General features: G+C 32.4%; 3 protein-coding genes across 6 annotated transcripts; 1 reads left to right on the top strand and 2 right to left on the bottom strand.

Moving 5' to 3' along the window:
• Positions 1-8,049: 8,049 nt before the first annotated feature.
• Positions 8,050-19,335, bottom strand: LOC143064985 (ras-related protein Rab-18-like). The gene is made up of 7 exons (XM_076238239.1): positions 19,159-19,335; positions 15,410-15,465; positions 12,572-12,633; positions 11,731-11,803; positions 11,375-11,493; positions 9,908-10,033; positions 8,050-8,215 (listed from the first exon to the last, which is right to left on the bottom strand). Exons 1-7 carry the CDS (start codon positions 19,224-19,226, stop codon positions 8,108-8,110), a joined length of 612 nt encoding a protein of 203 aa, XP_076094354.1. The 5' UTR covers positions 19,227-19,335; the 3' UTR covers positions 8,050-8,107.
• Positions 19,336-21,250: 1,915 nt separating this feature from the next.
• LOC143064984 (kinetochore protein Spc25-like) lies at positions 21,251-29,140 on the top strand. Of its 4 annotated transcripts, none has more exons than XM_076238236.1 (7): positions 21,251-21,329; positions 23,223-23,380; positions 23,883-23,948; positions 24,679-24,825; positions 25,697-25,801; positions 28,040-28,141; positions 28,546-29,140. In XM_076238236.1, exons 2-7 carry the CDS (start codon positions 23,233-23,235, stop codon positions 28,671-28,673), a joined length of 696 nt encoding a protein of 231 aa, XP_076094351.1. In that variant the 5' UTR covers positions 21,251-21,329; positions 23,223-23,232; the 3' UTR covers positions 28,674-29,140. The 4 variants fall into 4 exon arrangements, with proteins under 4 accessions (XP_076094351.1, XP_076094350.1, XP_076094352.1 ...); XM_076238235.1 differs by having other exon boundaries at positions 21,289-21,372; XM_076238237.1 differs by lacking the exon at positions 21,251-21,329 and adding an exon at positions 22,463-22,513.
• Positions 29,141-34,434: 5,294 nt separating this feature from the next.
• On the bottom strand, positions 34,435-52,195 carry LOC143064983 (citrate synthase, mitochondrial-like). Its single transcript, XM_076238234.1, has 9 exons — positions 52,064-52,195; positions 45,364-45,414; positions 42,820-42,927; positions 41,953-42,174; positions 41,305-41,475; positions 40,065-40,264; positions 39,363-39,492; positions 36,009-36,320; positions 34,435-35,320 (listed from the first exon to the last, which is right to left on the bottom strand). The coding sequence occupies exons 1-9, from the start codon at positions 52,109-52,111 to the stop codon at positions 35,153-35,155; spliced, it is 1,410 nt and encodes a 469-aa protein (XP_076094349.1). The 5' UTR covers positions 52,112-52,195; the 3' UTR covers positions 34,435-35,152.
• Positions 52,196-59,563: the final 7,368 nt, after the last annotated feature.

Below are 59,563 nucleotides of genomic sequence, written 5' to 3'. Positions count from 1 at the left end.
TTGGGTATAAGTGCCAATGAGACACCTCTACGTCCATGTCATAATCTATAAAAGGTGCAATTATAGGTCAAAGTACAGCCTTCAACACAGAGCCTTGGCTCACATCAAACAGCAAGCTATAAATGGCCCTAAATGACTAGTGTAAAGACAGTTCAAACAGGAAAAAAATAGTCTAATCTATATAAAAAAAGGAGAAATACTTAGGAACCAAACCTAACAAACAACAAAAAATGAACAACAGGCTTCTGATTTAGACAGGTACATCTGTAGTCCATAGACATATTTTCTGTTTATTACAACCAACTTCTCTTTTTGTTTGAACAGTTATACCGTGATTTTATTTTGCAACTTTAGAAATACAGATTAATAATGAACCATACAAATGATGTCATGGTTAAGCCCTGTCATACCTTCATGTTTACCTTATAATCATTACATACATAAAATATAGATGACCTGTTGCTTATAGTGTCTAAGAAACACTTACTACAAACAATGCTAAACTTAACCAATGCAACATGAAAATGTGATCAAGGTCAAAAGAAACATGCTAGACAGAATTGTACACATTATAATCATTGCATACACCACACATAGTTGGCCTATTGAATATAAAGTGTCTTAGAAACAACCTATACTACAAAATAAACTTAAACAATGAACGATGGAAATGAAGTCAGGGGACAGAATAATCGTGCAAGTGTACACCATGTAAACATTTCATACATCAAATACAGCTGACCCAACCTTGAAAACTTGACATTGAGCAATGCATTATGTAAATGATGTCAAGGTCAGATGAACCCTGTCAACAGTAGGTGTAGACAAATGTCAGAAAGGTCTTCTAGAATCAAATATCTATGTTCTTGACCATACAAACTTCTACCTTCATTGCCTATCCATGAAATGAGGTCAAGGTCAGGTGAAACCTGTCTGACGGACATGTAGGCTTTGCATGGATCCCATGTCATGTACCAAATATAGTTCCTATTACTCATTAGCCTAGGAGAAATTCTGGTGAAAAAAACTAGTTGTCGAGCCTGCAACTTTTGTTGCAGAAAGCTCGACATAGGGATAGTGATCCGGCGGCGGCGGCTACGGCGGCGGCGGTGTTAGCTAACTTCTTAAAAACTTTATATTTTAGAAGGTGGAAGACCTGGATGCTTCAAACTTTGTATATAGATGCCTCATGTTACGAAGTTTCCGTCAGTCACATGTCCAATGTCCTTGACCTCATTTTCATGGTTCAGTGACCACTTGAAAAAAAAGTTCAAATTTTTTGTAATGTTGAATTCTCTCTTATTATAAGTAATAGGATAACTATATTTCATATGTGCGTACCTTGCAAGGTCCTCATGTCTGTCAGACAGTTTTCACTTGACCTCGACCTCATTTCATGAATCAGTGAACAAGGTTAAGTTTTGGTGGTCAAGTCCATATCTCAGATACTATAAGCAATAGGGCTAGTATATTCGGTGTATGGAAGGACTGTAAGGTGTACATGTCCAACTGGCAGGTGTCATCTGACCTTGACCTCATTTTCATGGTTCAGTGGTTATAGTTAAATTTTGTGTTTTGGTCTGTTTTTCTCATACTATATGCAATAGGTCTACTATATTTGTTGTATGGAATGATTGTAAGGTGTACATGTCTAGCGGGCAGATGTCATGTGACCTTGACCTCATTTTCATGGTTCAGTGGTCAATGTTAAGTTTTTGAGTTTTGGTCTTTTTATCTAATACTATAAGCTATAGGTGAACTATATTTGGTGTATGGAAATATTTTATGATCTTTATCCTGTGTTAAGTTTTTGTGTTTTGGTCTATTTTTCTTAAAACTATAAGTAATAGGTCAACTATATATGTTGTATAGAAGCATTGTTAGCTGTACATGTCTGCCTGGCATGGTTCATCTGACCTTGACCTCATTTTCAAGTTCATTGGTCTTTGTTTAGTTATCTTGGTTAATGTTAAGTTTATGTGACAGTTGTTATAAAGCTTAACTTTATACTTAGGACTATCAACATAATATCAATGATTAGTATAGAAGGCGAGACATTTCAGCGTGTGCACTCTTGTTTTTATAAAGCGCTGTTCAATCATGAAAACAGGGTATCTGACAATGGACACACAGAAACTTGGTTACATAAAGCACTTCTATACAAGGTAATAAGCATTCAGGTCTTTTACCTTTTTGAAACATAAGACGCATGGTTATATGTTTTATGGGTTATTTTTAAAGAAATAATCATGCTCTTCAACAGATCTCAAAATCAGAAAAATACTATAATAAAGTGAGGTCACTTAAATTCTTGTATATTATATGATTGTATGATACTAAATCCCTAGTGGGTTGGAATTGTGCTTGATTTCATATGATGAAGACATAATCTTTCGTTCAGTTTAATTGAGGGCTGGAGCTGGCAGGTTAGTAACTGCTAGTAGTCCTTTATTTATGTCAATCATTGTCATTTTGCTTAATTTCTTCTTTTCCTGTTCTTACATCTTCAGACTTCTTTTAACTAAATTGTACTGTGTGTATTGATTTATGTCTGTTTTTATACGACTGCGAACAAATTTTTGGGATTGTTTGATGTCGTCCTCTTCCGAAGACACATTTGGTTTCCAGACAATAACTTTAGTTTAAATGAATGGATTTCTATGAAACTTTTTAAGAAGGTTCAATACCACAAAAGGAAGGTTGGGATTGATTTTGTGGATGATGGTCCCAACTGTTGATTGCTCTGAAATTGTACCACAATGTTTAATACCACAGGTAGAAGGTTGGAATTCATTTTGAGGGTTATGGTGCCAACAGTTTAGGGCCAAAAACAAGAATTTTTGTAGTTTCCGGGCAATAACTTGTGTGTGTGTGTATGGATCTCTCTGACATGGTACCACAAGGTTCCATATCACAAAAGGAAGTCTGGGATTGAGTTTGAGGGCAATTGCCCCAAAAATGCAGGAATAAGGGTCCCAAAAAGGGTCAAAAAGGCATTTTTCTAGTTTCCAGACAATAATTAGTGTTTAAGTGAATGGATGTCTTTGAAATTGTGCAAGTCTCCATACTACAAAGGCTTGGATTGAGTTTTGGGCTAATTGCTCCCAGGATAAAACCAGATGCTCCACAGGGACCCCGATTTGGACCAACTTGAAAACTGGCCCCATAATCAAAAATCTAAGTACATGTTTAGATTCAGCATATCAAAGAACCCCAAGAATTCAATTTTTGTTAAAATTAAACTAAGTTTAATTTTGGACCCTTTGGACCTTAATGTAGACCAATTTGAAAACGGGACCAAAAATTAAGAATCTACATACACAGTTAGATTCGGCATATCAAAGAACCCCAATTATTCAATTTTTGATGAAATCAAACAAAGTTTAATTTGGGACCCTTTGGGCCCCTTATTCCTAAACTGTTGGGACCAAAACTCCCAAAATCAAACCCAACCTTCCATTTATGGTCATAAACCTTGTGTTCAAATTTCATAGATTTCTATTTACTTATACTAAAGTTATGGTGCAAAAACCAAGAATAATGCTTATTTGGGCCCCTTTTTGGCCCCTAATTCCTAAACTGTTGGGACCTCAACTCCCAAAATCAATCCCAACCTTCCTTTTATGGTCATAAACCTTGTGTTTAAATTTCATAGATTTCTATTTTCTTATACTAAAGTTATGGTGCGAAAACTAAGAAAAATGCTAAACTCCTAATTCCTAAACTGTTGGGATCTCAACTCCCAAAATCAATCCCAACCTTCCTTTTGTGTTCATAAACCTTGTGATTAAATTTCATTGATTTCTATTTACTTATACTAAAGTTATTGTGCGAAAACCAAGAATAATGCTTATTTGGGCCCTTTTTTGGCCCCTAATTCCTAAACAGTTGGAACCAAAACCAAAAATCAATCCCAACCTTTCTTTTGTGGTCATAAACCTTGTGTCAAAATTTCATAGATTTCTATTCACTTAAACTAAAGTTATAGTGCGAAAACTAAGAAAATGCTTATTTGGGCCCTTTGTGGCCCCTAATTCCTAAACTGTTGGGACCAAAACTTCCAAAATCAATCCCAACCTTCCTTTTGTGGTTATAAACCTTGTGTTTAAATTTCATAGATTTCTATTCACTTAAACTAAAGTTATAGTGCGAAAACCAAAAGTATTCCAACGACGACGACGATGACGACGATGACGCTGACGCCAACGTGATACCAATATACGACAAAAAATTTTTCAATTTTTGCGGTCGTATAAAAACCAAGAAAGATGTTTATTTGGGACCTTTTTTGGCCCCTAATTCCTAAACTGTAGGGACCAAAACTCCCAAAATCAATCCCAACCTTCCTTTTGTGGTCATAAACCTTATGTTAAAATTTCATAAATTTCTGTTTACAAATACTAAAGTTATTGTGCGAAAACCAAGAAAAATGCTTATTTTGGCCCTTTTTGGCCCCTTATTCCGAACTTGTTAGGACCAAAACTCCCAAAATAAATCCCAACCTTCCTTTTATGGTCATAATGGTGTTTAAATTTCATAGATTTCTATTAACTTATACTAAAGTTATAGTGCGAAAACCAAATGTCTTCGGACGTCGACGATGACAACGTAATACCAATATACACCCAAAAATTTTTTAAATTTTTGTTGTCGTATAAATAGTTGGGGCGGGGGTTCCAATTTTTTTAAGGAGTTCATATTTTTTTTCCAAAATTTTTCAAATTTCAAATATTTGAAAAGTTTCAAGAAGAAAGAAAAAACCTTCAATTGCAAAGTATTGCACAATAGATTTATAATATCTTTGACCACATTTTTTTGTGTGTCAGTAACCTATATTATATCATTAATTTGATCACAATCCAAATTCAGACAGTATCAATCTTGAATATTGTGTCAAAATTTTCCCCAACTGTTCAGGGTTCGACCTCTGCAGTCTTATCAGGCTACACTCAGCGAAGCAATTAATTTCTACATTGGCTAGAGGTATAGGGGAGGGTTGAGATCTCATAGTCACAGAACATGTTTAACCTCCCCAAATTTATTCACCTGTCCCAAGTCAGGAATCTCTGGTCTTGATTTTTTTTTTAAAGTTTTGGTTGATTCATTTGTTTTGGAGTTTAGGTTGACATCCATTTTCTCTGATACAGTATACACATTTGTTGAGGGGCCAGTTAAAACCCACTCCTGGGTTCCGAATTTTCTTGCTGTGTTGAAGACCCATTGGTGGCTATGAGCTATTTCTGCTACTTTTGTCATTAGTTGTATCTTTGTCACATTTTCCCTTTCTATTCTCAGTTTGTTTTTTTTACTTTCATTGTTCCAGAATTCAATTTATTGCTTATTATGTATATTTTAATACAAAATCCTTAAGTTGTGATAAAAATTGTCCAATCAGTTTGTTTCTTCCCTTGTTATAAAATTAACTATGATGATAAAAAATATTATCCTCTACTGAGAAAAAATGAAAGACAACACACAAACAGCAGTTTCCACATTTTAATTATACCTTCTTATGATTCTGCATACATACATTATAGATAAAGCAATTTTTCACCACTCATGAGATTTTTAAATAAATTTACAAAAAAAAATGCATTATCATACAAATAAAAAAGTTCATAATATAGCATATCTTCAGTACAAAGTGTACTGCAAATTCAGAAATTATTGTGTGCATTAACAATTGCGATTTCATACAGAATGCAGAGTTGCAATTCTCACCCAGTAATTTTTTTCATGAAAATAAAAACCTCAAATAAGTTCTGAAAATACCTATTTTTCTGTTGCTTTACATAACATAAACACTGAACCCTAATCTTATACAATGTGAAAGAATGTTCAGGCTTTGAAGTCCAACCTTTCATTAATTCTTTCCTTTTCTTATCAACTAAAGGATCCTAGGAGTTTTACTTGGCAAATCCCCTCCTTGCTCAAAAGATATTTTTTGATAAAGGAGCATTGAAATTGGTTTAAAAGCTGTAATTGATGCCCCTAAGTTTCAAATCATTTCACCGTAAGTATACTATAAGAGACTTTTTTAAATTGGCTATCAAGACTTGGCTCTTGCTGTCATTATTTTTGTCACTAATTTTACCACTGCTTTGTTACCAAATAACACCATTAGTTGCTTATAACTATTCCAGTAATTTGTTGGAAAATTTAAGTGCCTATAACAATGTCTATAGCAATCAATCTTAATATCATCAAAATTTTGACAATGTGTCTATGTAACTTTTGAATGCTATTCCTAGTAGTACTACAGTACAATGTAATGTGAGGAGAAAATATCTCCAAATATACTCCAAGAAACAAATCTACAAGAGTAGAGTGCATTAAAAAGCCAGTGTTTTTTCTCTCGTTGCTTTCATGATATGATCAATAAAATGACAAAATGTATTACTGAGCCAATTGGCTTTGAAATTATCAAACAGGTTTATTACCTATCAACATAACAAATGATGTATTAGTGTGCATGTTAAAGTGCTGCAAAGATTTTTTAAGTGAGAAGTTATTATTAGATCACCTATTTGGATGTTCTGTCTTCTTGTGGTCAATAAAAACAAATGTATTGCATTTTCATGAATTTCAATACATGTATTTATTTCTGAAACTCAGTTAATGGTTAAGGGTTCACTCTATGGGGTTCTAAAATATGCAGTCTAACATAAGGTTCAAATACACCAATCAAACTTTACAATGACATTATTGGTTCATATATATGTATGCCCATAACATTTAAAATAAAATATATACATGTACAATAATATACACAATCAACAAATTAAAAACAATGATAATTGTTAATATAAATTCAGAAAATATTGCGTGCATTTTTATTGTGATTTTCGAAGAAGAGACTAATAACTGTGATTTTTCATGAAAATCTGCATACAAATATAAGTATCCAATATCAGAATGCCAGTTCTTACTACTGCAATACCAATACAGTCACAACATTATTCACATAGATAAAAACCTGGCAATGATTTCTGAACTTATAGTATTTTAAATGCATTATAAAACCCATCACTAACAAGAGGACTAAAAATCAAAGAACTACAAAACTATCAGTATATATAATGTGCATAAATATTATGCTATGCTTGTATATAAAATATTATATTAAAAAATCAACAAATAAATTATAATTCAGCATAACAAAAATTAATTAAAACCCATTTTTCAATATAGAAAGTGTAATCCAGTTAAAATCATATAGAAAAGGGGATGGGGGTTTTAATATCTGAAATACATATCACTTTGGTCTTAAATTCATTTATATTTCTTCCTGAAGGTGGAACCTGACTGTTATTACTTCACCCCCTAATAAATTTAAATACACAGCTATGATTAATTGATACTCAGTGGCAAATATTTCATGCATATACCATGGATATGTATTACCTTATTTCTATACACAAGTATACTGAATTAAAACAATTTGTTTTTAGTCATTACTAATGAAAATTATTAAATTATTGTAGGTCATTTAGTATCTTATAATGGATTTTGAAATACATCAAATATGAAACGAATTTCAAAATGACTGTCTTTTGTAATGTGCATCTTTATACAAAATTAAATGACTGTAGATCATTCACTTTTAAAAGTAATTTAAGTATATGAAGAACTATATTATTTTATTCAAATGATTTGTCATGACTTTTTCTCTCTTCACCTTTAGTTTTGAAACACCACTGATCATTGTGTTATACAAAATGTATAATAATTCATAAAAGATTTATTGTTTAGAATATTTTAAGACACCTACACGTATATTTTTTACTAGTCATATACTAGTACCAGTTTTTATTAACTACACTTGTAGAACAAATTTCAAAATTGATATCTAAAATTTTCACTCCAAGTAACTAAAACTGTGATTTGTTATGCATCCCATTTTTAACACTCAAAATTAACAGATGCTTATAATTTACTTCAGGTTTAATACATGATCTTCTATAGATCTAGATACAACAACAAAAACATTGTAACACTTCAACGTCAACCAAACTTAATCGATCTTTTATAAATAAGAAAGCACCTTGAGATATTTTATAAAATATTAATCATAACAACCAAAGGTTTCAATGTATAATGTTTAAGTTCATATGACGGAGCAGTAACCTCCACATGCTGCTGGTTGTGTGTTTCCATCTCGTTCTAATGTCAAACCTCTTCTGTCTGATTCCCAAAGTCCTGGCGTCTGTATAATCTGAAAGGAAAAGGCATATTTGTTACATGATAGACTGAAAGCTGCTTAATGTCAAACAGCAAATACTATATGCATTTTTTATAATGTACTACTGTCACATGAACGTACTCTGCTGTGTACTAGACGGACAAGCTGATATCAACAAAAATGCATGTGTTGAAGTGTTAAACATACACCAACTCTTATAAAAATATTGACAAACAGGTTGTAGTTGTCTGAAAATTCTGAAAAAGATCTCATGTTTCAACTCATTACTGCCAAGCTGCTGACAAAATGTGAAGTCATTCTGTTATTGTACTTGAGAATGGTTTTCAAAAATGTTAAGAACATTTAAAACATATATTGAAATTTCAAAGTATCTGTAAAAGGAAATAGGTATCTGAAAGATCCTTTACGTGCACAAAATTTATAGCTCACCACTGTAATGCTACTGACTAAATATGATGTCATTCTGTAGTACAGAACTTGTTATGCTACTGACTAAATATGATGTCATTCTGTTCAGTAGTACGGTATTGTCATGCTACTGACTAAATATGATGTCATTCTGTAGTACGGAACTTGTCATGCTACTGACTAAATATGATGTCATTCTGTAGTACGGAACTTGTTGTGCTACTGACTAAATATGATGTCATTCTGTTCAGTAGTACGGTATTGTCATGCTACTGACTAAATATGATGTCATTCTGTAGTACGGAACTTGTCATGCTACTGACTAAATATGATGTCATTCTGTAGTACGGAACTTGTCATGCTACTGACTAAATATGATGTCATTCTGTAGTACAGAACTTGTCATGCTACTGACTAAATATGATGGCATTCTGTAGTACGGAACTTGTCATGCTACTGACTAAATATGATGTCATTCTGTAGTACGGTATTGTCATGCTACTGACTAAATATGATGTCATTCTGTAGTACGGAACTTGTCATGCTACTGACTAAATATGATGTCATTCTGTAGTACGGAACTTGTCATGCTACTGACTAAATATGATGTCATTCTGTAGTACAGAACTTGTCATGCTACTGACTAAATATGATGGCATTCTGTAGTACGGAACTTGTCATGCTACTGACTAAATATGATGTCATTCTGTTCAGTAGTACGTCACCACTGTCATGCTACTGACTAAATATGATGTCATTCTGTTCAGTAGTACGGAACTTGTCATGCTACTGACTAAATATGACGTCATTCTGTTCAGTAGTACGGAACTTGTCATGCTACTGACTAAATATGATGTCATTCTGTTCAGTAGTACGTCACCACTGTCATGCTACTGACTAAATATGATGTCATTCTGTTCAGTAGTACGGAACTTGTCATGCTACTGACTAAATATGATGTCATTCTGTTCAGTAGTACGGAACTTGTCATGCTACTGACTAAATATGATGTCATTCTGTTCAGTAGTACAGAACTTGTCATGCTACTGACTAAATATGATGTCATTCTGTTCAGTTGTACGGAACTTGAGAACAAAGACAACATTTTTAAAGTTCATTCAACATACCAGTATTGAAAAATTCAAAGTATCAAAGGCACCTTTTTAAACCAAAAACACCATCTATAGACTATTTTTTTATATAACATTTTAGAAACATCGGTTTTCCCCTTAAAATTCACAATTTTATAAATATGTAGTACTTATCATCACAAAGACAAAACAAACTTATTCTCACCTTCTCTACCAATTCTTCGAATGCACATTGTACACCTTCTTTAGTTTTGGCACTGGCCTCGATGAACAACATATGGTGTTTTCTGGCAAACTTTAATCCATCCTCTTTACTTACTTCTCTTTTATCCTGAAATTTAATAACTGATATCCATAAATAATCAAATATGGTAGATTAATATCTTATTAACTATCATTAACAAAAAGTTTATCTTACAATTCTCTGTTTCAGAAACTAAAGACCTATGGGTAAAATGATTATTCTTGACATTTTGGTGTACGTACAAGGGATTTTGGACCGATGACCTTACATTATATTGTTCCTTAACGAATTAAAATATTTTGGTGTACTTTTCATCCACAATGCATTAAAAGATTCTGAAATGGCGTACTGTAATGTAGTTTTATTTTACAATTATTGTATTGTACCTAGTACTAAATATCTTAGCTTTTATTTTATTTATCTTAAACAACTAACTCACCTAATATTGTAAAATAACAAGAAAGCAAACAAGTTACATTGCCATGTTTAGCATACCATTACTCCTAAGTCAAGGTATTAGTGAACAGTAATTATATGTCTGACAGATCCAAAATGGGCATACCCTTTATAACTCATTATAAATCACTATTGAGAAGCTTACCAAAAATAAAACCATTCTATGTTAAGTAGTATTGAAGAAATGTGTGATGATATGTGATGATATGAAGAATATTATTCAGTATGAGTTTCTATATTAATATTAAGAACATAGACTCATAAAGGCTGTTCCATCAAAACATACATGGGACCCAGGGAAGGCATTTTAATCAAAGTACTTGAAAGCACTGAACGGTAAAGATTGCATCAATTTATCAGTGGGAAGTAAAATTAAATATTGCGTTGGTTGTTGTTGATTTAACAGATATTCTAGACAAAGGAAGATAACTCCAGTTTTTATTACCACTGCAAACAAATTTTGGGGTTCGTATAATGCTATGGTGTCCTCGTCTGCGTCGTCATCCAAAGACACATTTGGTTTCCAGACAATAACTTAAGTTTACACAAAAGGAAGGTTAGGATTAATTTTGGGGATGATGGTTCCAACAGTTTAAGGAATTATGGGCCCAAAACAAGCATTTTTCTAGTTTCAGGATAATGACTGGTGTTTTTAAGTATTTCAATTGCTCTGAAATTGTACCACAACGTTTAATACTACAAGTAGACGTTTAGGATTTATTTTGAGGGTAACAGGGCCAACAGTTTAGGAATTAAGGGCCAAAGAGGGGTCAAAAACAAGCATTTTGGTAGTTTCCAGACACTAACTTGTGTGAAAGTGTATGAAGATCTCTAAAATTGTACAACAAGGTTCCATATCACAAAGGGAAGGCTATGATTGAGTTTCGGGGTAATTGCCCCAAACATGCAGGAATTAGAGGCAAAAAAAGGGGCAAAAACAGGCTAAAACATTCCAGAGGTCAAATGACTTACCATATCAATCTTATTTCCAACCAGCATTTTTATGATGTCATGTTTAGTAGAAAATGTTTCCAATTCACTTAACCAGGTTTCAAGTTTACTAAAGGACTGTCGACTGCTTACATCATAAACTAAAACAGAAATAGAAATAGATGTATTGGATAAACAATAATGGACTCTGGATGATGCCTTATTGTTGAAAGAATAGCTCCCATGTTAACAAAAAAGTATAGATGAGTAAAATTCTCATAAAAAAAATTATATCCAAAAAATAATTCTGTAAAAGTATAGGTTTTCCAAAATGCCATGTGAACTTCATCTATGTATCTATGGAAACTCATCAGTATATTGCATCTTAGCATACTTACCAAGAATTACCCCTTGGGCTCCTCTGTAATAACTTGGTGTGAGAGTCCTGAATCTTTCTTGTCCTGCTGTATCCTAAATTAGGAATTAATGAAGAGTTTTAATAATGATAATTATAACTATTGAAATAAAAGTCGCATGCAAACAATAGTTACAATACCTTTGATTAGAACTTCCTCTATTCATTTAGTGGAGGTCTGTTTACTAAACTAGATACTGTAAATTCAGAAATTATTGTGTGCATTCATTATTGCAATTTTGTCATTTTAGACTAAAGTGTGATTTATATTTTTGCGATATTAAGAAAAATCCTGTTTAAATCATATAAAAAAAATCAAAATGCGAGTTAAGATTATTGCGATCATACCCCTGTTGCATTTTTCGCTATGATAAAAATATCGCAATAATTTCTGAATTTAAAGTAGTAAATATGTGTCTATTAATCATCTTGCTCATCATGACACAACTAATAGAACCAATTGGAATTAGCAGGATAAAACCTTTTTCTTTCCTACATCATACAACAGCGAAACAGATTTATTTTTGTTAAACTGTATAATATTGATTTACAGCCTATTTGTGCAATTGTGTTGAATCCAGTTATACATAACAAAAAGTATAATAGAATCAACTAAATATAATTTGCATTCATTTTAAACAATATTCAGAATTGTATATAAAACAATAACATTTGTACTGTACACAATGTCCTATTTATACATATAAAACTGAGTATAACTTCTTCTTTGTAATTTGATAATAAATAATGTACCTACAACTTTACCGACAATCATCAAAGGCAGAGGAAAGGCAAATAAAACAGAAATATAAGTTTTTATTTACCCAGATGGCAAGTTTAGCTCTGTTTCCTTCAACCTGCAGTGTCTTCACTTTAAAATCAACACCTATGATAAAAGATAAGATTTCAGATGTATTTTTTCTTCTTGTTCTTAAAACTGCTTAAGCTGTCAGATGTTCCAGCACAAGCAGTGGTAATCTTTAGTGTCTTAAGTTTGTCAATATTCTCATTAAACACAAACTATCAATGAAATAATCATAATGTTAGCATGAGTATTCTTCATGAGTTTGTACAACTTCAATTAACCTTGAGCAACACAGTTGATACCACATGATTTCCTTACCCTCCTCAATCAGGTCCTTTTTTTTCTTTTTTTTTTTTTATCTACGAACACTTAATTCCTATGAGATATTGTTATTACAAACCTTGCATATTTATTTATTCATCAGAATTCATCAATAAATGTAAGGTTTACATTTCAGCATGTTGCTACATGTGCTATGGCATAACAGTGATAACATCTGTATAATAAAAGCCCAGCTAGTTTAAATACTTGATTTAAAAAAAATTTAAATCTATGGCTGTATTTACTTTACAAGGGTTAATCAGAGAGTACTTACTAGATCATATATACTGCATGATGTACATGTAAGGCAATTTTCAAATATATGTAATGTAATTCATTATCCAAGGCTCATAACTTTCATAACATTTTGATTGGTACTTTGATTACAAATTTATGTTTATACACAACAAATGTTAAGTTTAGAAAAAGAATAAAACATAAATGAACCAGATGCTCCGCAGGGTGCAGCTTTATACGACCGCAGAGGTTGAACCCTGAACGGTTGGGGCAAGTATGGACACAACATTCAAGCTGGATTCAACTCTAAATTTGGATTGTGATTAAATAGTTGACACAGCATAGGTTTCTGACACAGAATGAATGTGTTCTAATGAACTTAAAATTTTTGTTTTGCCTTTGAGCAATTCACTATGCTGTTGAATATATTTTTCACATCCCCCTTTCCCTTATTCCAAAACTGATCTCAATTCAAATTTCTAATGGAGTTTGCAACAATAACTACTCATTTAAATACATCATAAAATATTAAAATGTAAAAAAAGTGCTTGTTATCACTGAATGGTAAAGATTGTTTTAATTTATCAGTTGGTAGTAAAAGTGAATATACATTGTATATTGTATAAAACAATGATTTAAGTTGATTCAACTACTATTCTGGACAAAGAAAGATAACTCCAATTAAAAAATTTCTTGCTATTGCACAATATTGTGCAATTAGATATTTCTTGCTATTGCGCAATACTGTGCAATTGAAAATACTTGCTATTGCACAATACTGTGCAATTGAAGATTTCTTGCTATTGCGCAATACTGTGCAATGGAAAATTTCTTGCTATTGCACAATACTGTGCAATTGAAGATTTCTTGCTATTGCTGAATACTGTGCAATTGAAAATTTCTTGCTATTGCACAATACTTAATATAATAATTTTGGATCCTGATTTGGACCAACTTGAAAACTGGGCCCATAATAAAAAATCAAAGTACATGTTTAGATTCAGCATATCAAAGAACCCCAAGAATTCAATTTTTGTTAAAATCAAACTTAGTTTAATTTTGGACCCTTTGGACTTTAATGTAGACCAATTTGAAAACGGGACCAAAAATTAAGAATCTACATACACAGTTAGATTTGGCATATCAAAGAACCCCAATTATTCAATTTTTGATGAAATCAAACAAAGTTGAATTCTGGACCCCGATTTGGACCAACTTGAAAACTGGGCCAATAATTAAAAATCTAAGTACATTTTTAGATTCAGCATATCAAAGAACCCCAAGGATTCAATTTTTGTTAAAATCAAACTAAGTTTCATTTTGGACCCTTTGGACCTTAATGTAGACCACTTTGAAAACGGGACCAAAAATTAAGAATCTACATACACAGTTAGATTCAGCATATCAAAGAACCCCAATTATTCAATTTTTGATTAAATCAAACAAAGTTTAATGTTGAACCCTTTGGGCCCCTTATTCCTAAACTGTTGGGACCAAAACTCCCAAAATCAATCCCAACCTTCCTTTTATGGTTATAAACCTTGTGTTTAAATTTCATAGATTTCTATTTACTTATACTAAAGTTATGGTGCGAAAACCAAGAAAAATGCTTATTTGGGCCCCTTTTTGGCCCCTTATTCCTAAACTGTTTGGACCTCAACTCCCAAAATCAATCCCAATCTGCCTTTTGTGGTCATAGACCTTGTGTTTAAATTTCATTGATTTCTATTTACTTATACTAAAGTTATTGTGCGAAAACCAAGAATAATGCTTATTTTGGCCCTTTTTTGGCCCCTAATTCTTAAACTGTTGGAACAAAAACTCCCAAAATCAATCCCAACCTTTCTTTTGTGGTCATAAACCTTGTGTCAAAATTTCATAGATTTCTATTTACTTAAACTAAAGTTATAGTGCGAAAACCAAGAAAATGCTTATTTGGGCCCTTTTTGGCCCCTAATTCCTAAACTGTTGGGACCAAAACTCCCAAAATCAATCCCAACCTTGCTTTTGTGGTCATAAACCTTATGTTAAAATTTCATAGATTTCTATTCACTTTTACTAAAGTTAGAGTGCGAAAACTAAAAGTATTCGGACGACGACGACGACGACGCAGACGACGACGCCAACGTGATAGCAATATACGACGAAAAATTTTTCAAATTTTGCGGTCGTATAAAAATTAAAACATTAACTAACTTACTCTATTATATATGATAAACACATTTTTCAGGGCTATAAAAAAATCATACTTTTAATATGTGAAATTTGTTGTATTGTCTATTGCCAACTTTATTCTTACCAATAGTTGCTGCTTGTTCAGGGTCAAATGTATCATCTGTAAATCGCAACAACAAACTGAAAATAGAGGTAATCATTGATTGGTATCATAAAGCACTAAATTTACTGAGTGAATTAATGTATACATATTATTATATACATGTAGGTACATTTATATAGGAAAAGGGCTGTTTATACCTGAGCCAGAATATTTTTATCTTAATTTTGTTGCATTACAATTTTGTTTGGGAAAATCCTTTTTTAAAGAATTTTTTTATGACAAATTAGAGCCGAAATAATTTGTTCTAAAAATTCACAGGCCCCCAAAAAATCAAATGGCATGTGCCTTAGAGGATCCGTGTCGCTCTATTCAGAAAAATAACTTTTTGTCATATCTGATGTGCCGTATTCCAAACTGGATCGGTTTTCTCATGTGCGTGCGAAGCAGCGGGCTAGAACGACACTCCCACTGTTTTTTTATTGGAAAAAAAATCACCAGGCACTTTTGAATGATGTTACAAAACATATACACCACGCCTTACTCATTAACATATTTAAAACGAACTCAACATGTTTAACCCCGCCACATTATTTAAGTAGGTGCCTGTACAAAGTCAGGAGCCTGTAATTCCGTGGTTGTCGTTTGTTTATGTGTTACATATTTGTTTTTCGTTCATTTTTTTATATAAATAAGGCCGTTAGTTTTCTCGTTTTAATTGTTTTACATTGTCTTATCAGGGCCTTTTATAGCTGACTATGCGGTATGGGCTTTGCTCATTGTTGAAGGCTGTATGGTTATCTATAGTTGTTAATGTCTGTGTCGTTTTGGTCTCTTGTGGACAGTTGTCTCATTGGCAATCATACCACATCTTCTTTTTTATATCATCCTGCGGATTCGTTGTTAAATATGTTAACTCGTAAATAGCATGGTATATATAATACTTATACTTATGTACTTTTGCTTCTACATGTATATGTTTAAATAAAATTTCTTCAACAGGTAAACATTTGTATATCTAAAGCACATTAAATCATCAAAAACATTAATTGTTGCATTGTTGTCAAACCACTTTTTAAACCAATGTCAAATCAACATTAAGTTTAAATAAAATTTAAATACTGACCTATTAAATAATTGTGTGTGCCTTTCATGATGTTTTACCCTTTAATAATAGTTTTGTGGTGTACAAAATGTAAATATAAATACATCCATATTTTTTTCTTCTAGTAAACCTTGAGGTTAAAAGATTCAGGCCAGATTTTTTTCTTAATGGCCTGTATGGTCTATCTTTGCTAGCAAAGGATTACGATTCACTCCCCTTCTCTCCACCCTTGGCATCTTCACTAGCCCAGGGTTACGCTCCACTCCCGTTCTCTTCACCCTTGGCAGATTAAGCCAACATTTGTGAAAACAATGTTGCGCCATCTATCGGGAAATTAAAGTCACGCCCATTCCGAATTCATTATTCTTGACCAATGGTAGCACTTGAACTCTTCAATTTGAAGGTAAAAACAAGGTGGCGTCTAGATTCTACACACTTGGTTAAGCCGGAAACGAAAATATTCATCAAAATTCATGCACTTGTGGAAGAAATATACAAAGGAACTTCTATTAGTCGATTAAAAATATTAAAATTGTCACTGAATGTGGTCGTATGTTTAGGGATGTAAAGACTTGTTGCACAATAAACATGTGGCAATTGTTTACAAACACTTTCTACATTTACACGTGATCATGTTATTGGCGCTTTTTGATTGGATGCAGCGAGTTTCGACTGCAACCAATAAAAATCCTGACCTTGTGTCTCCGAAATTTTATCTCAATCCGCCAAGGGTGAAGAGAACGGGAGTGGATAGTAACCCTTGGCTAGCGAAGATGCACCCTTGGCAGATTAAGCCAACATTTATGATAACAATGTTACACTATCTATTGGTTGATTAAAGTCACATCCATTCTGAATGTATTATTCTTGACCAATGGTAGCACTTGAACTCTTTTCAATATTGAGGTGAAACATGGCAGTGTCTAGAGTTTACAAACTAAAAATATACGATAACATATTCTAACATTGGAACAGAAACATACACAGGAACTTCTATAAGTTGATTAAGAACATTTAAATTGTCACTTAATATTGTTGTATGTTTCGAGTGGTAAAGATTTCTTGCAGCTAATTAGCATGTGGCAATTGTTTACCTACATTTTCACGTAATCATGTTATAGGCACTTTTTGAATGGCTAAAACCAGTTAACACTTGAACCAATGGCTATGAAAATCATTACTTTGCGTCTCCGAAATTCTATCTCAAGGAGCAGATCATTACTTTTGGCTAGCGAAGATATGTATATATATATATATATATAGGCGTAAAAAATAATTTTCACATGTGTAGATATATATATTCATTAAATAAAATAAAAAAATAAGTAAAAAGTTAACAGTTCCATTCTATCGATTTCATCCTTCCATTGGGACTCTTCAGGATAACTGATGTAGTGTCGCTATAGGCGACGTCGTTAAGGAGGTTTATGACGTTCCGTCATTGTTCGTTATTAAAAGTTCTCTGGATTTAATTTTGATCGGAACGCTGTTATGAAATAACGTTCCATCTCTTTTCTATACACTTAACCAGAGCTCGGTTCGAACCGAAGGTTAATGACTTTGAAATAAAGTCTTGTGGAGATTCAAGATGCCGTGTTTGTGGCCAAGATACGAAATATTTAGAAACAGGTAAAATGAAATCATTTAAAGATGGCAAAAAATTTCATGTGAACGCCAATATGACTTGTAAGACAACAAACCTTATTTACTGCGTCACATGTCCTGGTTGTCACGAAAATTATATTGGACAGACCGGGAATAGCCTCTGTGAACGGATGCGAGTTCACAAAGAACAAATAAAACACCCACAATACAGAAATTCGCCAATTAGTGCCCATCTTGACATTTGTGGTAAAAAGCATTTTCAAATAATGCCTATTTTTAAATGTAGACAGGATGAAGCATATAGAAAAGAGACGGAACGTTATTTCATAACAACGTTCCGATCAAAATTAAATCCAGAGAACTTTTAATAACGAACAATGACGGAATGTCATAAACATGATAAACCTCCTTAACGACGTCACCTATAGCGACACTACATCAGTTATCCCGAAGAGTCCCAATGGAAGGATGAAATCGATAGAATGGAACTGTTAACTTTTTACTTATTTTATTATTTTATTTAATGAATATCTATATATATATATATATATATACAAAAGTCTATAAAAAGGACCAACCAGCAAATTTACTACGTACCGGATCGTCTAGAATAGGCGATACTATGCAGATAAGGAAAAAATTATATCAGTCTAAAAATTTGCACAACAGTACTGATATAAGATGTTATAATACGAAAATGTTGTAATTAAATCGTGTTGACAAATATTTCGGCTCAACAAATGGCCTTCTTCTGTGTCACAAGTTTTAACAAAATACTGTTAAAACTTGTGACACAGAAGAAGGCCATTTGTTGAGCCGAAATATTTGTATATGGACTATTGCCAAGTACTTAGTAGAATTGATAAAACAAGGTTTTCCCTAGTATTCACACTGGGGTAGGCAGTACTCTAAAAAGCTGGATTTATTGCCAACCTTCTGGTATTGAAAATAAACATTTTGAGAGAGAAAGAGAAAACTTTCGATATCAATAATGTCTTAATGACCATATGCATATGACTGATATGTAAACAGTTAAAAATCACTATGACTGTCGCTATCAGACCTTGATTTTCCCACTCCACTTTCTCCAATGATTAAGATCTTCAATGTAGTCAAAACGTCTTGTTCCATTATCAGATTATTGAACCTTATGTGCCAGTTTTTCGTGTTTATGTTTAGCTATTCGAGGCTCGCTATTCCAGGCTATGACACAATTTCTTTGTTTTGTACAATTCGTCACCAGTTATGGGGTAATAAGATGTATCTAAAAACCACTGTATCATAACATCAAAGTATAGTAAGACAACGGATTTTAACTTCGAAGGTCTATTTATTTCGTAGATCTATACATTTTATAGTCATATTCTAATAGTCCCAGCTTATTCGTGTTCATTTGTAATACCAGAGATATATTGGGTTATACATTATCTCTGCAAATACCAAACATTTGTGTTGTTCAAGGTAGATTCATGGTATACCGTCATCTTGGATTGTACAATCCCAGTACAAAATCGGTTTAGTTATTTGCCTAAATCTGCAAATTTGGAGACAGATTTGCAATTTATTGGTTAGACTATTTTCTTTATGTAAAGAAATCTTTGATGATTTATTGCATAATACAAAATATTAAAACAAATATAAAATTTTGTGGTTTTAGAACATTTTTTTTCAATTAAGGCATTTAAGGGGAGTTAACTCTTTTAGTAAAAAAATATATACTGAACCAGAAGTCCATTACTAGACTAGTAATGGACTTCTGACCGTACTGATATGGAAATTTTTAATCTTTACTTGTCACAGTAGAAAACAAGTTCGGTGACCGTTGCCATTTTTTCCTTTTTATTTTTGTAAAACATATTATAAAACCTATCTTCTCACAATTTATTTACAAAATTCTATCTCATAGATTTTTTTTTTTTATGCACACATATGTGTTTTTTCACGAACAATCTAACCAGAGACATATAATACATCATGTATTAAATCTCTGATCTAACCAAATTCAGGCCATTTCAGTCAACAACTCATAGCTTGAAAAATAGCACGGTGACCTATACTGTTTATTATATATTTGAATGGGGGAAAAAGTTATAAATCTTCATTTTGGCAAAGTATAAGAAAATTCTATCTCAAGAAATATATATCTATGATCTACCTTTATATATAAGGAGGCTCGAGCGTACAAAAAGGGTGCAAGAGTATTGCAAGTCTTGCAAGAACTTCGTATAATGACCGAGCATGCCTATTGGTAACTTCCTCGAAGATAAAGATTAGAAATTTTAAAATGTCGGTGGTGTTGCAGTCATGATATGTATAAGTGTTTAGGGAGGCAATTGGAAAGTTTTCTTTATTTATACACAACTATTCAAAGTGTGTCAACTTCAAAAAAGATTGATTGAATTAAATGATTACGAGTGGCAATATTACCTTAGTTCATAATCATCAGACAATTGTTGAATAAACAAATCAATTATAGACAAATTATTTCATTAAACAAGTCATCATGCATCTCTGATTACGTTATATGCTTCATATAAAATATAGATCTCTGATTACGTTATAAATTTCCTATGTATAGTATGACTTCTAGTATAACGTAATCAGAGATCTATATTTTAATTAGATTGGAAAACTAGAAAATATTTCATTTTGCTGGCGTTAGGAAAGCGGAATCCAAGTAAAAAACTATTTTGTTAACACAGATGCAATTCAAATACCTGAATGACTATTATTTCAAAAGCAAGTTTAATTGAAATATAATATTTATGATTTTTGAAGCTATGTGATTGACGGCTTTGTTATATTGTATAACATTTTATCAAATTTATGATACAATGAGATTTTTAACTTTTAGTTTTCTTTAAAACACACAGTTAAAAAAATATGAGATTTTACTCTAATGCATACATACCATTAGACTGTCACTGACAGATTTTAGAAATAATTACAACTGCATGTTTAAATATGATTTCATTTCAAATGGATGCTCAATATTTTTATTTAAATGTCCTTTTAGATATTTATACTTTTGACTGATAAATGTTTTTAAACGATTAATTTTAGCTGTTTACTTATTTAATTACTGGTAAAAGACACGCGTTTACGTTATTGTCCTATGTTAAATATTGACTTATCGGGTTTTAGTATTATCCGACGTTGAAAGTAAAGCTTGTTACGAGAATTTTAATTGGTCAATGATATTGCGGGACTTTCAAAATAAACAAAGTATTGAAGGTATCAGATTGTAGTCAAAAGCAAACAATATGAACCTTATTTGGTAATTTCGATATAAATTCAACTGTTCAATTACATAGTGATCACAGGGTCCATAAAATACAAACGAGGATACTGAGCTGCGACTGGGTTTTACCCCCTAATGGTCTATTGTTCACGAAAACAGTATAAAAGAGGGGCGAAAGATACCAGACATTTGCCAGAGACATTCAAACTCACAGATAATAAATAAACTGTCAAAGCCATGGCCGAAAAATAAACAAAGATAAACAGACAAATAATAGTACAAACGACACAACATAGAAAACTAAAGACCGAGCAACACGAACCACACTACTAGGGTATCAGGTCCGTTCGCGCCCAATATACTTTCGCACCCTACACGTTCGCACCCAAGGTCCGTTCGCACTCTACACGTTCGCGCCCAATTTTAATTCAAATTCCATTTGAATAATTGAAAATTCATGATTGTTGTTTTCGTGTAAATACTGGATGTATTTATAGCTTGGTATGAGTAAAAGATTGAAGATTTTAAATGATTTTAAATGAAAAACACAAAAGATAATTGTTTTTAACAGCTTGGTCCCTTTGATCTGAAACAATGAAACAATAAAATATAGCAATACACTATTATAACCAAAACATGATCAAACATGATAAAATTTATTCAACACACAAAAAAAAGAGTAGTCAGAATCTCACTCCATTTTGAAACAAGTCAATGAAACAAAGTTAAAGCAATAAACTAACCAAAACATAATGAAGAGTTATTCAACACAAAATAAAACATTGACAGAATCCCACTTTATTTAGAAAGGAATATTATTTTTTTTTAACAATACACTGTCCAAAACATAATTAAGATTTATTCAACACAATAAAAAATGCTGTCTCACTTTATTTTGAGACAACGAAAACAATTATACTTATAAGAATACTACTTGCCAAAACTTGATTACAAAGTTATTAAACCCAAAACCAATTAAAATTTGGCGCGAACATGTAGGGTGCGAACATGTAAGGGGCGAACATGAGTGGGTGTGAACATGAATGGGCGCGAACGGACCCGGATTCCACTACTAGAACCACACCAAAACTGGGGTGATATCATGTGCACAGGAAGGGTAAGCAGATCATGTTCCACATGTGGCACCAATCGTGTTGCTCATATTATTACAAACACTGTAATAGTCTTTATCCATAGGTCATATTCATTAAAAGGGAACAGGATTGTTGTCATGACATAACAAACTTATCCAATATCACCTCAGACACCTGTTAAACGGTTATTCCATAACAGTCAACCTACTAGTGATGGTATCTGTAAAATTTTCTTAGGGATGATTTCAATTTCACCATTTGGAACTCTTGGTTTTAAAACTTCCTAGTTAGCAGCAACCCTCTATCAAGGAAATAATGACCCGGCCGTCATACAACAATCACTTTTCCATTGTGGCGTCAGATATTTTGTTTTATGAGGTCAAAATTTTAGGTAACCTGTGTGATATCCAGTTATTGCAGACAAATAGCGATAAGGTGTATACAAGCCCAGGAATATGGTATAAATTGTGAATTATATATTCCATATACAGGCGCTACTGGCATAAAATAATACAATCATGATAACTATTTAATGTCAACAGATTGGCACCAGTCAGGAAAAGTTTGGTATAGTCCCTGTGTTCAGGAAAATCCCAGTTTTCTATTTCAATTTATGGCATGAAATTTACAAAAGTGCACGTTTTAAGTTAACTGCATCAGCAGTATTTGTAAATACTCAAAGTACATGTACATTTATATCACTATCAGGCACACAAAACATGATTTCAGTAATTTAATATTATACTTTGCTTCTATCCTTTTTTATTTCAACATTTCAATCTACTTTTTCAGAACTTGAACAATGTCACTTGCAGAAGAACTGAATTCTTTGAAGACAAATTTGGCTCAGACTAGGGAGAAGTTTATCAAAGACTGGACAATAGATCATTATGAGCAGTTGAGGAGCCGACAGGCAAAACTTCACAGAGCAAACTGCACAAAATATAGTGGTTAAACTTATATTAACATCTTTGTCCTTTGGTTTTAGTGGAATGTTGTCTCATTGCCATTGGCAATCATTCCATGCAAATCTTATTTTTTATATTTAATAGTCATGATAGTCAACTCATTAAGATATTGAAAGCAAACAGAACTTTATGCAAGGTTTAGTATTTTTGAAATATTGAATTTTGTTTATTTTTGTTTATTTTTTTTTTCATATTTTATTTCCTAAAATGATTCATCAATTAGCATGATTAGGCCAGACCAAATTGGTTTTAGTACTGTTACTTATTTTGCTTTTTTAATATCAAAATAAATTATAATATATAAGGCTCTGGTATTTTCCCTGCCAAATAAAACTTTTAAATCTCTGAAAAGTATTTTACAATTCTATTCTTTCAGAATGCATATGGTTCTAAAGAGATGAATTTGCGGTCACCACCTTTTATATCATATATACATTTTACTTATGTACATGTACATATATTAATTAATATTATATAATTTTAGATACTTTACTACAGCATCAAGAAAGTATAGAAAACCTGAGAAAAAACACTTGTTTAAATGAAAAAGGTAAGTTATCTCATGATTTTTATATATGGATAAATATTTAAAAAATTAACAGCATTTTATAATATATGTAAAAAACGGCTTTTTGTCTTGCTTGTGTCAAAAAGTTGTAGACAGAGATAAGCTACTGTGTTCCTATTACTTCAGATGGTAGAGTTTTAGATAATCATAATGTTTATATAAATATAAGATGTTGAATGGGTGCTTATTAGTCAATATAAAAAAGAAGATGAGATATGATTGCCAACGAGACAACTCTCCACAAGAGACCAAATGACACAAAAATTAACATCTATAGGTCAACGTACAGCCTTCAACAATGAGCAAAGCCCATACCACATAGTCATCTTTAAAAGGCCCAAAATTACAAATGTAAAACAATTCAAGTGAGAATTCTAATGGCTTAATTTATGTAAAACAAATTAACGAAAAACAAATATGTAACACATCAACAAACGACAACCACTAAATTACCGGCTCCTGACTTGGGACAGGCACATACATACAGAATGTGGCAGGTTGAACTTGTTATCGGGATCCCATATGCATGTACCATGTCACAATTTGTAAAAAGTAAATATACCATATGTACCTTAAATGAGTGTTAATGTGAACCTAACATATCCTATTTTCTTGTCCTGTTTTTGATTGACAATACACAATAGTTATTTTAAGGCTGCCTTAATATGATAGTTAAATTGACAAGTATATATGTAGATGATTTTTATTTCAGCACTACAAGAGAAAACTGTTAAGCTAGCCTTCCTTAAACAAGAATTGGAACAGTTATGCAAAGAAAATGCTAAAGTTGAAAATTACAACGAAACAGTTTCTATGGAAATACAACAAGCACAACAAACCATTCATTACAACCAAGAAGGTAGAGATGCCATTTGGAATAATTTGCCAAATGATATAAAGAATTTAAGACATATAGAAAGCTTTAAGATGAAATGTGCTAATCTCTTTATCACAAAACAAAATGAGTAGACAAACTTTTTTTAGGACATTCTTGCCATGCTAGTTCTACAGTCTGTTTTCATGCTTGTGTATATATATTTGTAATTGTGTACATATCTATTGATTATTGTTCTATATGCATTGATTGTTATATGAATTATTCATTTAAATGTGTGAAGGCCTTGTTTGAGATTAACAATTGTATGTTAAATGAGTTACCTTCGTTAAATAAAGAATTTATTATTATTATAATTATAGTAACAACAATAATGATATAATTGAATTACTGGAAGTGTGATGCAAGGATTAAAGCTGTAAATTTTCTTCTAGACAACATCTTTGCTAGTATCTGCAATAAAGTTTATCTACAGGTTGTAGGTATTCTTTTGAGAACCAATTGCATCCCTTTTATAGCAGACTTGTTCCTTTTTGTTAAGGCCAAACTAAGGACTGTTTCAAAATTGATCATCATATTAGATCTCACTGAAACTAGAAAGCTAACATTTCTGACTAAGGGTCACTCTAAACAGTGTTGTCGACGGCTTTTTAGCATCATGGTGATGTGATGCTATATATATATCTGAATTGACTTTCTTATAGATTGTGTTATGGGTGTGATGCTATAATTTTTAAGAAACAAGATGATATTTTAAATTTTCGTTTTTACCAGGATGGTATATGAAATATCTGGGGATGACACTGCTAAAAAATTGTTAAATGTAGCGTACAATGTAACAGATAGGAACCTTACATTGGTGTTCTGCTAATATGTCTATGTATGTGTATTGCAGCTCTGAAAACTACATCAACAGACTTGGACCAAGAACATGCAGATTTACAGTCACAGGCTGATATTTATACAGAAAGTCTAGATATGCAGATGAAAAAGACACCAGGTTGGTTTCAGAAGAAACTTTATTTTAAAAAAAATATTTACATATCACATGTATCAAAGAACACACGAAAAATCAATATGGCTGGATAAGCATGTAGAGAGCTTGCAATAGACTTTTTTCATATAACCAGCTTTTGACTCTGGCTTATATAATTTTTCAACATGTCACCCAGGGCTCACACTACTTCAGAATTATAGGGAGAAGTGACTTCTCTTTTTGAAACTGATAGGGAGAAGTGGTGAGATTTGAAAGAGAAGTGCTCATTCGTGCGGGTGCGCTACAATGTTTGGATTTTACAATAGTATAAAGGGCCATATGTAAATAATGTTCTTTTTATGTTGTTCAATTCATATGAGTAAAAAATTACAATTAAAGTAACATTTGAAATTAAAAGTTGTTTAAGTTTTACTAAGGTTCTTGTGAGAAACTACCAACTAAATAGTAGCACTAAAAAAAAAATTTATTTTAAAAAATGTAAAGAAATTATATCAATTACAATCTAATTAAAAATTATCTTGTGTATGAAATTCAGTGTTTCTCATAAAAAAATATAAAAATTATTAAGCTGGGCCATAATATATTGATATTAGTATAATAGTCTCAGAGTTAAGCAACTTTAATCAATAGTTTGAAACATTCATAAAAAATATAGGGAATTATATACACCAATCAATTAGATGTAACCAAAAGTCTCTTAATGCGTGTGGGATGCGTAATTTTCCCCTTTGGGATCAATATTCTTCTGTCCGCTGTTACATCAGTGCGTCCGTAGTTATTATTGTAAAAGTACGGATTTCGGTCATAGCTGGTCCGGTTCAGATCCGTAGTTTAGAAATCGGTCAATGGGCGGACGAATGCAAGAAAATTTACAAAAATAAACGATGTTTAACAAGTTATTTGGAAAGGAACATGACGGTTTTAATGCAATAAATGGATTAAACATTTACTGGAGGCAACTTGTATCACGTTTAAATGAAGTAACAAACTTATTTTGCCGCCGAAATTTAGGTTGATGTACGTTTTCGAGTAACAAGCACCGGAACTTGCGAAAATGCACGAAGTGATAAAAAGTTGTATTTTTATCAAATAACCTGATACACACTGCGAAGACAATGCTTCAACCTCTTTTCTAAAGATAATGAATAGTTTATGTCTGAATTTCTTTAATTATCAGTAAAAAATTGATGTTTCATCAACTTGGTAAAAATTGAAAATGTCCGATGACGGAAGCGACTGAAAGCGACTTTCGTCAAGAACAGGGCGACTTGTTTTCGCTTTTGGGGGTCGGGGAAAGCGAAGTGACGGTCGGCAGGGCGACTTCTTCGCCCAAGTCGCCTGGTAGCGTGAGCCCTGGTCACCTACTCACTGGGTAGGACATTCTGGTACTCAGTCAAGCAAGAGCAAGTAAAATAAATTATATCTTGTTTACAATCGGTGCAATTTGGAGGTAAAAAATAAACTGATAAATGTTTTCTATACACAACAAAATCATCATATAACAGTTTAATTTTGCTCTTACTTGATCTCGATCACCAGAATTTTATACCACAGAGTAGGTTAGCTCTCGAAAAGTACATACTACTTAGTCAAAAGTTGGTAATATGAAAATAATCTATTATAACTTATTAAGCATGTTGACTGCTCGGTTTAAAATACTGATATAAATTGAAATTGCATTAATAACAGAACTGAATAGACAAAAAAAAAATAAAATGTCTGAATTCCTGTTTTGAGAGATTTAAGCCATTGATGAGTTGTCCAGAATTTGAAATGTTGTCCTCTAAATATTTCATACATTTAACATGGCTTCCATAACTATATAGAAATAATAAGGATTTGATAAAATTTTCAAAAATTGCCTTTTATGCTGTATATGATTAAATTAAGGGTTGATGGGCAAAATTTTTAGTAGCACTACATTTATAAAACCAGAGGATTCCAAAATTTCAAAAGCAATTTCTGAGAACAACTATAACTGTATAAAAATAACACTAGGAATGCATTGCATGAATTATTTTGTCATTTTCATAAATTTTGTGCTTCCAAAGCATATTGCTATGTTTACCTTTATCAGGAATGCTGAAACCTGAATTTTGAAAGCCATGTATGTATAAATGTCAAAAAGGAACTAATAAATTAATAGCCATATATTTTGATATATTATATGAATGTGTACATAATAACTGTTAGATTGTGTTTAATTCTTTAAGGAAAATACATCAGTATATTATTTTATAGGTGGAAGAATACAGTTTATATTTAGCTCACTTGACAGAAAAAATCCTGACTTAACTTGTTACTTCTTCACAAAACTGTCTCAGGAAGACAGGAAATATATAGGTAAGTAGTTAATGTTTTTGTCAGCCTGCAAGATTTATGTTGTAATGTTAAATCAAGACATATCAATTCTAGATTTTATCATCGTCAGCAGCATTTAGTTCAGCCTAAATTTTTTATTAACACTGGATTTTGAACTTGATCTAGATATGATAAAGTTGATTTAAAACTTCCATATAAATTAGATCATAATACATGAACATCTGAATGGGAGAGCAATTTTAACATTTTCAACTTCAAGGCACCCAAAAGGACACATGTTAATATTTCATTTTCATGTCATCATTTTTAGTTATAGTTAGGGACAAAATACTGAATTCAGTTCTTGTATGTTATTATGTTCCTTACTACTAAATATGTTTTCTATCATTGACAAGATGCATTACTAACTGATTTATTTTTTATAGTTTCAGATTGTGAACCATCAGTGCCAGATTTAGATCAACTTGTGGACAAATTAAACCAGACAAATAACTTACGATCCTTTGTTGTTGCAATGAGAAAAAGATTTAAGCAAAGACTTGCATCGAGATAATAAATATTTAATTTTACTAAAATCTACATGTTTTATGGCCTGCATACAATAGTAGTGTTGATAACAGACAAACCTTGTATCGAACTTCGATGAGGTTGGGATATTATGTCAGTCGCAATCAATTTTTATTTTTTAAATGCATTTTTAACTATGAAAGTAAAATTGGGTTGATTTGCAATCATGATTTACTAATGAATATTTTTAAGTCCTTGATAAAAAATGTAAATTAATTAACCCTTATGTATTGTTGTAAAAAAAAGATGGAAGGAACGAAACCATTTGAAGAAATGTTTGAAGTTCTGAAAGATTCAGAGAGAACTTGATCAGTAGGCAATGAATGTGAAAGTTGAATACAATCCTCTACTTGAAACTTTTTTCCCTTACATACTTTCATGACTGTATTGACATTTGTAAACATTAGATGTGTACTCTTGTTTTTATGAAATAAATCTGTTTTTTGTAATCAGCTCAGATGGTTTAGAATTTACAACACATTTTTAACCTAAAGATACCAGGTTGAACAATACAAGGAGCATTTTTGTCAAGCCTGCAACTTCTGCCCCAGAAAGCTCATCATAGGGATAGTGATCCAGCAGCTGCGTTGGTTCACGTTTTAAAAATTCATATTTTAGAAGGTGGAAAACCTTGATGCTTCATACTTAGTATATAGATGCCTTATGTTACAAAGTTCCCGTCTGTCATATGTCCATGGCCCTTGTTCTCATTTTTATGGTTTAGTGAGGAAGCAGGACAAATCGCCCCACACCAACTCGCCCCACTATTAAAAAAATTTAAAAAAGCGCCCCAACCTGGTTAACCAACTCGCCCCACTTTTTTAAAAAATCGCCTCACTTGTGAAAAGGGTTAAATCCAGTTAATTTTTCCCCTGTCAACTCGCCCCACTTATTGAAAAAAGGAAAAATCTACTTCTATATATGTAATTTTCAGGTCTACCATTGAACTAGCCGCACTTAAATGAAAACTTATTTTGATTTTTGTAATCTACACAGAATACAAAAAAAAACCCGAAATTTATTAAACTTTTTTAACATTCTTAAAATATAATTGCAAATACATTTTTGTATCATTATTGGAGAATAACTTTATACTAGCAGAGACATATATACACATTTATATATGTCTCTGATACTTGTAAGCTTAGTTATTTGTATAACAATTGAAAAGAAACCTGTTAATTGTATCATAATCATACTATTGATGCGTGATTAACATTTATATATAACTTTGTTGCAAAAACAGAGTTTTTAACAGCAATTTGATTTTATAGCACTTCACTTTGGTGTTCAAAGGTATTGACGTGGGCAGGGACAAAGATATACAACGGGATTGCATCTTTTTTATAAGTGGTTTATCTATTTGTCATGAGTGGGGCCAGTTGACGGACCGTATTTCAGCGGGATTTTAACCCTTTTCATAAGGGGAGCATGTTATCATAACTATTTGCAATGGGAGTTTACCCTTTTCATAAGTGGGGCGAGTTGGTAAACAAGAGTGGGGCGGTTTTTTAGAAAGTGGGGCGAGTTTATGAAAAAGTGGGGCGATTTGCCAGTGGGGCGATTTGTCATGGATTCGTTTAGTGACCACTTGAAAAAAAAGTTCAGATTTTTTGCAATGTTTATTTCTTTCTTATTAATGTCAATTCAGAAATTATTGCGATGTTTTTATTATTGCGAAAAATGTGACAGGGTTATAATCTCAATAATTTAAACTTGCATTTTAAAAAAAATTGTCTGAATTAAACACAACTTCTCTCAATATCGCAAAAATAAAGATCATGTTTTTGTCTAAAATGACAAAATCACAATAATAAATGCACATGATAATTTCTGAATTCACAGTATGATTAATGGGATAACTTTTTTAAGTATGTGCATACCTTTGCAATATACTCATGCCCACTAGAGGGTTTTCATTCGACCTCAGCTCATTTCATGAATCAGTGAACAAGGTTAAGTTTTGGTGGTAAAGTCCATATATCAAATACTACAAGCAATAGGTCTTTTGTATTTGATGTATGACTGTAAGGTGTACATGTCCAACTGACTGGTGTCATCTTACCTTGACCTTATTTTCATGCTTCAGTGGTTAAAGTTAAGTTTTAGAATTTTAGTCTTTTTTTAAATACTATACTATATGCAATGGGTCAACTATATTTGGAGTATAGAATGATTGTATGGTGTATATGTCTGTCCGGCAGGTATCGTCTGACCTCATTTAATGGTTCATTGGTTAATGTTGAGTTTTCATGGTTAAGTTTGTTTCTTAGATACTATAAGCAATAAGTCAACTATATTAAATGCATATATTGATTGTAAGGTGTACATGTCTGTCTGGTGTTGTTCATCTGACCTTGACCTCATTTTCATGGTTCATTAGTCAATATTTAGTTTTCTTGGTTAAGTCTGTTTCTAAGAAACTTAAAGCAATGTTTCGCAATATGTCAACTATATTTGGTGTATTGAATGAATGTAAGGTGTACACATATTTCTCGTTTGGTTTATCTGGCTGTGGCCTTATTTTCTTGGATCATGTTAAGTTTAAGTAATAGTTGTAATAAAGCTTTATATTTAGGACATAGTCAATGATTAGAAAAGTAAGCAAGACATTTCAGCAGGTACACTCTTGTAATAGGAAGTAATACATAACATTTTGTGACTTGAACCTTGAATCAGTTGAATAGTTGCTGCCCTTCAACTAGTGTTATTTTCAGGTATTGTGCTATAGCAGGGATCAATAGCAAGTTTTGTCAGGTATAATTGGACATAATTGCATTCACCTTGTTTTGTCTGTTCAACAAATATTTCTGTAACTGTTTTCTTAGGAACTATTTAATAGAATGACATTAAACCTAGTCGGCAGCTGGACAAAGATAAGTTATATGGTGAAGGCTTTTTCAGATCTGTAAGATATCTACCTCTTATAAATGACTTTAAGAAACAAGTAGAGATGTGTTCAGCATGATGACACATACATTATTGTTTCAACAAAGAGTATATAGTGTTAATTTATAGATGGGATACATATTCACCAGGTTATTCAGTTAAAATTCAATGTATCCCAGGTTATTCAGTTAAAATTCTTTCTTAATTGTGTTTGGACAAAATGAGTTATTTTGAAAAATAGCAATGTGGTTTGCCTCCCTTTATTGATTTCCTGGTTTGGAACAGGCAGATTAAACAATGGTGGTGTAAAACATGTTTTTGAATATTCAATCCTCTCATGACCAGAAACAGTCTGCAGGAACACAGACATGCCACACTTCCCATACACATTTAGACCTAAAGCTGACCTGTCTCTACTCTTGCTCCAAATTCTGTGTTGCAGAAATAACCAATTTTCAGTCTGGTTTTACCTGGCAAGGGTAAATATACTGTGGATTCATTATCATTTGTTGCTTACCAATTTTCGTAGGTACATGTGAACCATAAATATGAATGTTCCACAAATAACAAATTACTTATTTGGCTTGTTTACAGAAATAAGAAAAAAACATGAAATCAAGTTTCCATGACAATCCACGAAAATTTTACCCACAAAAAATAAGAGTGCACACTCTGAAATGTTTCGCCTTCTTTACTAATCATTGATATTATATTGATAATCCTAAATATAAAGCTTTATTACAACTGTCACATAAACTTAACATTAACCAAGACAAGAGTGCACACACTGAAATGTCTCGCCTTTACTAATCATTGATATTATGTTGATAGTCCTAAATATAAAGCTTTATAACATAAACTCAACATTAACCAAGAAAACTCAACATTGATCAATGAACCATAAAAATGAGGTGAAGGTCAGATGAACCATACCAGACAGACATGTACAGCTAACAATTCTTCCATACAACAAATTTAGTTGACCTTTTGCTTATAAATTAAGAAAAACAGACCAAAACACAAATACTTAACACTTAGCAATGAACCGTGAAAATGAGGTCAAGATCAAATAAAACCTGCGCGACTGACATATAGATCATAAAATATTTCCATACACCAAACCAAATATAGTTGACCTATTGCATATAGTATTAGAAAAATTGATCAAAACTCAAAAACTTAACTTTGACCACTGAACCATGAAAATGAGGTCAAGGTCAGATGACACCTGTCAGCTAGACATGTACACCTTACAATCGTTCTATACACCAAATATAGAAGACCTACTGTATATAGTATTAGAAAAAAAGACCAAAACTCAAAAACTTGAACTTTTTTTTTACCACTGAACCATGAAAATGAGGTCAAGGTCAGATGACACCTGCCAGTTGGACATGTACACCTTACAGTCCTTCCATACACCGAATATACTAGACCTATTGATTGTAGTATCTGGACTTGACCACCAAAACTTAACCTTGTTCACTGATCCATGAAATGAGGTCGAGGTCAAGTGAAAACTGTCTGACGGGCATGAGGACCTTGCAAGGTACGCACGTACTAAATATAGTTATCGTATTACTTTTAATAAGAGAGAATTTAACATTACAAAAAATCTTAACTTTTTTTTCAAGTAGTCACTGAACCATGAAAATGAGGTCAAGGACGTTGGACATGTGACTGACAGAAAGTTCGTAACATGAGGCATCTATATACAAAGTATGAATCATCCAGGTCTTCCACCTTCTAAAATATAAAGCTTTTAAGAAGTTTAGCCAACACCACCGCCGCATCACTATCCCTGTCGAGCTTTATGCAACAAAAGATGCAGGCTTGACAAAAACTAAACATTGATCAATGAACCATGAAAATGAGGTCAAGGTCAGATGAACCATGCCAGGCATGCATGTACAGCTAACGATTCTTCCATACAACATATATAGTTGACCTATTGCTTATAGTTTAAAAAAACAGACCAAAACACAAAAGCTTAAAACTGATGAATGAACCATGAAAATGAGGTCAAAGTCAAATTAAATCTGCGCAACTGACATATAGATCATAAAATATTTCCAACAGCAAATATAGTTGACCTATTGCAAATAGTATTAGAAAAAAAAGACCAAAACTCAAAAACTTGACCTTAAACTCTGACCACTGAACCAGGAAAATGAGGTCAAGATCAGATGACACCTGCCAGCTAGACATGTACACATTACAATTATTCCATACACCAAATATAGTAGACCTGTTGCATACAGTATAAGAAAAACATGTCACAACACAAAAACTGAACTATAACCACTGAACCATGAAAATGAGGCCAAGATTAGATGACACCTGCCAGTTGGACATGCACACCTTACAGGCCTTCCATACACCAAATATACTAGACCTTTTGCTTATAGTATCAGAGATATGAACTTGACCACCAAAACTTAATCTTGTTCACTGATCCATGAAATGAGGTTGAGGTCAAGTGAAAACTATCTGACAGGCATGAGGACCTTGCAAGGTACACACATACCAAATATAGTTATCCTATTACTTATAATAAGAGAGAATTTAACATAACAAAAAATCTTGACTTTTTTTTTAAGTAGTCACTGAACCATGAAAATGAGATCAAGGACATTGTGACTGACGGAAACTTCGTAACATGAGGCATCCATATAAAAAGTATGAAGCATCCAGGTCTGCCACCTTCTAAAATATAAAGCTTTTAAGAAGTTAGCTAACACTGCCGCCGCTGCCCCTGCCCCATCACTATCCCTATGTCGAGCTTTCTGCCACAAAAGTCGCAGGCTCGACAATAAATGATGGCTGTAATACTGGCCATGAAAAACTGAACACTCATATCTGCATATTTATATATTTTTACATATTTTTTTTACAAATGGGTTTTTTATAATTCATACTTGATAGTTCTGGTAAACAATCTATAAATATACAACAAATGAATGATATCTTAATATACCACTTTAACAAATGTACATTCAAACCACACTTTGCACTTAGTATTCAAGAACATTCTACAATACATTATTGTTAAGAAAACTATTCCTATTCTTGCATTGTTTCAGTGATTAGTTTTTAATGATATTTACATATTCTGATGTATAGATCAATGGGAAGATTCTATGACATTCCCGTTCATATTACTTGGCTAAATTAAAATCATGTAAATAAGCTTTTTAATCAATAAATGCAAATATTTTCCCCAAGATTAATCTTGTATGTAACTGCCTGATACTCATTTTAAGAGAATCCAAATACAAGGGGAGTTGATCTACATTCTATGGATGAACTTTCCTGCAGTTTCCACTTGCAAAGTATGCCCAAATTGTTCCTTATATTAAAATTAGTGCTGCTAAATAATATAAATCATTTGATCTGAAGACAATATCACATATACAGTCATATATAAAAATAGCAAACAGAGAAAGTTTACACAAGAACTAATTAACTTAAAATAAATACCAGTAACTAACAGTGTCTGACCTTAATTGTAACTTGATGCTAATTACAATAAGGAAACTTAATATATGCAAGTTTATAAAAATTATTTCAAACAACTTATTTAGCACTTTCTGCTAATTTTCTGTATGATGGTGTGTCAAAAGATTTTGGTCTTTCCAAAGGTAGTCCCATAGCCCGATCCCAAATAAGTGAAGACATGCATCCTAGTGCACGGGACACTCCAAACATGACTGTGTAGTAGTTCATCTCTGTCATACCATAGTACTGGAAAATAACAAATAATAAACATTATTATCTTTTAGGCCTTGAAAAAACAATTCTCACTGGTAATATAAACATGGCTGGGTAGGTAAGTTATTCCTCATTATTTTGTTATATATTTAAAATCAAGTTTATATAGGTTACGATGTAATGTGTAGTTTTTATTTTTACAAGGTATAAAATTCATTCATAAGATGGCTAAGTTCCATGTCTGCAAAAATGGGAGAAAATTCCTCAAACATATCCATAATAGCAGGAGCATAAAAAATTGATGCACATCCAGAAACCTCTTTTTTGCATTAATTCCAGTATTATTTTTTTTTAACTATGACCTTGACCTAGTGACCCCAATCTCAATGCCAACATTTATCCATTTCAGTTCCAATCCCAGAAGAAAAAGATTATTTGATTAAGTATTCAGAAGGCACTTTCCTTAAAAAATGTTGGTAGATTTTGAGTAACTGACCTTGACCTTAAATCACAGAGACATTTAAATCAATAGAGATCTTTCTTGCATTCTTTGTGACCATATATTCTAGTAAGGTTGCAATTCGAATAGTGTTTTATTTAGCATCCAGAAACCAAAAGATTAACAGAACGACTAGAGTAGTTTGCATATCTTTGAACAATACTTTTATGAAAAACTTTTAAAAATTAGTCTTAAATCAGAAATGTTTATGGTTAGTCATACCTGTAATAAAACTCCACTATGTGCATCTACATTAGGCCATGGATTCTTGGCTTTACCCTGTTCCATCAAAACATCTGGTGTGACCTTGTAGAGAGCTGATACCAATTTAAACAATGGATCATTAGGGAGTTTTCTCAAAGCAAACTCTCTCTGACATGTATATCGTGGATCTGTCTTCCTCAATACAGCATGACCATATCCTGGTATAACCTGTCCAGATTTAAGGGTATTCCAAACCCAGTCTCTCATTTTCTCCTCTGAAAAATCTTTTCCTACATCCTCTTGCACTTTTGTTAACCATACAAGTACTTCCTAAAAAAAATATGAATTTATCTAAAAGAAGAGTGGACACAATAATTTGCATGCATATTTCACTGGGTATATTGAACCAAACCAAAGAGCAGAAAACAGTCATAGGCTACTAATGAGTCTTAAAAAAAATCAAATTTACAACATTTGGATATGGCAAACCAAAATTGGTGTGTGGAAACTGAAAATTTTACAGTTTTTCCATTTATAAAAGGCATAACACAAGAAAGGGGAAAATGATGTAACCCATATTCCAACTTGATCCATGTTTGGTTGTACCATGGAAGTAATATTTAGAAGGAATAACAACGACTAATTAGCATGTATTTATAGCATGCTGAGCTCTGTACTAAAGTCATACGATTTCATCCAATTATAGTCTCAGCGGTAAGACGCCTTTGGTTACTATCTGCGTTACCGCGGTTGTAAAAGGCATCTGGAATTTCTTATCAGTCACGTGGTTTTATCGAGTCCGGTAATTATAGCGCACCTGTGGGAAATCCCTAGTTTATTAATAACAAGGTAGCGCTGTATCACATAGAATATCTACCTTTAGAAAGAAATCGAATGGTGAAAAAAACTTGAAAAACGGACGAGAATTGTTCAAACTACAGCAGTTTAACATGGAAAATTGTATTTAATTTAGCATATTTTTGCTTTTTACCGTTTGTTTTAAACTGTTCTAAAAGTATTTTCCGGTTAAAAGCGGATCCCGAGTTAAACAGTTAAATACCGATGAATCGATCAGGTTTCACATGATGTTTAACAAAATAATGTAGGCAAATGTAGGCATAGATTTTTTTACTGTTGAAATGTGCAAAGTTTATCGAGATTGAATGAAATAATATTTACTTTCAAGTATTCTAAATTTATGTATATGTCATAAATGTCATTGATTGCATTATTGAAACTGGACAACTAAAACGGGGATAATATTTTCGTAAATATATATTTAAAAAGTGTTTATTGTGGAATGCTTGTATTAATATAATAAGCTATACAGCAAAAAATATAACAAACCGACGAAATGGGCTTGCATCTATCTGTCTTACGGTAAATTCATTTTTACACAAATTAAGTTTATGTATCAAGAACTTAAATTGAAGGATAGAACCGTTTAGAATTGTTAATAATTTAATTGACTATAAATACACGAGAGATTTAGATTTTTCGTATTTAATAAAGGGTGTCCAAACGTATTTTTTGTACAGTCATCTTCTTAACTTTATACGGAAATGGTTTTTTAATTGTCTGTAAATTTTAAAATTGAAATGACACAACTTTGTTCTCCAATTTCGTATGTGATAGCTGTCGGTTTTAACTATTAAGTTCAAACTAACCAAAAATAGGGAAAAATTGGACTAAAATAAAAATTGAACGAATGACTCTTTTCGGCAGCGTACATCAACGGAATGTAACGAATGGACTATTCGGGTTACTTCGCATGTATATTCGACAAAAACTTGTCTGTTCGTAGTTCTCCGTGAACACGAAAATGACCGATAAGTGTCAGTGATTTGATCGATCACATGCGGAGAATAAACTTCCATGCCGATATTGAACCAATTAACGAGTTATTGAAAGATGGGCGGTAACGCAGATGAAACCTTTGAAGTGACGACGATGTTATTCCTTCCAATATTACTTCCATGGTTGTACAGTCGATTCCACTTAATTGCATACCGCTTAATAGCATAATTCGGTTAATTGCATAGTTTTCTCCTGCACAAAACCATTTGCCATTCATCTAATGTTAAATTGTCCGGTTATATGCATAGCTCTACACGTGGCCTTTCGGTTTATTGCATAGAAAATTATTGCCGTCTAGATATGCTTAGTTAAAACTGACGAGATTTTTGACCGGAAACGGTCATTTGGTAAGTATATTTTTCTTGAATGCATCCTTATTTTCGTTATTATTTCATATTTACTTCTGTGTTATTGAAATAAAGTTTCTTTCGTGTTTATATTATGGAATTTGATTTAAAAATAAACCTTGATGTCTACACAGGTAAAGTTTCCCATGTTCTATTCTAAGCCTCGAGGTCATAAAAATGTCAAACAGATAATTGTTGTAAAAACACTGACCATTCTACTTCAAAGGGTGTTAATAATTGATTGGATTTAAACAATTGTCCATAGATTACATTTGGGGTTATTTTTTAAAACAAAAACTCCTGCTAATAATTACCGATCATAACCAATGTGAACTTTATTGGGCTTGGGGTGATCTGTATTAATGTTAATATTATAGGGCATTTACATATTGTTAAAGAATTTTATACATCAATCATTTGTTTTTAATATTTTATGAAAAGAGCATTTACTTTTAATTATTATATTTTCTCACTTTCAACACTTGTGTCCAGCAATTAACCCGTACAGGGCCCCACCATTACTGCTTTGCATATACGAAACTAACAAGTTGTTATTTCAGTGCCCAACTGCATATCAACAGCAATTCATTACACATCTGTTGTTAAAATAATTATAAACTGTGAAGTATTGTTTAAAAGTTTATTTTAATCAAAGCCTAACAATGTACATTGTACATATGGGTCATAGAAACAAATCTATTTTTAGAACAGTTTATTTTCGTATCCCAGGTAAAGGAAAGTCTGAATGCAAATAAACTAAAACTAAATGTGTTTATAATCTTTATTTAAAGAAACAAAATAAAATAACACATATGACACTAGAGTAGACATAAAATTTTTATTAGAATAAATCAACATTCAGTATATTGTATGTGGATTACAGACGTTCATCTTTCTTCAGGGATTTCTTTTACTGATCTGTTCTATCGATGTTATTTGACTCTGTCATTTGGCATTTCGGATATAAGCATACTCCGCTTTATTGCATAATTTTGTCTGACAAATAGGCTATGCAAATAACCGGAATCTACTGTAATAAGTATGTGAATAAGTTTTTATGACATTTGGTTAGAGCAAACTAAAGTTAAGAGTGAGAAAATGGCAAAATAAAAAAGAACAACTCTTTTCAATGAAAAACATTACGTCTATTTATAACAATAAAAATTACCTGATTTGCCAGTCCATGGAGTGGTCCAGCTAAGCCATTCATACCAGCTGCAAAACTAAGATACGGGTCAGATAAAGCACTTCCTACTAAATGTGTGGTATGAGCACTGACATTTCCTCCTTCATGGTCACTGAAAAAGAGATCAAATAACATTTACTATTTTCTCTACTAAACTGTAGATTTTTTCAAATATTTTTAAATTTCCATCTATACAAATGACTGCCATATTTGGTTCCAAGATGAAGGAATCTGATAAGTTCCCAAAAAGGAACAACTGAAGAAACATTTCCACAAAATTTATGTTTGAGATGCATAACTGCAGAAAAAATTAATGAAAAACTGTGTAATACATTTTGCAAGAAAAATTTGAAAAAATTCAAAAACAAAACTGGTTTCATTTAGAGAACAAGTCATGTTTTGTTTGTTCTCTAAATGAAACTATGACTTTCTAGAAGAACTTTCTATAAATATATCTGGAATTTAAACTTTTCAAGTTGTTACAGCGGATAGGATTAAAATTTCATGAAAAATGCTATTTGATATGTATTAAAACTGCTCTCCTACCTAACACAAAGGAAAGTAAAAAGTACAAAGTTAAAATAACCAAGCAATGTGTTTTTTTTACCTGCAAGTAATACAAGTTTTCCTTTGTATACATAAACAATGATCCTATCCTTGATAGGTGATTTAAGTTATTCATACCTATGAATTGTAAGATACATCCTCATCAGTTCTATGAAATCAGCATTCTCGTAACCTAACATAGAACAGAAGTTCCAACTCCAGTCTTTTTTATTGTCAATAGCTGTTACAGCTGTACCGTCACGGTATAAATTTCTGTAGATTATAGATGCCACTGTTGGTAACTTTGCAATCATATCCATAGAATCTTCATACACATACTGTAACAATATGACACATATCAAGTATACATTAAACAGTTTTCTTTTATATTAGCAGGTTAAGTACTTTGAACTTGTTTTCAGTAACTGCAAGCAATCATTCAAAATAGTATCATTCCCTACTGTTTTATTTGTACTAGTGTTTTTTCACACAACTTGACTTTACATTCATCAATGTATCTTTTTGTTAGTTAATAGGCTTTCAAAGAATCACTTTTGAAGTTAGAAAATAGCTCATCTTGCATCGCTTATTATGACAATAAGGATAAAGAGTCATTTCCAGATTCAAATGTTGACCTATATAATTTAGCTATAATTTTAAATTTAGATTTCTATTTCATTTTCCTTGAAAGGGAGATAATTTGCTGCATCTGGGAGGGGGGATAATATTGACCTTTGACCAGTTTATTTACAACTATTGTGACCTTGACCTTTCTCCTACTGGTCCAAAAATCAGTATTTGTCTTGTATTTAAAAGGGTATTATCCAGCTAAGTTTTGTGATGGTTGAACATATGCTTTAAAAGAAATCACTCATCAACCATATCTTTGCCCCACTGCATTCTACAAAACTCTGTTGTATCCTTGAATATCGACCTAGTGGCTAAAAATCAATTCAGATCTTTATCACATTACCAAATTAATTTAAGTAAAATTTGAACATAGGATTCAAAAGACAATCCCCCAAAACAAGTTATGCCAAATATCAAGTCTATCAACAGCTGCTGTGACCTATATGTTTGACCTATTGACCTCAAAAAATGAAATATTCTCAATCTCATGAAGCTTGCAAAAACTAAGTGGTGGAAGTTTGAAATGTGATTTAAAAAATTAACAATCCTATCACAAAAAGGCATTTCTCAAAGTTCATAGTCAGGATTACCATAAGATTTTTTATAATTTTTGTCTCAAATTTTCAATGAAATGAAATTAGACACAAGTGATTAGTCAAGGTTTAAATGTAAATGGATGACAAAACATTGTTTCTAATAAAACCAACATTACAAGAAAATTTACCGACTTCAATAATAAATAATTTACCTCCCAATATGATGCCTTATGTACACCATCAGAATAAGCTTTAGCAAATTTACTTTCACTGTTGAGAGCTGTAATTCCTGCACTAAACTGAGACATTGGGTGAAGGTTTGATGGGAAATTGTTTAACATGGTTATCACATGGTTAGGTAATGCAGCTCGTTTGTTCCATTCCTACAAAATAAACACATTACACAAAATATAGTAAAATAATAAAGTTCTAATCTTAAATGCATACTTATTCTACTTCTGGGGTTAATGAATATATTACAAACATTCCTGCTATGATACCTGGTCATTATAGACATATCTAAGTAATGAAACAATGTGCACAAACTCATAACACTGTAAAAAAAAAAAAAGAAGTAGTGACTAGAAGATTCTACATGTACCATAAATAAATATTTCTATCATTTAACACAATAAATAGATGAGAAATAGACTTTATTGTCAAAAATAAGTGGAAATCATTTAATTTTCATTCAAATCTTATGAAAACAGGAAAAATTTTAGTGGCCTCCATGTGGAACAGAAACAAACAAATCAAAATTTGAACATAAAGTGTTATGATAGATGATCTAAGCCCAATATGACTTCATCCTTCTGTGACAGACATGGGAGTGTTGATAAGAAAGAGTTGGTATAACTTACCTCAGATATAGCATCTGCTTGTTCTTGTGATGGCACTTGACCTGTACATAATAACCAGAAGAGTCCCTCTGGAAGTGGTTCCTCTCCCTTTCCTGCATTACCCCTTGGCAAAATTTTCTGACACTCAGGAATGCTGTACCCTCTAAATCTGATGCCTTCATCTGGATCTAAGACTGAAGTTTCTGTTACTAAGCCTTTTATTCCTCTCATACCACCATAGATCTGAAAACATGCCCAATCAAATCATTATTTGGTAAAATGTACATATCACATGTTTAAAAATATATGTAAAGAACTAAAAATTATAAAGGAAACATTTTAGTTGTCTTCTGTATATATATATTTCTCTTGTTGCTAGATATTTGTACTAAAATTTCTCATCTTGAAATCAAATATAATGAAAAAGTAGATATTGGACCCTATGTTAATGTTTAGGACTTAGATTGCCAAAGTCAGTTTTAACACTTTTGAAAAGAAAGTTAAATCGGGTTTGCTACATTCCAATGCAAGGTAATAGTACAATGACTGTCTTTCTTTCCTCAAGTTTGTATATGTAAAGAAATAATTCATTTTAACCATAACTCTGTTTTCATAAAGACTATAAAAAGCAATCACATTATTTGCTCAAGTTTCACCATCCAATTCTTAAAAGTTTAAATAGAAGCAGACATGATTGCATTTATACTGGTGTGGTGCAATTTTTTACTGTATCACTTCTTAGTTTCTAAATAAATGGTTTTGTTTCATGAACATTTACTTTTAAAGATGAGTTTTCCTCACATTTTTTAGTTGTTTTTTTGTCTGTTTTCCTGTTTATCACCATTAATTTATAATTATCTTGATGTATATCATTAATGATTATATTACCATATCCAGTGTTACTTCACCAACTTTCGTGTTTCCATACTCCTTTCTTAAGGCTACAACTTCCTTCTGTTTTTCTGGTATCAAGTCTGCTAAAACATCTTTTAAGTTCTGAAAGATCGAAAGAATATTTGTCATCTACTGATACATGTATCTTTTACAATGATCTTCTTCAAATTCATTCTAGTTAGGAAGACTAGGAATTTTAATAACTTGTAAAAACAAGAATGTGTCCATGGTACACGGATGCTCCACTCCCACTATCATTTTCTATGTTCAGTGGACCATGAAATTGGGGTCAAAACTCTAATTTGGCATTCAAATTAGAAAGATTATATCATAGGAACTTTTGTATCAAATTTCAAGTTGATTAGACTTCAACTTCATCAAAACTACCTTAACCAAAAACTTTAACCTGATGACAGAAGAAAAACATAATGCCCGTTAGTGGGGCATAATTGAGTTTTTTGTTATTTATCTTCCCTTTTAGAATTTCTGATACTACTTATAGATTATCTATGGTTCTTAACTTTTTTAACAAATGGGAGACTTTCTGCTATAATCTCATTGGATGATATCCCTAGGCTAAGATTTGATGTAGCCAGACGGTTTCTAAAGTTTAAAACTAAAACACCACAAATAAACTGTTTGATGCCACATTTTTATTTCCCAAGGCTTAGGGACGACATCAAAAATTAATGAAGGATAAAAAACTTAATTCAAATAGTTTGGGGGGGGGGGGGGGAGCAATTTGCTGCAAGTTTTGTTTAAATTGACAACGATTTTACATATATATCCTTATTGGTCAATCAATTTTTTCCAAATTAAGTTAAGACGGGGGTAGGAGGGTCAGTGAAAAACCTATATATATATGAATTAAGTTTTTGTTTTTTATCCTTCATTGAACTTTTGATGTCGTCCCTTACAGTGTCCTAATCAACTGAGAAAACCCCATCTCATTAGTGTAGCTTTAATAGAAAATAACCACATATCAAAGTAATATTAAAGAAAATAGCTTAGTATTTTTATCCCTTTTCCTAATAACACAATATTGTGTATGAAAATGTTTTCTGATCAAACGCTGAATAAATGTTTTCAATTAAAACAGGATAGCAGATAATATATTCTTTATCAAATTAATAATAAGATTTAAATTCTTCCTCAGTATGTATAAAAATTCTCGCTAGGCTGATCATTCAAGCCTGAACATGCTATAAACTGTTTTATACCTGACATAATTTAACTTCTTGGAACATTAAGTTTTCATTTAAATTTGGGCATTTTTTTTAACTTATTTTTCATGTTAATGTTCATTCATAATAATGGATCTTCACAAATTAAATGAGGAATAATTGAAGAAAAGAGACATTTTTTTTAATTGCAAAATGATATTTTGATTCTATGAAAAAGTGGGGTTTTTTTAAAAGCATTTGTCTCCCCCATTTGACTAGTTATCAATTGTATGCTTCATGGAGCCTGAAAGATTTATCTGATAACAATTCGATGGATAGTTTACAATAAATTACCTAGTGATTATTCTTATCAAGTTAAACTCATAATAAACCTCAAATTAAAAAAAAATAATGCATATGTTTTTTATAACTCAATGGATAGTTTTCATTAAAAACTTATGTACATATACTTTTTTCTGAAGAAAATTCTTTAATTTGTTCATATTAAGAAGAAGTTTACTTTATTTCAATTGCTTCCTTCCAGTAAGCAATTCCCCAACATATTTTCCGTATGCAAAGTGACCTCCGTGTGACCCATCTCGTAAAAATCCGCTGATCGCAATACGCATGGATGTCCTTAAAATAAACTTTTATCTGATTGTACATGTTAAACACGTGCTCAATATCCATGCTTTTTGAAGATTGTGGACAAACAGGTGACAATCGTTAAACTTCGGCTTCAAAACACGAACTTTAATTACCTGCCATATTTTCACAACACTGAACGATTGAAAAAAAATTGACGATTATATGAAATTTATGCAAAAAAAAAATGATAAAATCGTGCACAGAAGACTAAGTTTATGATGTTTGTATGCATTGGTTCAAGAATTGGAATAACATTATTTTTCACCGGTCACACGTTTATTATGACTTTAAAAAATAAACTACACATTTCAATTGAAAAAAAATTTATTATGATTTTCTCAGTGCTTTATTCTAGTCATCTTGTAAAACCATTTAGAAAGCAATTCATATATTATTTGCAGACACCAGCTAGAGCCCATCAAATGCACCTGTCAAATTTTGCTGTTTACAGTTTCTACATTACAGTATTTACAAGTACATAATAAGACAATGTTTGACATGCCTTTTTTGAATTATCATTCATCATGCTAAAGTGCCGTTTAAGAATCCTAGCTGGAACACTACAGATGTAAACTAACAAATCATTATTTTCTGTCTTCAACCATTTTTGTTTTTTTTTCACTTTCAATTTATGCTTCCCCAGCCTTTTGGTAAATAAAAAGTTACCCTTCATTTTAAAATTCTGTTTATAGACTGTTGGCACTCATGAAAAAGGAAAGTTACTTACTGTACTGGAAGATGAATTTCGTACACCTATTGAGGCAGCTGGAAACAGCACCTAGTGAAATAGAAAATCTTTATTAAAACACCCCAAATAATACAATGATTTTTGTACAAATCTTACTTTTGCTTTCTTTATATTATTAGAGTGTCTGTTTAAGGTCTTGTGGCAAATATTTCATCCTTAAAACAAATGACACCACACATGAATGAAAAAGGAACAGTTGCTGGACCAGGCATTATAAATCTAAGTCTAGTACATGTATATATGTTTAAATCCTGATTTTGTAATCAGATTCAATTTTCATGCAATACAGAAATGCTTAGTTTTACATCTTACATGTCTTACACACAACTATGTACATGTCATTTTAATAGTTAATTGTAAAATGAAAATGGTGATACTTTAATGTGTAAAACGTTCAAAGCCAATGAACCACGACTCATGATGCAGAGCCAAGTAATCTTTGTGTATATGAGATATGCCATGCTAATACAAAAAAAAATATTACAAATATTATTAACTCATCAAAATTAATTCCCCTTAATCTGACCCTACTAACAAAACTTTTTTTAAATAGATTAGACCGTTGGTTTACCCGTTTGAATGGTTTTACAGTTGTAATTTTGGGGCCCTTTATAGGTTGTTGTTTGATGTGAGCCAAGGTTTTGTGTTGAAGGCAGTACCTTGACCTATAATGGTTTACTTTTATAAATTGTTACTTGGATGGAGAGTTGTCTCATTGGCACTCATACCACATCTTCCTATACCTATTTAAGTTTAAAACTTTTTATAAACATCTTACAATGTCTTAAAGAAATATAGGCTTGAAAGCCCTTCTAATTAATTATACAAATTTCTGTAGAACAATTTCTGAGACATTGCTAATACATGTATAAACCTTTGATAATCTTCAAAGAATTGAATCCATAGTAGTGCCAACAATGAAATTTTCCAAATAATTAATATTCACAAGTAGCATAAACTGTGAAATAAATATGATAAAAAATAGCAAGAATTGTGCACGTAAGAGTGCTTTACGATTTTCCAAATATTAAGTTGTGATTGACATACTTTTTTTTTAAAAACCTGATCGGCACTGACTTTTGAATTTGAAGATAAATTTCTGATAGAAGTTTGATAAAAAAAAACCTGGCAAAAATTGTACAGAAACATGTGAGAGCACTCATAAATACTACATGGGTGTTTAATAAAGTTGACTACCTATGAGAGTCTTGCACAGTTGGAGTAATGCTTACACTAGGGTGTTTAACGACCTTGACTACCTATGAGAGTCTTGCACAGTGGAGTAATGCTTACACTAGGGTGTTTAACGACATTGACTACCTATGAAAGTCTTGCACAGTTGGAGTAATGCTTACACTAGGGTGTTTAACGACATTGACTACCTATGAAAGTCTTGCACAGTTGGAGTAATGCTTACACTAGGGTGTTTAACGACCTTGACTACCTATGAGAGTCTTGCACAGTTGGAGTAATGCTTACTACTAGGGTGTTTAACGACCTTGACTACCTATGAGAGTCTTGCACAGTTGGAGTAATGCTTACTACCAGGGTGTTTAACGACCTTGACTACATATGAGTCTTACACAGTTGGAGTAATGCTTACAAGACCTGGAATGAATTTCACAAATATTTTGTAAATTGAGACTTTAATATGATCATGTAAGTATTATTATATATTGACATGATTAACAGGAATATCCACAACACCAGTTCTAAGGTCTCATCTGGGATACTCATTAATTATTTTACGATGTGGAATGGTATCTGATACTCGGCATGTGATAAAACAAATCAATGAAACTTTTCAGTCATTTTCTTGTTCACGGAAAATTACCAACACACCAGTTGTTGTAGTATATACATATGAAGTAACCAGAATAGTTCACTTCATGGGTGGTCACGAAGACACTGCTATAAATGCCAAAATTAATTTATGTCTAGATTTGTCTACATTTATTTGTTAAACATTATGTGAAACCAGATTGCTTCATAGATATTACATGTTTTACTCCAGATCCGCTTTCGATCGGACATAATACTTTTGGATCAGTTTAAAACAAACGGTAACCAGATGCTCCGCAGGACGCAGCTTTATACGACCGCAGAGGTTGAACCCTGAATGGTTTGGGCAAGTATGGACACAACATTCAAGCTGGATTCAGCTCTAAATTTGGATTGTGATTAAATAGTTGACACAGCATAGGTTTCTGACTGAATGTCGTCTAATGAACTTAAAATTTTTGTTTTGCCTTTGAGCAATTCACTATGCTGTTGAATATTAATCCTCTCAAAAAAATGTTTGAAGAAATTTTCTTTTTATTTATGAAATCTGAAATGAGAAAAATTGAACCCCCCCCATTTTTTTTTTTCACATCCCCTTTCCCTTATTCCAAAACTGATCTCAATTCGAATTTCTAATGGAGTTTGCAACAATAACTACTCATTTAAATACATTATAAAATATTAAAATGTAAAAAAAGTGCTTGTTATCACAGAATGGTAAAGATTGTTTTAATTTATCAGTTGGAAGTAAAAGTGAATATACAATTGTATATTGTATAAAACAATGATTTAAGTTGATTCAACTACTATTCTGGACAAAGAAAGATAACTCCAATTGACTCCAATTGAAAATTTCTTGCTATTGCACAATAATGTGCAATTAAATATTTCTTGCTATTGCGCAATACTGTGCAATTGAAAATACTTGCTATTGCACAATACTGTGCAATTATTAAAATGTAATAAAAAGTGCTTGTTATCACTGAATGGTAAAGATTGTTTTAATTTATCAGTTGGTAGTAAAAATGAAAATACATTGTATATTGTATAACACAATGATTAAAGTTGATTCAACTACTATTCTATACAAAGAAAGATAACTCCAATTGAAAATTAATTGCTATTGCACAATATTGTGCAATTAGATATTTCTTGCTATTGTGCAATACTGTGCAATTGAAAATTTCTTGCTATTGCACTATACTTAATATGATAATTTTGAATCCTGATTTGGACCAACTTGAAAACTAGGCCCATAATCAAAGTACATGTTAAGATAAAGCATATCAAAGAAGCCCAAGAATTTAATTTTTGTTAAAATCAAACTTAGTTTAATTTTGGACCCTTTGAACCTTAATGTAGACCAATTTGAAAACTGGACCAAAAATTAAGAATCTACATACACAGTTAGATTTGGCATATATATATCAAAGAACCCCATTTATTCAATTTTTGATGAAATCAAACAGTTTAATTTTGGACCCCGATTTGGACCAACTTGAAAACTGGGCCAATAATTAAAAATCTAAGTACATTTTTAGATTCAGCATATCAAAGAACCCCAAGGATTCAATTTTTGTCAAAATCAAACAAAGTTTAAGTTTGGACCCTTTGGACCTTAATGTAAACCAATTTGAAAACGGGACCAAGTTTGGACCCTTTGGACCTTAATGTAAACCAATTTGAAAACGGGACCAAAAATTAAGAATCTACATACACAGTTAGATTCGGCATATCAAAGAACCCCAATTATTCAATTTTTGATGAAATCAAAGTTTAATTTTGGACCCTTTGGGCCCCAAATTCCTAAACTGTTGGGACCAAAACTCCCAAAATCAATACCAACCTTCCTTTTATGGTCATAAACCTTGTGTTTAAATTTCATAGATTTCTATTTACTTAAACTAAAGTTATTGTGCAAAAACCAAGAATAATGCTTATGTGGGCCCTTTTTTGGCCCCTAATTCCTAAACTGTTAGAACCAAAACTCCCAAAATCAATCCCAACCTTCCTTTTGTGGTCATAAACTTTGTGTCAAAATTTCATAGATTTCTATTTACTTTTAAAAAACTTAAGTTATTGTGCGAAAACCAAGAAAATGCTTATTTGGGCCCTTTTGGCCCCTAATTTCTAAAATGTTGGGATCAAAACTCCCAAAATCAATCCCAACCTTCCTTTTGTGGTCATAAACCTTGTGTTAAAATTTCATAGATTTCTATTCACTTTTACTAAAGTTAGAGTGCGAAAACTAAAAGTATTTGGACAACGACGACGACAACGCAGACGACGACACCAACGTGATGTGAAAGCAATATACGACGAAAAATTAAAATTTTTGCGGTCGTATAAAAAGCAGAAATATGAAAAAAAGATACAAATTTCCATGTTAAACTGTTGTAGTTTAAACAATTGTCATCCTTTTTTTTCAAGTTCTTCTGACAAAATGTCTGAATGGCCTATAGTCCAAATAATACACCTTATTGCTATTTGTCCGCCATTACTAGATATCACACAGGTTCCCGTAAATTTTTGACGTCACAAAACAAATTATCCCCGGCTTAGTATATATCTAGGAATTTGATTGGTTAACGCACGTCGTTACAAAACCCATAGCCCTTGGGTGTTGCTAACCCATATTCCCGGACGTTGCTAACCATTATCCCGGGGAACTTCACGTAAGTTTTCCTTAGTTCCATGATTGCTCCTTATGAAAAATTTAATTCTGTAGATTATCCATGATGTTTGTAATTAAATATTTAATTCATTAACGATTTTGTTCTATTATGCCGATCATTTACACTCATTTCATTAAATGCATCACTTGACTGCCACATTTTCAAGGAATGGGACTACAGACCTAGCTATGCAAATGACCCATGTTGACGTCACACCATCTATGACGTAACTCTCACAACATTGAGCGCCAAATTTGACTCAATCCTGTAACTCTGTCTCCGTATTAAAAACGTCGTATATTTGACTACCCGTAGGGTTCTACCAAAGGTAGTACCCTACACCCTGTAAAAATATGTAAAATTTCCAAATTTCAATAAAACTTTTTTAAATTATGAAAAAAACGTTGTTTTCACGGTACACTTTGTACCCGAATTTCCATAAAACTCGGCCCAGGGGTGTGGAAATGCTATGCCCGACTCGTACATTGGAACAACCGGACAAGTAATTATTTTTGTCTTGGTTGCCCGTGGACAAGTAAAAAAATATACAAGAAAAAGTTCAAATCCAACAAAAACATAAAATTAATTTCAAAACGTATAAAGATGTTTAATTTATGTAAAAGAAGCCAATGTTCAGCAAGTAAAAACATCAATGTTCATGACGATAAATATTACATGATACCGGAAATAGATCGATTACCAAAATAAAAAAAAATAAGTATGCGAACCCGAGTTGCGTAACATTGCATTGGCTTTGTCCGTTGACCCGGGATCGTCGATTAGGTTTTATCCATCATTTACCGGAAGTGTCAATTCTTTAAATTTTGTATCGAGATTCATATAAAGAGTCATGAGTCGAGTAGAAAACCTTAAATGCAAATGGAGGACACAGTATTTAAAAAAAAAACGGAAGCGAGAATTTCAGACATCGTGGATATCAGATTGCCCCTGGCTATCTATGGAAATTCGGAAAATAAATTAAGTTTTTGTCTTATTTATAGATGGAGTCTTATTTATAGATGAAAGGTCAACATTATTTGTTGTCAAAGTGGAAAATAAAAGGGACGCTTTAATTGCCCATCAAGGCAATAATAAATAATCAAGAAAAAAACAAGTGTGTCAGTTGAGAGAAACACTACAAAATCAATAGTTTATCTATTATTTAGTTTACATTTCTTCAATCACTGTCCTCAAATTTAGTATATGTACCTACTGGCTACAATTTTTATTCAAAAACTGCTGCAAAATTGTCCTTTACCATGTTTACATGTCATTTCATTGGTTGGTTTGATGTTAGGTTTCTGTCCCATTGATGTCAACCCATTTCCTACTTTCCTAATTTTTTACACATATAAACAAATATATTTCATTTGTTTGTGATGCACAACAGTGCTAAGTAAGAATCATATATCAGCTAACAAGAAATACTTCAATATTTATTGGGATCATCAGGGCAAGTAAATTTTTTTCCGGACAAGTGAAATTTTAGGTTTCACTTGCCCTGGGACAAGTGCTCACAACAAATATTTCCACACCCCTGCGGCCGATTCGGACTATCTATTCGCTATCTACGTTCATATCCATAGATATGGGTATTTTAACACCCTGAAGTACCCCAGTACACCATGAGGCGTATGTACACCCTTCGGCTACGCCTCATGGTGTACTGGGGTACTTCAGGGTGTTAAAATACCCATATCTACGGATATGAACGTAGATAACTTATAATATCTGACGCCACAATGGAAAAGTGATTGTTGTATGCGTCAAATGTTCAAGCGGCCGGGTCAGCCGGGATTAGTGATAAGGTGTATTATAACATCTTGAAAGGCTATTATATTTTTTTTCTTTGACCTTTTACATCGACAGGATGGTGTCAACGCAAAAATTTAAAATAGCCTTTCAAGAATTATTTGGACATAGTCTATGGCCTAAATTTGTCTATTGAAAAGGACGTCATAAATATCAATTGATTTAACCCTTTTGAGAAACAAGTCCCAAACTGTTTTATACTCTGTCCTTTAAATTTTATCAGTTCATGCTACTCTGAAGGAATATTCAAGAAAACAGATATCACTCTGACGATTTCGTAATCGTAACGCGATAGGCGAATATGGGAGGTCATAATTTAACAGTTTAATTTTATCAACTACGCTGTCTTGATGACATGCCTCCGAGTGTAATTTATCCTCTTATTTTGATGTGACATGATAACCTCATACCTTGCTTTGTTGTAAAGCTGATGAGGCTACAGTTCTTATTATAGACATAGTGAATATAAGTGTCTCCTCGTCAAAAAGAAAGTTGTAAGCACACCGGCAACCAAGGTCAGTAGAGTGACGTCACAAAAAGGAAATGGATTTAGGGTTATACTATAACCTGTACGCCCGACCTGTTTGAGGTGCCGTTTATCACGTTTATTACGTAGTCCTTATTTTATGATATCAAAAATTGATTTTCTGAAGAAAAAATTAATATCTAAAAGTCGTATGAACTTCTGATATTAGAAATTTGAATTTTGAAGTTAAAATATTATTTTTTTTATATCAAGTAATATTTTTTTGTTTGGATTTACTGTACAAATCCTTGATAAAATCGAAGAAAAAATGAAAAGAAAACAAACAATAAGCAAAATGTTCCCGGTAGTTTCATAATACACGGTATTGAATATCGTTGATGGATGTTCGTGCGTTACAAAAATATGAAATACTTATATCAGATACCAAGGACACTTAAAGTTTTGTAAATAGGCCTTCAAAAAACCCTGCTATTTGATAACCTAAGTTAACTAATCTTCAGTTAATTTGATGAAACTTGACGTGTACTCGGAATATCCTCAGTTAATCCAACCTATAGTATTACAAAATTCGAGTTCATCAAAAGACGTATAATCATATTAAAAAATATATTATAAAAACTTTTACTATAGAAAATAGTATTATATTCATATTTACAAATGAAGAAAACATGGTAAGCTGTATTAAGTACCTCAGTCCACTGGAGAAAAGTGATCATTGTGTGATCATTGACATGCAATTTCAATATAATTGTTACAGAAAATTAAAAAAAAACTCTGGACTAGATTTTGTCACAATATTATTAGTTTCTAATGCCATGGTTCTCATGCGTATTTATTTAAAAGAGGGACGAAAGATACCAGAGGGACAGTCAAACTCATAAATCGAAAATAAACTGACAAAGCCTGGCTAAAGAGGAAAGAAGACAAACAGACAAACAATAGAACACATGACATAACATAGAAAACTAAAGAATAAGCAACACGAACCCAACCAAAAACTAGGGGTGATCTCAGGTGCTCCGGAAGGGGAAGCAGATCCTGCTCCACATGTGGCACCGTCGTGTTGCTCATGTTATAACAAATCCGGTAAATAGTCTAATTCGGTAGGTCACACTCATGAAAGGGAAGGGAATTGTAGTTCCGACGTAAGGAACATATCCGATATCATTTGTGAAAGGGTTATTCCATAACGGTCAACCAACTCGTGACACGGCGTCCGTATCATTTACGAAAGGATGATTTCAAATTCACCATTTGGAACTCTTGGTTTAATAGCTTCCTTGTGAGCAGCAACCCTCTATCAAGAAAATCATGATAGGAAATGAAAGCATGGGAAAATCGTATCAATTAGGATATATATCCCGTATGCAGGTGCGGCTGGAATGTTGCTACTTAGAAATGGAAAGCTCACAATTGGAAAGCTGAACTCATCTCTTTTGTCGTAAAGTTTAGTTTTCAACCGACCCTCATTGTCAATTTCTTGTGTTATGATATTGTAATTATTGTATTTATTTATGTTGGCCTAATTTGTATTGTGTGGCCTGATAGTTGTTTACAGAATAATTTTAGAATTGTGCAGTTTAGAAATCTCTGGAACAATTACAGAATGATTGGAACTTTCCAGAATGATCCTAATAAAAGATGCATTATATAAACTTCTACATTTTACTAGAAACTTCTGTTGTAACTTTCTAGGATGTTCCATTATAGACTGTTCTAGAATCTTCCATGACAAATATATATATATATATACAGACACTAAAGTTAATTTCACTCTTGGACTTACTTTTGGACTTAGACTTAGACATCGATAGACATTTGTATTCATAGCATTTGGATTTACACTTTTATTCTACAAACGACATCATACTGGATTGTGACCGTAGTAGTGAACGTAATATTCAGATTGGATTCCGAAAGATATCCGGATACAGATAAAGATAAAAGATTGGACTCATATTTTGACAGTTAAGTTAACAGTAATATTTGTGTAATACTTCTTGTAAACTTTTGTATAATAAATATTGTTAAATTTTACTATTGATTTGTGTCTTTTGTTGGCTACAATTTAAAGGCGATTTCTGGCCGTAACAGAAATTGGGGGCTCGTCCGGGAGACTGAAAACATCTTATTCAAAATTTGTTTAGTAATTTTTATTATAACTAGCCAACAAAATTCTACAAAATGGCATTTGATGCCAGTAAATTTTTGAAAACGCCAGACCTGGAGGGGTTTGATAATTTAAAGAAAGAGGAATTAGTGTTGCTCGCTAAACATCTGAAATTAGATTTTAAAGTATCTATGAGAAAACAAATTATAAAAAATTTGGTTATAGACAAATTAGTTGACACAGAAATTTTAGGTGAAGAGGCTCTTGAACTTAAGGTAGACAATATTGACGCCTTTAAATTAAAACAGCTTGAATTAGAACATGAACTCAAATTAAAAGAACATGAATTTAAATTAAAACAAGCAGAACTGGAAATGAAGGAAAGGTTGGAAATAGAGAAAAAAGAAAAAGAAGATGAATTTAAATTAAAAGAACTGGAAATGAAGGAGAGGGAGAAAATAAAAGAACTTGAAATGAGAGAAAGGCTAGAGATGGAAAAACTGAAAATTGAAATAATCAAAGAAGAAAGCAACTCTAAAGTCCAATCAAAATCAGATTATTTTGATGCAGCAAAAGATATACGTTTGGTTCCCAGATTTTGTGAAAAAAACAGTTGATAAATATTTTCCACAGTTTGAGAAAATTGCTCGTAATTTGAATTGGCCAAAGCCGTATTGGACTACAATGCTACAAAGTGTTTTTGAGGGTAAGGCCGCTGAAATATACTCCGCACTTCCATCAGAAAAAAGTTCCGATTATGACACGGTGAAACAGGAAGTTTTGAAAGCTTATGAGCTAGTACCAGAAGCATATAGACAGAAATTTAGATCTTATAAAAAGTTTGATTCACAAACCTATGTGGAATTTGCTCGGGAAAAAGAAGATCTATTTGATAAATGGCTTACTTCAAAGAAAACAGATAACAATTTTGATAACCTAAGACAATTGATGTTATTAGAAGAGTTCAAACAATGTGTTCATTTAGACTTAAAAACACATTTAGACGACAAAACTGTTGGGACAATACATGATGCAGCTGTAATTTCAGATAATTATACCCTTTAACATAAAAGAAGTTTCAAGGGTCAAAATGTTAATATTACAAAAATCAAAGCACTGAGCGTACTGATAGTAAGCCTGTTGCACAGAATAAGAGTCAGTCCAGTTATAATATGTCTAGTCCAAAATTTGATACTTTTGAGAAGAAGTCATTGATTTGTGCTTATTGTAAGAAAAATGGTCACCTGATGGCTGATTGTTTTAGACTCCAGAAGAAGAATGAACGAGACAATAAGCCGAAGTCCAGTGCTTGTACGACACCTTATATTACCAGTATGTCAGAATGTCCTGCGAGTCAGTCTTTTAAGTCCAGTTTTTGTGATTACATGGAGGAATATAAACCCTTTATGTCTGATGGGTTTGTTTCTATTGTTGATGATTCTACTCTTCAGCCTATTAAGATTTTACGAGACACTGGAGCTTCTCAGTCTTTATTGTTAGAAGGTGTGTTGCCTTTGTCCGAGAAGACTTCTGTTGGTGCCTCCGTTTTGTTACAAGGTGTAGAGTTAGGTTGTATAGATGTTCCTCTCCATCGTATTTATCTGAAGTCAGATTTGATAACTGGACCAGTTATTGTGGGTGTTCGTCCTAACCTCCCTGTTGAGGGTGTTACATTATTGCTAGGAAATGATCTAGCTAGGAACAAAGTGGTTGCTGAACCAATTGTTACCAGTGAACCAGTGGTGGATATTAAATTACCGGAAGATGATGCTGAATTGTATCCAGCTTGTGTTGTCACTAGGTCGATGGCTGGAAAACAACAAGATGAGGATTTGCAAGAAAACCAGTTTGATTACATGGACCTTTCTGACACTTTCCTAGCTGACATTGAAGGTCCTGGTAGCTCAGAAAAGGCCATAATAAGACCACCTAGTGTTAACAAGAATGTTATTATGCCATGGCCAAACGTAAACAGCCATTCATTAGACAGAAAGAATTTATTCGAAGAACAAAATAAAGACCCTGAGGTTCTTCAGCTCCGCAAGAGGGCTCAACCACAGGAGGAAGCAGACAAAGTGGCCGAATGCTATTACCATCAGGACGGCATTTTAATGAGGAAGTGGAGGCCTCCTGATGCTACCCCAGAGGAGGAATGGAGAGTGGTATACCAAGTGGTGGTGCCTAAAGTTTATAGGCAAGAAATTATTGGTCTTGCCCATGACACCCCCTTGGCTGGACACTTAGGTATAAGAAAGACTTGCCTTAAGATATTGCAGCATTTCTACTGGCCCAGACTTCGAAATGATGTCGCAGAATACTGCAAATCATGCCATATATGCCAGATTGTTGGTAAGCCTAACCAGAAAATACCACCAGCACCACTTCTGCCTATTCCAGCCTTTGACGAACCTTTCAGCAGAATTCTAATTGACTGCGTTGGACCTTTACCAAAGACCAAAACTGGAAATGCGTATTTATTGACAATCATGTGTACATCCACTCGCTTTCCTGAGGCTATTCCGCTAAGAAATATCAAGACACCTACTATTGTCAAAGCTCTTATCAAATTTTTCACATTAGTAGGACTTCCTAAGTCTATACAGTCCGACCAGGGATCAAATTTCATGTCAGGTCTATTTCAGCAAGTCGTGTACCAGTTAGGGATTGCTCAGTATAGATCAAGTGCGTACCATCCAGAATCTCAAGGTGCCTTAGAACGTTTTCATCAAACATTAAAGAACATGATTAGAACTTTTTGTCTTCAATTTGACAGAGACTGGGATGATGGAGTTCACTTTCTACTTTTTGCAGTCCGAGAGGCTGTTCAAGAATCCCTTGGATTTAGTCCCTTTGAGTTGGTATTTGGCCATACTGTAAGGGGACCGTTAAAATTGATTAAGGAAAAGTGGCTCACTGAACATACTGACTTGAATCTTTTAGACTATGTATCTAGATTTAAAGAAAAATTGTATACTGCTTGTCAAATTGCTCAGAAAAACTTAAAAAATGTACAGAACAAGATGAAAATATGGTATGATAAAGATGCCAGGAACAGAGTTTTTGAGCCTGGTGATAGGGTACTTGTATTTTTGCCAGTTCCTGGACATCCTTTACAGGCTAAATATTGTGGTCCTTATACAATAGAGAGTAAAATCAATGATTTGAATTATATTGTAAAAACTCCAGGTCGGCGCAAACAAAATAGAGTGTGTCATATTAATATGTTAAAACCATACTTTGAGCGTACTAATGAATGTGAGAGTAAACCAGTTGCCACTTTAGGCATGGTTAAATTTGAGAACAATCATGACAAACCAGATGTAATTGAACCACCTTTTAGTTCTAAAACTATGGAAGAGACGGTTAAATTGAAAAATTCAGAAATTTTGTCAAATTTAGACTCAAAACTTGCACATCTGTCTTTTGATCGTAGAGAAGAAATAAAAACTTTGGTATTTTCTTTTAAAAATCTTTTTCCAGATGTGCCAAACAAAACCACTGCTGTTTGTCATGATGTTGATGTAGGAGATGCTTCTCCAATTAAGCAACATCCTTACCGGCTCAATCCACTCAAACTTGAAGCTATGAGAAAAGAAATTAAATATATGCTTGACAATGATATTATTGAGCCGAGTAACAGTGAATGGAGCTCTCCTTGTCTCCTTGTACCAAAACCAGATAAAACCTTTCGCTTCGTGACTGATTTCAGAAAAGTAAATTCAGTCTCAAAATCTGATTCCTATCCGATTCCAAGGATAGACGATTGTATTGACAACATTGGTCAAGCAAAATTTGTGAGCAAATTTGATTTGTTGAAAGGTTATTGGCAAGTTCCATTGACACAGAGAGCTCGTGAAATATCAGCTTTTGTTACACCAGATGGCTTATTTCAATATACTGTAATGCCATTTGGCATGAAAAGTGCACCAGCTACATTTCAAAGAATGATCAATAATGTTATAAAAGATTTAAACTGTTGTTATGCTTATATTGATGATCTAATTTTATGTAGTGATAGCTGGGAACAGCATTTAACACATTTGTATGATACTTTTGATAGATTGTCACAATCAAATTTGACTGTTAATCTTGGTAAAAGTGAATTTTGTCAGGCCACTGTTGATTATTTAGGGCATACAGTTGGCCAAGGTCAAGTGAAACCTATTATGGCTAAAGTGGAAGCCATTTCCAAATTTCCTCCTCCTACAAATAGAAAACAACTTTTGAGATATTTAGGCATGATTGGATTTTACAGAAAATTTTGTTCAAATTTTGCTACTGTGGTTCAACCATTGACTCATCTTTTACGAAAAGATTCTAAATTTATCTGGAGTGAAAATTGTCAAAACGCTTTTGAAAATAGCAAATCACTTTTAATTAATAGTCCAGTTCTGATTACTCCAGACTTTGAAAAACAATTTAAACTTGCCGTTGATGCAAGCGATGTAGGAATTGGAGCTGTTTTATATCAAGAGACAGGTGATAATGTTGAGAAACCTATATCATATTTTTCTAAGAAATTAGATAAACATCAGAAAAATTATTCAACTATTGAAAAAGAGTGTTTTGCAATGTTGTCAGTACTTCAACATTTTGATGTATATTTGAATCCCACTGTATATCCTATTCTTGTTTGTACTGATCATAATCCTCTTACCTTCATACATAAAATGAGAAACAAGAATCAGAGGTTGACTAGGTGGAGTTTATTGTTACAAGAATATGATGTAATTGTAAAACATATTAAGGGTAAAGATAATGTAATAGCAGATGCTTTATCTAGAGCTTATTAAATCACTTTGTATATACTATGTATTTTTGTTCATATTATTCATGATAAGTTTTTGTTTCACTAAAACTTCTTTTAAGGGGGAGGTGTTATGATATTGTAATTATTGTATTTATTTATGTTGGCCTAATTTGTATTGTGTGGCCTGATAGTTGTTTACAGAATAATTTTAGAATTGTGCAGTTTAGAAATCTCTGGAACAATTACAGAATGATTGGAACTTTCCAGACTGATCCTAATAAAAGATGCATTATATAAACTTCTACATTTTACTAGAAACTTCTGTTGTAACTTTCTAGGATGTTCCATTATAGACTGTTCTAGAATCTTCCATGACAAATATATATATATATACAGACACTAAAGTTAATTTCACTCTTGGACTTACTTTTGGACTTAGACTTAGACATCGATAGACATTTGTATTCATAGCATTTGGATTTACACTTTTATTCTACAAACGACATCATACTGGATTGTGACCGTAGTAGTGAACGTAATATTCAGATTGGATTCCGAAAGAT

The sequence above is a fragment of the Mytilus galloprovincialis genome, chromosome 2 (assembly GCF_965363235.1).
Source record: "Mytilus galloprovincialis chromosome 2, xbMytGall1.hap1.1, whole genome shotgun sequence".
In the NCBI taxonomy this organism is placed as follows: Eukaryota; Metazoa; Mollusca; class Bivalvia; order Mytilida; family Mytilidae; genus Mytilus; species Mytilus galloprovincialis.
This window is presented reverse-complemented; position numbering and strand designations above follow the sequence as displayed.

Bases quoted from the DNA above. Each gene is read 5' to 3' on its own strand.
- LOC143064984 (XM_076238236.1), top strand. From the start codon at position 23,233: ATGTCACTTGCAGAAGAACTGAATTCTTTGAAGACAAATTTGGCTCAG. The intron at 24,826-25,696 runs GTAGAGATGCCA...TGTGTATTGCAG, and splicing joins CATTCATTACAACCAAGAAG to CTCTGAAAACTACATCAACA. The intron at 25,802-28,039 runs GTTGGTTTCAGA...ATTATTTTATAG, and splicing joins GCAGATGAAAAAGACACCAG to GTGGAAGAATACAGTTTATA.
- LOC143064985 (XM_076238239.1), bottom strand. From the start codon at position 19,226: ATGGAACAAGACGTTTTGACTACATTGAAGATCTTAATCATTGGAGAA. The intron at 15,466-19,158 runs GTCTGATAGCGA...CTCTATTTTCAG, and splicing joins AGTGGAGTGGGAAAATCAAG to TTTGTTGTTGCGATTTACAG. The intron at 11,494-11,730 runs GTAAGTATGCTA...TTTCTGTTTTAG, and splicing joins AGCCCAAGGGGTAATTCTTG to TTTATGATGTAAGCAGTCGA.
- LOC143064983 (XM_076238234.1), bottom strand. From the start codon at position 52,111: ATGTCTATAATAAGAACTGTAGCCTCATCAGCTTTACAACAAAGCAAG. The intron at 41,476-41,952 runs GTAAGTTATACC...TTTATTTTGTAG, and splicing joins AAGCAGATGCTATATCTGAG to GAATGGAACAAACGAGCTGC. The intron at 36,321-39,362 runs GTAATTTTTATT...TATTTTTTTTAG, and splicing joins TCCATGGACTGGCAAATCAG to GAAGTACTTGTATGGTTAAC.